Source organism: Musa acuminata, chromosome BXJ1-5 (assembly GCF_036884655.1).
Source record: "Musa acuminata AAA Group cultivar baxijiao chromosome BXJ1-5, Cavendish_Baxijiao_AAA, whole genome shotgun sequence".
NCBI lineage: Eukaryota > Viridiplantae > Streptophyta > Magnoliopsida > Zingiberales > Musaceae > Musa > Musa acuminata.
This window is the reverse complement of record NC_088331.1, coordinates 22,637,069-22,709,157: the sequence shown is the minus strand read 5'-3', so window position 1 is coordinate 22,709,157 and position 72,089 is coordinate 22,637,069. Positions and strand designations below refer to the sequence as shown.

The 72,089-nt window shown below is 38.7% G+C and overlaps 1 protein-coding gene across 1 annotated transcript; it reads right to left on the bottom strand.

Moving 5' to 3' along the window:
* Positions 1-48,742: 48,742 nt before the first annotated feature.
* LOC135674066 (copper-transporting ATPase PAA1, chloroplastic-like) lies at positions 48,743-52,254 on the bottom strand. Its single transcript, XM_065183511.1, has 4 exons — positions 51,780-52,254; positions 51,643-51,696; positions 51,215-51,368; positions 48,743-48,963 (listed from the first exon to the last, which is right to left on the bottom strand). Exons 1-4 carry the CDS (start codon positions 52,191-52,193, stop codon positions 48,935-48,937), a joined length of 651 nt encoding a protein of 216 aa, XP_065039583.1. The 5' UTR covers positions 52,194-52,254; the 3' UTR covers positions 48,743-48,934.
* Between the last annotated feature and the right edge of the window lie 19,835 nt (positions 52,255-72,089).

Below are 72,089 nucleotides of genomic sequence, written 5' to 3'. Positions count from 1 at the left end.
AAAAACATAAAGCAAGGATACTAGAGTCAAGTTCGATGGACGTTTGAGAGTCTGAAGATTCGTCGGAACCAACCAAGAAAGATCGGAGACTTGTCGAAACTTTCAGAAGTCTAACAAAGAGATCGTCAGAGGTTCGCAGAGATCACCGAGAAGGCTCGGCTACTCGTTGAATTCGTCACAAGATAGGGAGCCTGTTGGGAGTCCGCTGGAAGAAATCCGAGGGTGTATCGGAAGTCCACCGGAAGATCGTAGGAAAGATCGCCGAAACAAAACTCAATGTTGGCCGGTTTGTATTTTTTTAGCAATTTGTATTTTCTACTAATTGTCTTACATTCATCAAATAACTCATGGAAGGCATTTAATAATTCATGATAAGGTAAATCTGCATCAATTAAATATGTTACCTCTTCTCCGATGGCTATTAGGGCGTAATAAGCAACTTGCTCGGTGTTGGACTCCTCTTCTTCGAATGCGCTTGAATCATCCCACGTTGCCTTGAGCGCCTTCTTCTTGGATGTTCTCTTTTTGGCTTGGGGACAAATGTTCTTGTAGTGTCCCGATTTTTTGCACTCATAGCAAATCACATGGTCCTTCTTGTGTTCGAATTTATTTTTTGTATTATTTTTAAATTTGTTCTTTCTTAAATATTTTTAAAATTTTTGAGTCAAAAGTGCAATGTCATTGTCACTGTTGTTAGGATCGAGAGCACTAAGAGGGGGGGGGTGAATTAGTGTAGCGGAAATCTTACAGCGATTAAAAACCAAAAGCTACGTTCGTTCAAAAACTATTATGATGCAAAAGCTAATTCTCAGTTTGTATCTAAGTGTAGTTTGCGTCTAAGCGCAGATTGCGTCTAAACTCAGATTTACGTCTAAACGCAGTTTTACGTCTAAACGCAGATTTACGTCTAAACGCAAATTTACGTCTAAACGCAGTTTTACGTCTAAACGCAGTTTTACGTCTAAACGCAGATTTACGTCTAAACTCAGATTTACGTCTAAACGCAGATTTACGTCTAAACGCAGTTTTACGTCTAGACGCAGATTTACGTCTAAACGCAGATTTATGTCTGAATGCAGTTTTACGTCTAAATGTTGAAACTCGTTAGTAAAATCGTAGAGGACAGTTTGCAGTTATCAATAGGATCAAAATGTAAGTGTAAACTGCAAAGAAGATCGTTCGTAAAAGCACGGAAGACAGTTCTGCAGAATCAAACGTAAACGTAAACTGTAATGTATGAAAATACGAATTTACGTCTGAATGCAGATTCGGAAGAACAGCACTTAGAACTTGTTCGTGAAAGCGCAGAGAGCAGTAGTAATGAAGGAGGTTTGCAGTAATGATAAAGTGCTCGAGAATAAACGCAAACCAGAGATTTAGAGTGGTTCGGTCAGCCTTGACCTACTCCACTTTTGGCTTCCTCCACCGACGAGGTTGCCGACGTCAACTAGGGGCCTTCCTTCAATAGGCGAAGGCCAAACTGCCCTTTTACAATTTCTCTCCTTTTGACAGGCTCAGGAGACAACCTTTACAGACCTTTCTCTCCTCACTTTACAACTGAAAACTTGAAGAACAAAAGGAGGAGACTTAAAGGCTTTACAACACTTTTGAGCTCTTAGAATCACAGAAAAGATCAAGATTTCGGTGTAGGTCTGTATCTTTTCAGTGCTGAATGGGTGGGGTATTTATAGGCCCCAACCCAATTCAAAATTCGAGCTCAAAACCATCAAATCCCGGAATTCCGGGATCAGGCGGTTGCACCTCTTGACTGGAGAGGTTGCACCGCCTGGCAGAGCTCGAAGACTGAGCTCAGGCGGATGCACCTCTCTGTCAGGGGTGGTTGCACCTTTCTGCCAGAGCTCGAAGACCGAGCTCAGGCGATGCATCACCTGTCCAAAGAGGTTGCACCTCTCTGCTAGAGCTCGAAGACCGAGCTCGGTGGTTGCACCTCTTGGCAGAGCTCGGAACTTGAGCTTTGGCGGTGCTACCTCTTGACAGAGGAGGTTGCACCGCCCAGTCTCGCTTGGAGACTGAGCCCTGGGCGGTTGCACCGCCTGGCTGGAGCGGTTGCACCGCCCAGTCTCGCTGGGAGACTTAGCCTGGGCGGTTGCACCGCCTGGCTGGAGCGGTTGCACCGCTCAGTCTCGCTGGGAGACTTAGCCTGGGCGGTGCTACCTCCCTGCCTGGGCGGTTGCACCTCCCACAGCTACTTGGGTTCGAATGGGTTGAACCATTCGACCCAACTTGAGTTCTTCAGGGGCCCAATTGCCCCAGGATTAAGCTAATGGGATCACCTCCCATTTCTAACTTAATCACCGTGCTAACTACGATTAAATCTAAGACAATTTCTGCAGCTTTGCTTCGGTACGTCAATCGCTTCTTCCGGCGAGTTTCCGGCGAACTTCCGTCGATCATCCGATGAACTCTCGGTGATGCTCCTGCGGACTTCCGGCAAACTCCTGGACTTTGCGAAGATCCACTTGGCAAGTTCCGACGAGCTTCGCTTGGCAAGTTTCTGGACTTCTCGGATATGTTCTCGCAGAACCTCCGACGACCGTCCGAACTTCCGTCGAACTCTCGAACTCCCAACGTGATCATGAACTTGACTCCGGCGCAACTCCTGCTGCTTGTCTAACTTTCATCGTAGTTAATCCTGCACACTTATCTCAACACATAGATTAGACAACAAATGACAATTGACTTCATCATCAAAATCCGAGATTCAACAATCTCCCCCTTTTTGATGATGACAATCAATTGATAATGGAGTTATCCTTAACTCCCCCTATCTATATGCCATAGTTGAGATAAGTCAACCTTGAATTCAAACTGAATTCAAGTCATTGCAATATTCATCATGAATACTTGCAACACGTCAACATGAACTTATGCATAAACTTATGCATCACATGTCATGTCATCAACATACTTCTCCCCCTTTGTCATCAACAAAAAGGAGAAGTACTACAATCAAGTGTGTGTGATATTGGTTCAACTCATTGCATGAAAATCATAATATCAAGTTTTATCATCATGCAAGTTTGCTAATATCAAATACCAACATGAAAAATTGCGATGTAAGCTTTTGATATCATAATGCAAACATTTCAAGTGTTTATCAATTATAGCATTTCATCACATGGTATAATACAAGTTTGGCAATCATAGCATCAATTCATATATCTCTTAATGATGCAAGCATTGCAAATATGGTAATCATATCAATTCATATATCTCTTGATGATGCAAGCATAGCATCAGTGTTCATAGCATCAATTCATATATTTCTCATCATGGCAGTGTTTATCAATTCATATATATATCTCCCCCTTTGTCATCAACAAAAAGCATAGTAACTATGATACCAGAAAATAATAATAGCAAGCTTATAGAGGAATTTTACATAGATTGCTTTAAATACTTCTTCCCTTTTGTGTTATAATCCATTGTAAAGATTTTGCAAGATGGAATACATACACATGAATCACTTCATCAAATCTATTTCAAAAACTCAATTTTCATGAAGGTGTACGAGAAAATCTGTTTCATAAATAAGATGCATTCGGACAAGATTTTGCAGATTTTCACATATAATCATGGAAATCAAGTGATTTGATCATACAATATAGTCCGAAAATTTTTTTTTAACAAATTTATCTGTTCGGACACATCAACATTCCTAGTTTTCTTCGAATGAAATTAAAACACAAGATTTTCAGAACTTTTAGTTTCAAAGCACAACATTCTTAATTTGGACACATTACAAACAGTAATGATAAGAAGTGAGTATCACAAACAGTAACTTTTACCACAATAGATGTTTACAGCCAGTTCATCAGAAGTGAGTATCATAAGAAGTTTACAACAACAACAGGTGTTCAATAAGTTCATTGATGCGGTGGAAAATTAAAGTGCCTAAACAAGGAGTCAAATTGACTATGAATTTGCTGCAGCTCAGATAGGATTTGATCTTATCTTTGTTCAATCCGTTCTTGTCTCTGTTCGAATCGATCCATACGAATCCCAATTTCTTCGATGGATGTATGAGTTTGCTCAGCTGGATGTGTTTCCTCAAGGGGAAGGATCGGAGGAGATTGAGTACCCCTAAATACTGGTGTTTCCGGTTCTGGTTCAGATTGAGGGTGATCTGTCCTTCTAGGGAGTCTAACCCAATTACCGTTTCTATAGTAGCATCTTAGTCGGTGAAGTAGATTTTTGTTTATTATGCTGTATCGATCTACTTTCATTACTTCTTCTTCTGGTGATATTAGAATGTCGTAAGCTTTTATTATTCTAGTGATTATACCACCATATGGAAGCATCATATCTTTCTTAGATAATTCTAACATATTTTGTTGAATAAGATAGCCAAGACAGATGTCATGTCCCTTCAAGATAGAGTACATAGTTCCTAATTCTAGTTGACTTATTTCATCATGATGGTATTGTTTAGGAAGAATTATACTAGTCATGATATAATGAAGTATCTTAGTGTTCAAAGGCAATAGATGTTCACAACTTTTAGGAACGAATGCTATGTTAGGATTAGCAAAGATTGTTCCTAAGGCTTCAACATAGGATGTTCCAATACTTTCATCATCCCATGATCCTCTAAAGTAGAGTCCTATGCTTTTTATGGGAATGCCTATCATATCACAAATGAATTTATCAGTGATTGAGATGTGTTGTCCCAAAAGATAGGTGGACATTCTTCCTTCATCATCTATTTGTATGTTATTGTAAAATAATCTAACAAGCCTAGGATAGATGGGTTCATTAATCTGCAAGATTGGAAGTAGATCTAGGTTCGCAAACCATTGGATGGTCTCTAAGTCTCTTAGTTCATTTAGATCTACGTATTTTCCCTTAGCAATACATCTAAGTTGGAAAGAGGGAAATTTTTCAGCATGGTATTTTGAATCGAAAAGAGTGAAATCAAACTCTTCTACTAATCTCCTCTTTCCCTTGTCCCTTGAGGATCTTCTAGATCCCATAACTACTGCTGTTTAGAGGGATGATGATGAGCTAAAGTAAAAGAAGAACAAAACAGAATTTAAGAGCTTCTTAGAGAGTACCTTTGTGAAATCTTCAAGAGAAGGAAGGATTCTTGATGTTTTGCTCCGAAATGGGAAGTATTTGGAAGGCTTAGAGGAGTGAAATGGGAATGGAGGAGACTTGGAAGAGTAGAGGAGAAAATGGGGGTGAGTTGGGGTCGGTTCCATAGCCGGCCCTAGTGTGGGTTTAAAGGGCAGAGCTGCTGGCGGTTGCACCTCTGGCTGGAGCGGTGCAACCTCTGGCAACCCGTGATAGCTGGAGGTGCCACCGCCAGCTGGAGAGGTGCCACCGCCTGCAGCCAGTGAGCACCTAATATGATTTGATTAGGGAGCCTTTGCCTTGAGGAGAGTTTCAGAGCAATTAATGTTTGTTACATGATTTCGTATGAGTTTTTATTTAAGGAAGAAGCTCTTGTACGATCAAGATAGATCTTTTAACGTGCATACGTATGTTGTTTGGTATCCCTTTTAAGATCATAACATATTTATGTGAATTTGGATATCATACGTTTCTAATAAGGTTGTATCATATTTGTGATTTCACAACTTCCACTTGTTACTTAAGCGTTGCGAGTTCCTTTTTGATTCTTGGTTTATGACCATTGAGAGTCAAGGAGCAGAATATTATTTCTTGCTCCGGCCTAGACTTTTAATGTTTTTATAGGAAGGGATGATCTTTAGGAACCCATTTGCTTTTGGGTGCCTCATAAATAGATCTACATTTTCTATCATGTTGCATAGAGTTTATCATGGTTCCTTTAGGAACCCAAATTAATTTGTTTGGACTCAATTTCCTGAATGGACAATAATGTGTCTTGTGACCAAACTTGCAACAAAAGTTGCATTTGCTTCTAGCATGTAAGATGGGGCCTTTTACAAAGGTAGTTGGATTTCGGTGAGGACTCCTCACAAATCCAATCCCACTTCTTTTGGGAGCATGACCCTTGTTTGTAAGGATCATGTTTAATGACTTGCTACCAACCTCGAATTTCTTCAAGGTGTCCTTAAGTAGCAAGTTTTCTTTTTGCATAGATTCTAAATCATGACATTTGATACATGAATTTAAACTATCATGATGTTCGACTTTTAACTTATCAAACTCATAAGTAAGACTATCATGCATCTTTTTCAGCAATTTGTATTTTCTATTTATAACTTTGCATTCATCAAATAAATCATGGAAGGCATTTAATAATTCATCGAAAGATAAATCAGCATCTAATAAATCCGTTACCTCCTCTCCGATGGCCATTAAGGCGTAATGAGCAACTTGCTCGGTGTTGGACTCCTCTTCTTCAGATGCGCTCGAGTCATCCCATGTTGCTTGAAGAGCCTTCTTCTTTGATGTTCTTCTTTTGACTTGGGGACAATCATTCTTGTAGTGTCCCGGCTTTTTACATTCGTAGCAGATCACTTGGTCCTTCTTGGGTTCAAGTTTATTTTTCACATCGTTTTTAAACTTGTTTCTTTTGAAGAATTTCTTAAACTTTCTTGTCAAAAGTGCCAAGTCATCATCACAATCCTCATCACTTGAGTTTTCTCTCAAGTGGCATTCAGAAGTTTTAAGTGCCATATCCTTCCTGTTCTTTGGAAGGATGTCTTCTTGCTCTTCATGAGCTTTGCAAGTCATTTCGTAGGTCATTAATGACCCGATTAGTTCTTCAAGAGGGAAGTTGCGCAGATCTTTTGCCTCTTGAATGGCAGTGACTTTAGGATCCCAACTTTTAGGAAGGGATCTTAGTATTTTATTTACGAGTTCAAAATCCGAAAAACTTTTTCCGAGTCCTTTTAGACCGTTGACGACATCCGTGAAACGGGTAAACATGTCGCCAATGGTTTCACTCGGTTTCATTCGGAAAAGTTCAAAAGAATGCAGCAACAGATTGATTTTTGACTCTTTCACTCTACTTGTGCCCTCGTGGGTCACTTCAAGTGTGTGCCAAATATCAAATGCAGTTTCGCAAGTTGAAACACGATTAAACTCGTTTTTATCAAGTGCGCAAAATAAGGCATTCATAGCCTTTGCATTAAGAGCGAAAGCCTTCTTCTCCGAATCGTTCCAATCGATCATTGGAAGAGAAGATTTTGAAAATCCATTTTCAACAAGGTTCCATAGTTCAAAATCCATAGAAATAAGAAAGATCATCATTCGGGTCTTCCAGTAGGTGTAGTCCGTTCCACTGAACATGGGTGGACGTGTAATAGAATGCCCCTCTTGGTTTCCGGCGAATGCCATCTCTCTTGGGTTTTAATCCTTTAGAGAGTTAACCTTGCTCTGATACCAATTGTTAGGATCGAGAGCACTAAGAGGGGGGGGGGTGAATTAGTGCAGCGGAAATCTTACAGCGATTAAAAACCAAAAGCTGCGTTCGTTCAAAAACTATTATGATGCAAAAGCTAATTCTCAGTTTGTATCTAAGTGCAGTTTGCGTCTAAGCGCAGATTGCGTCTAAACTCAGATTTACGTCTAAACGCAGTTTTACGTCTAAACGCAGATTTGCGTCTAAACGCAGATTTACGTCTAAACGTAGTTTTACGTCTAAACGCAGTTTTACGTCTAAACGCAGATTTACGTCTAAACTCAGATTTACGTCTAAACTCAGATTTACGTCTAAACGCAGATTTACGTCTAAACGCAGTTTTACGTCTAGACGCAGATTTACGTCTAAACGCAGATTTACGTCTGAATGCAGTTTTACGTCTAAATGTTGAAACTCGTTAGTAAAATCGTAGAGGACAGTTTGCAGTTATCAATAGGATCAAAATGTAAGTGTAAACTGCAAAGAAGCTCGTTCGTAAAAGCACGGAAGACAGTTCTGCAGAATCAAACGTAAACGTAAACTGTAATGTATGAAAATACGAATTTACGTCTGAATGCAGATTCGGAAGAACAGCACTTAGAACTTGTTCGTGAAAGCGCAGAGAGCAGTAGTAATGAAGGAGGTTTGCAGTAATGATAAAGTGCTCGAGAATAAACGCAAACCAGAGATTTAGAGTGGTTCGGTCAGCCTTGACCTACTCCACTTTTGGCTTCCTCCACCGACGAGGTTGCTGACGTCAACTAGGGGCCTTCCTTCAATAGGCGAAGGCCAAACTGCCCTTTTACAATTTCTCTCCTTTTGACAGGCTCAGGAGACAACCTTTACAGACCTTTCTCTCCTCACTTTACAACTGAAAACTTGAAGAACAGAAGGAGGAGACTTAAAGGCTTTACAACACTTTTGAGCTCTTAGAATCACAGAAAAGATCAAGATTTCGGTGTAGGTCTGTATCTTTTCAGTGCTGAATGGGTGGGGTATTTATAGGCCCCAACCCAATTCAAAATTCGAGCTCAAAACCATCAAATCCCGGAATTCCGGGATCAGGCGGTTGCACCTCTTGACTGGAGAGGTTGCACCGCCTGGCAGAGCTCGAAGACTGAGCTCAGGCGGATGCACCTCTCTGTCAGGGGTGGTTGCACCTTTCTGCCAGAGCTCGAAGACCGAGCTCAAGCGATGCATCACCTGTCCAAAGAGGTTGCACCTCTCTGCTAGAGCTCGAAGACCGAGCTCGGTGGTTGCACCTCTTGGCAGAGCTCGGAACTTGAGCTCTGGCGGTGCTACCTCTTGACAGAGGTGGTTGCACCGCCCAGTCTCGCTTGGAGACTGAGCCCTGGGCGGTTGCACCGCCTGGCTGGAGCGATTGCACCGCCCAGTCTCGCTGGGAGACTTAGCCTGGGCGGTGCTACCTCCCTGCCTGGGCGGTTGCACCTCCCACAGCTACTTGGGTTCGAATGGGTTGAACCATTCGACCCAACTTGAGTTCTTCAGGGGCCCAATTGCCCCAGGATTAAGCTAATGGGATCACCTCCCATTTCTAACTTAATCACCGTGCTAACTATGATTAAATCTAAGACAATTTCTGCAGCTTTGCTTCGGTACGTCAATCGCTTCTTCCGGCGAGTTTCCGACGAACTTCCGTCGATCATCCGATGAACTCTCGGTGATGCTCCTGCGGACTTCCGGCAAACTCCTGGACTTTGCGAAGATCCACTTGGCAAGTTCCGACGAGCTTCGCTTGGCAAGTTTCTGGACTTCTCGGATCTGTTCTCGCAGAACCTCCGACGACCGTCCGAACTTCCGTCGAACTCTCGAACTCCCAACGTGATCATGAACTTGACTCCGGCGCAACTCCTGCTGCTTGTCTAACTTTCATCGTAGTTAATCCTGCACACTTATCTCAACACATAGATTAGACAACAAATGACAATTGACTTCATCATCAAAATCCGAGATTCAACAATCTCCCCTCATCACTTGATGTTCCTTTCAAGTGATCTTCTTGTGATGTGAGTGCCATATCCTTCCTGTTCTTTTGAAGGGGGTTCTCGAGCTCATTGTGAGCTTGACATATCATTTCGTAGGTCATTAGAGACCCAATGAGTTCTTCAAGAGGGAATGTTTTAAGGTCTTTGGCATCTTGAATGGCCATAACTTTTGGATTCCAACTTTTAGGGAGGGATCTTAAGATTTTAGTTACTAGTTCAAAGTTAGTAAAATCTTTACCAAGAGCTTTGAGTCCATTGATGACATCCGTGAACCAGGTGTACATGTCTCTGATGGACTCACTTGGTTTCATTCGGAAAAGTTCGTAAGAGTGCACAAGGATGTTGATTTTGGACTCTTTCACTCGGCTAGTGCCTTCATGAGTGACCTTAAGAGTTCTCCAAATATCAAAAGCCGAATCACAAATTGAAACACGATTAAATTCATTTTTGTCTAGTGCACAAAACAAGGCATTCGTAGCCTTTGCGCTTAAAGCAAAAATCTTTTTCTCCGATTCATTCCATTCGCTCATCGGAAGAGAAGATTTTTGAAATCCGTTTTCAACAATAGTCCAAAGCTCGAAATCCATGGAAATGAGGAAGATCCTCATATGAGTCTTCCAATAAGTGTAATCCGACCCATTAAACATGGGTGGACGTGTGATAGAATGACCCTCATGTATGCCGGAGTAAGCCATCTCTCTTGGGTATCAAACCAAATATGAGAGTGAACCTTGCTCTGATGCCAAATGTTAGGATCGGAGCGACACTAAGAGGGGGGGGGTGAATTAGTGCAGCGGATTAAAATAATAGTTTTGATAAATCTTTCATACGATAAAAATCGAACTCGGAAGTGCTTAACTTGAAAGCGTATTCGTAAAGTTGCACAACAAAGATAATGAGGAATTAAAGCACGTAAGAAGGTTTGCAGTAATGTAAATAGCAATAATGAAATGCAAACTAGAGATCACGCCGATTTTAAAGTGGTTCGGTCAAATGACCTACATCTACATGTGAGGCCCTCTTCGATGAGGCTCCCACCTTCCACTAGCAAATCTCTTGAAAGGGAAGGGCAAATACTCCTCTTACAACTTTTTACAAGCGGTTCACTCTTTTACAGATTTTCAGCAAGAAAGAAGGAGGTGAACACTAGCAAATTGAAAACAAGACTTGCTAAGACTTTTCTAAGACCTTTCTCTCAATCAATTACTTCTCAAAAAGTTGTTATCTCAACTGAGATTTGAGGGGTATTTATAGGCCTCAAGAGGATTCAAATTTGGGCTCTAAAATTTGAATTCTCTTTGGTTTCCGATGCTGGCGGTGCCACCGCCTGTTAGTGTCTGACACTGACAATGGACTGGCAGTGCCACCGCCCAGCCAAGCGGTGCCTATCATTCATTCCATACACAAAAGAAGAGATATGTTAAAACTCATGACTTGATTTTTCATTTTTTATGATTGAAATAATGATTGGAATATTGATGTAAATTTGTTATTTATCTTTTTCATGCTTTAAAAATTATTGTAAAGAGAAAAAAAAATTACAAAATTATATTTTTCCCTTCTTTTTGACAATGACAAAGGGGGAGATAAAATATGCTAGCTTGCATACTTCAAGAAGAAGCAAAATGTTGCTAGTTTGCACATCATAAAAAGAAGCAAAAAGCTTGCTCATCTCAAAAGATGCAAAAATTTTGCCAACTTTCAAATGTGTAAAATTTGCTAGCTTACATGTTCCAAAATTTATATATCTCTTACTAAATTTGCTAGCTTACAAATTGCAAGGAGAAAAACTTGCTAGGAAGCAAAATTGCTAGCTTATTCTAAAATGATGCATTGCTATCTTACTAGCTTGCTATCCTTCATTATTTTTCAAAAACTTGTTAGCCTTCATACTTAAAGAGAAGTATCACTTGCCAAATTGCTAGCTTGTATGTTGTAAAATGATATAAAATTTTGCTAGCTTGCACGATGCAAAGGAAGCAAAAATTACACTTCTTAAAAGAGAAAAAAAAGAACTTGCTATCTTGAACTTCACCAAAAATTGCTAGCTTGCCTATCTTAAGAATAAAAAATGCAAAGTTGCGAAAATTACAATCTTGTACATCTTAAAAATTTAAGATGATTTGGTGATTATGCATATTTTAAAGTGATGGGAAAGTTGCTAAATTGCTAAGCTTATATCTCTAGAACATTGATAGTTGCACTTTTCCATTTTGTTAATGATAAAGAGGGAGAAGTTATGATGACAATCATGCATGGGACGATATACTTGGATATTTTGATTATGCATGAGTTTATATTACATGCAATGATATGATAAATTGGTTATGTCAATATTCATGATGCATGCAATATTGAAGTACTTTTATATTTTGAAACATTACAAGATTTCTTGAATTCAAGAGTTCTATCAATATAACATATTGATAGGGGGAGTTAAGGTTAACTTCGTTATCAATTGGTTTTTATCATCAAAAAGTGGGAGATTATTGAATCTCAGATTTTGATGATAAAACCAATTGATAATATTTACTATTTGATCTGCATTTTGAGTGATGTAGGAAGCTTCAATTAGGGAGAGACAATTAAAGTAGGAAGAATCATGTTGGGCCGGAGAAGAACATGTCAGAAGATTGGACGTCGAGCCAGAGGATCGGTTGACGTATCAACATAAGGCCTCGGGCCATAGGATCAGGCATCAAGTCAAGAAGAGTGAAAATTGTGCCAAGGAAATCAGAGTTGCAGAGGTCAACTAGTCGATTGAGCAATAGGCCGCAAGAGAGGATGATGCATCGAAGAATCAGACGAGGCATTGATGAACCAATGATATGCCGGACAACATTTGATTAGCTTTATAATAATTATCTAGATCAAAGTAGGTTTTAGGCGTAATTGGATTATAATTATGGGCCAATTGGGCTCAAGTTTGGGTTGTGTTGGGCCAAGTGAAAGGCCCAAACAATGACCCAACAGATGAAACCATTATGGCACAATCTCCGAGACTGTGTCAAATGGTGGTACCACCCAAACACAGTCTCCAAGAGACTATAAGGTGGTAGTACTGTCCAGTGGTAGGGTGTCCGATGGTGGTACCATCAATTTGGGCAATGGTACTGCCAAGTGTTAGTGCTACAGACGATAGTACCGCCCAACATAGGCGGTGGTACCGTCAGTACCCTGAAAACCAGGGATAAGACACTTTTAAGCTCTAAGTTTGAATCCACTTGAGGCCTATAAATACCCTTCTCATCCTTGGTTAACATATACAATAATTAAAAGCAAAAAAGTAAAAAAATGTTATTGTAATCTTATGAGAACTTCGCTCAAGCTCTAAATGTTAGTGTGGTTTAAGAGAGGAGTAAGTGGGGTTGTAAAGGTTCTCTCCTAAACCTGTTAAAAGGAGAATCAAGTTGTAAGGGTAGTTGATCTCCTAAACCTGTTAAAAGCCAATGGCCTCAATAGAGGAGGAATTGAAAGTGGATGTAGGTCACAGCGATTAAACCACTATAAATTGGTTTGCATTTCTTTTTGAGTAATTTACCTTTATTGCAAACTGCTTTACCTTCTTATTGCTTTCACTATGCTCCCTTACGCTTTCAAGTTAATATATTTTCGAAATGGGTTTAATCGAAATGAAAATTTGAATCGACATGATTTTTATCTGCTGCACTAATTCACACCCCCCTTCTTTAGCTTTATGATCATTGTAAGAGAGGTGTGAGGCTTGTAAAAGATTATCCCCTAAACCTACAAAAATGAAAAACAGTTGTAAGAGGGTTGTTGGTCTTCGCCCATTGAAGAAAGACCATTAATGGATGTCGGTGGCCTTAACGGAGGAGAAATCGTTAGTGGATGTAGGTCACAATGACCGAACCACTATAAATTTGGTGTGCACTCTCCTTTTGATCTTTATTACTATTGTTCTCTATTTTAAATTGCTTATTACATTTACTTTAAGTAAACACACTTTCGATATCATTTCTGATATAGGTTTCATCGAATCAAGCTTTTCAAAATCATTGAAGTTTTTCGAATCAATAAAAATTTTATCGTAAGCACTAATTCACCTCCCCCCTCTTAGTGTTGACTTGATCCTAATGTTATTCTCCATTTGGTTTAAAACCCAAAAGAGATAGCTTTTCCCAGCAATCATGAGAGACTTTATATCACTCGTCCTCCTATGTTCAATGAGACGGACTACACATATTGAAAAACTAGAATAAGAATTTTCTTGCTTTCTATAGATTTTGAATTATAGAACATTATTGAAGGTGATTTTGAGAAGTCTTCCAAACCAATGAACAAATGGAATGATTTGGAAAAGAAGACTTTCTCCTTGAATGCCATAGCGATGAATGATTTGTTTTGTGCTCTTAATAATAACGAATTTAATCAGGTGTCTACATGCGAAACTACACATGACATTTGGCATACACTTTAAGTCACACACGAAGGCACAAGTAGGGTTAAAGAGTTAAAAATTAATCTTTTGATTCATAGCTATGAGTTGTTTTACATAAAACTAAGTGAGACCATTGGAGACATGTACACCTATTTTACAGATATCGTCAATGGTCTAAAAACACTTGGTAAAAGTTTTTTTGATTTGAACTTGTTAATAAGATATTAAGATCCATTCCAAAAAGTTGGGATCCTAAAGTAACGGCAATACAAGAAGCAAAAGACCTTAATAACTTTCTGCTTGATGAACTTATCGGGTCTTTGATGACTCATGAAATGACATGCATAACATATGATGAACTTGAGAACAACCTTTCGATGAACAGGAAGAACATGTCACTTAGAACCAAAGAAGGCCACTTGGGTTAAAACTCAAGTGATGATGATGATGATGATGATGATGATGATGATGATGATGGCTTGGCACTTCTCACAAGGTTTAAAAAATTCTTTAAAATAAATAAAACAAAATAAGACACTAAGAAAAAAAGTGAACTAAAAAATGACTAAATAATATACTATGAATGCAAGAAGCTGAGACACTTTAAAAATGAATGTCCCCAAGTGAAGAAGAAGCTACCAAAGAAAAAGAAAGCGTTCTAAGCAACTTGGGACGATTTGAGTGCATCTAAAGATGAGAAGCCAATCAACAAAGACAAAGTTGTTAACTATGCTCTAATGGCACTCAATGATGAGGTAAGTGACTCAATCAAGCTCATTTATCTTTTAATGAATTAGTAAGTCTAATCAAGCTCATTTATCTTTTAATGAATTAGTAAGTGTTTTTCATGATTTTTATGATGAATGTAAGCTAATTGGTAAAAAATATAAGTTGTTAAAAAAGAATCATGTTAGTAAATTTGATAAATTAAAAAATAAGCATAATGATAGTATGTTAGCTTCTTGTACTAGGTGTGATGAGATAGATTCACTTAAGAAATATTATGTCTTACTATAAGAAATATTAGAAAATTTTAAAATAGATAATAAATCTCTAAATATGATCCTTGCTAATAAGGGTCATGTTCAAAGAAAGGAAGGAATTGGCTTTGTGAGTAACACTCAACAAAGGCCAATATCTTTGTTAAAGGATAAGGATCTACATTGCATGTCTCAACAATGTAATTTTTATGGAAAATATAGATATTATGCCCATAGATGTTCTTTTAAAAGGTATAGTCCACACTGTTAAATCTCAGATTTTGATGATAAAATTAATTGTAAATTATTTGATCTAATCTATATGTTGAGAAAAGTGTGCGGGATTAACTATGATAGTAGTAAGACATAAAGCAGGTGTTATGCTAGAGTCATGTTCGAGATCTCATTGGAAGTTCAAAAGTTCATCAGAAGTCCGGACATTCGTCGGAAGTTCTGTTGGAACCAACCGAGAAGTCTAGGAGCTTGCCAAAGAAGCTAGTCGGAACTCACCAAGAAGATCATCATAAAGTCTGGGAGCTTGCCGAGAGTCCACCAGAACATTGTCGAGAGTTCGTCGGAATATCACCAGAAGCTCGCCAGAAGAGCAATTGACGTACCGGAATAAGAGTGCTTTGTTTATGTCTTAGTTATTATTGTTAGATAGTAGATTGAGTTAGAATTAGGAGGTAATACCACTAACTTAATTAGGGGCTAACTTAGCCCTTAATAGGACTGAATTGGGCCGGATTGAACAGCCCATTCAACCCTTGAAAAAATGGCCGACGGTGGCATCGCCTGGTGACCCAGTCCCCCAGGTGGTCTGGGTGGTGGTACCACCTAGACTAGGCAATGGTACCACCGGCAATTAATGCTATCAACGGTGGTACTACCCTTGTTAGGCAGTGGTACCGCTAGAGCTCGGTCTCCAAGCTTTGTCAAGTAGTGGTATCGCCTAGTGTCAGACTACAAGCAGTAGTACCGCTTTGTAATGGCGATGGTACTGTTAGAACCCTAAAAATCTAGGATAAGACACTTTTTGGCTCTATTTTTGAAGCCATTGGGGCCTATAAATACCTCACCATTTTTTGCATGAAAGGGTAACAAAGTGCTGTTAGATGTGTGAAAAATTCTAAGTGTTTAGGGTGTAAAAAGTGTTGCAAAAGTGAGAAGAGTTCTCCTCCTCCATCTCTTAGCCTTGTAACAATCCAAGAAAGAGGAGTGAGACTTGTAAGGGTTGTCTCCTAAACCCAACAAAAGGAGAAAGAGCTGTAAAAGGTTATTGGACTTCACCTATTGAAGAAAGACCTTTAGTGGACGTCAGTGACCTCAATAGATAAGGAATCTGAAGTGGATGTAAGACTCATTGATCGAACCACCCTAAATTCTAGTTTGCTTTTCTTTTTATGCAATTTATTTTACTACAAACCTCCTTGAGCTTCTCCTTACATTCTTATGAAAGTTTTAAGTTTAATATCTTTCCGAAACGATTTGAATCAAGACAAACTTTATACGAAATCAAAGAATTTTTCACTACACTAATTCACCCCTCCCCCTAGTGCCGCTCTTGATCCTAACATACACAAATTAGTTTGGGTTAATAAAATAACCCTAAATAACTCAATGACATTAGTCAAAATAGATAGACCTTTTTATGAGGGACCCAAAGCTAAATAGGTACCTAAAGTAAACCTCCCCCCCCCCCCTTTCTTGTAGATATGTATATAATCGAAAGCTAGGAGTAAAAATAAAATTTTGATAGTGGATGCTTAGGGATTATGACCGCATATCCAACATACTTCACAAAGCTCACTAGCCAAAACAAAATGATTTTAATTGAGAATGCTTTATGAAATCATGCTTGATGATTTTATATTATACATGAGGATTTGAAGTAATGATGATTTTTGTGATAAATATTATCTTTAGGTTTTAAATCATGATACATGGTTTGTGTATGGAATGCTAGAGCATACTAAGTATAAAAATGAATTAAGTAAAAGAACATTAGCTATTTTTAATCTTATAGGAAACTATCTACATTGCTTTCATTGGATTTCTCGAAAAGTCATTTTGATGATGACTTTGGATTTATCTTCATATGAGATGATATGTCAATGTTTACCACTTGAGATGTATTCTATACATGAAACAATTTTTTTTATTCTCAAGAATATTTATCCAAACAAATCTTGATTCTTTCACCTGATATTATTTGAATTTATTTCTAAGTTTTCATAGATTATTTTCCCTACGATTCTGCCTCTTATTAACTAAGGAAATGATTTATCCAAATAAACCATGATATATCACTAGACTTCTTGATGTCTATGACTTGAATTATATTATAAACTTTTTTATATTTATGATTTGTATGTCTCATGATATGATTGAATCATTGATGTACAAGGACAGAAAATTGTTGGCCTACACATCTCAAAAGAGTTGTGAAGCTTGTACCTTCAATAAGCAAAAAGTGATGACTTGAATGCTAAATATAGGATTGGTATTATCCACTTAAACATTAGCTTGAACATTATTGCATATTGACTTGAATATGTTGAATCTCAGATTTTGATGATGAAACCAATTGATAGTGTTTATGATTTGATTTGTGTTTTGAGTAACGCATGATACTTCGATCAGGGAGAGATATTTAAAGTAGAAAGAATCATGTTGGGCTAGAGAAAAACATGTTAGAAGATTGGACGTTGACCCAAAGGATCAGTCGATATATCGAAAGAAGGCTTCGGGCCATGAGTTCGAGCATCTGGCCAAAAAGAGCGGATATTACGCCAAAGAAATCGGAGTTGCAAAGGTCAATTAGCCGATTGGGTAATAGGCCGCAAGAGAGTGTTAGGATCAAGAGCGACACTTAGAGAGGGGGTGAATTAATGCAGCGGAAATTTTTTTGATTTCGTATAAAGTTTGTCTCGATTCAAATCGTTTTGGAAAGATATTGAACTTAAAACTTTCGTAAGAATGTAAGGAGAAGCTCAAGGAGGTTTGCAGTAAAGTAAATTACGTAAAAAGAAAAGGAAACCAGAATTTAGAATGGTTCGGTCAATGAGACCTACATTTACTTCGGATTCCTCCTCCATCAAGTTCATCGGTATCCATTAAAGGCCTTCCTTCAATAGACAAAGACCAACTACCTTTTACAACTCTTTCTCTTTTTGCCGGGTTTAGGAGAAAACCCTTACAAGTCTCACTCCTCTTTCTTGGATGGTTACAAAGCTAAGAGAGGGAGGAGGAGAACTTTTCTCCCTTTTACAATACTTTTCACACTCCAAACACTTAGAATTTTTCACACATATAATAGCACTTTGTTACCCTTTCATGTAGAAAAGGATGGGGTATTTATAGGCCCTAATGACTTTAAAAAATAGAACCAAAAAGTGTCTCATCTCATATTTTCGGGGTATTGGCGGTACCACCGAAATTACTGGGTGGTACTACCACCTACAGTTTAACAATAGGCGGTACCACCACCCAATCTGGGCGGTACCATTGCTTGATAGAGCTCAGAGACCGAGCTCTAGCGGTACCACCGCTTAATAGGGTGGTACCTGTTAGGATCGGAGCGGCACTAAGAGGGGGGGGTGAATTAGTGCAGCGGTAAAGTGCGATAAACTTTTAACGATTTAAACACTTTTCGAAAACTTCGTACGATAAAAGCAACGTTTTTGTTTAAAATTGTTTCGATTGCGTTTTAACTTGAAGGGATAAGTAAGACGGAGACAAAGTAGTATAGCATTAAAGTGCAAATGGTTTGTAGTAATGTAAATGACACTAAGTAAATGCAAACCAGAGATCACGCCGATTTTACAATGGTTCGGTCAAATGACCTACATCCACTTGCAAGGCCCCTCTTCGATGAGGCTCCCACCTTCCACTAGCAAATCTCTTGAAAGGGAAGGGTGAATACCCCTCTTACAACTTTTTACAAGTGGTTCACTCTCTTACAGATTTTCAGCATGAAAGAAGAAGGTGAATACTAGCAAATTGAAAACAAGACTAGCTAAGACTTTTCTAAGGCCTTTCTCTCAAACACTTACTGCTAAAAAAGTTGTAATCTCAACTGAGATTTGAGGGGTATTTATAGGCCTCAAGAGGATTCAAATTTGGGCTCCAAAATTTGAATTCTCTTTGAGTTCCCAATGCTGGCGGTGCCACCGCCTGTCAGTGGCGGTCCCACCGCCTGTCAGTGTCAGACACTGACAGTGCTGGGCGGTGCCACCACCCAGCTCTCGGGTGCTGGGTGGTGCAACCGCCCAGTCTGGCGGTGCCACCGCCAGACCCTTCGGTTCACTTGTTAGGCTTCAAATTTAGCCCAAACCAAGTCTAATTTTGGACCCAGTTGGCCCCTAACTAGGATATAGGATTATCTCTTAATCCTAATCCTAATTACAAGTGAACTACATAACAAAACACATCCTAAGCAAGTTTTCAACCGCGAACGTCGAGTCTTGTTCCGGCGAGCTTTCCGACAAACTTCTTTCGACGGGCTCCTAGAAAGCTCTCGAACTTGTGATGACTTTAATGAGTTGCCGAGCCTTCTCGGTGATCTCCGTGAACCTCCGACGATCTCTTCGGCGAACTTCCGAAAATTCCGACAGGTTCCCGATTTCTTCTTGGTTGGTTCCGGCAGCATCTCTGACGATTCTTTGGACTCTTAAACGTCCATCGAACTTGACTCCGGTATCCTTGCTTTGTGTTTTCTGGTTATCGTAGTTAATCCTGCACACTTAACTCAATAATATGGATTAGATCAATTAACCCATCAATTGATTTTATCATCAAAATCCAAGATTCAACAATCTGTTAGGACTCTAGCTTAGAGAGTCCTAATTGAGAGGGACATTCATGTAAAACTGTTAGGACTCTAGCTAGGAGAGTCCTAATTGAGAGGGGCATTCATGTAGGAGGTGTTTTCTTATAGAAGAATTAAGAGTTGTAAGGGAATAGGAGTCTTGACTATGAGTCATACTAGGAGTTGGTTAGAAGTAAGAGTCTTAAGTAGGAGTCCTATTAGGAGTTAGGGTTTAGAAGCCCTATAAATAGCCATGTATTCCTTCTCTTTTCATAGGCAATAGATGAATCTTTTCTGCAGCCTTTGAGCAGCAACTTGGAGGGAGGAACCCCTATAGAGTTCCAAGAAGGCCGATCCCCTAAAGAGATCAACCCCAAGTTTAGAATCTGTAAGGGTTCTAACACAATCTTCCCCTTTTTGATGATGACAATCAATTGATGACAGAGTTAAATATAACTCCCCCTATCTATATGTCATATTATGAGAAGATAAAAACACTTGAATTCCATCCCATTGAATTCAAGCATAAACCGATAAGTTCTAACCGTAGAACTTATCGTTATTCTCATTAAGCATAATGTAAATGCGAAACTTCGATGAAAATCCTTTTCAAGTCGAATGATAAGAGACAATTTTTACTACGACATGAGATAAAGATTTTCAATATGAATTTCATGATATACATATTAGACATGCTTTCAATATGATCAATCGATCTTGCGATATTCTTAAAGATTTTGTAAGGCATATAAGACATTCATCGATCGATCACTTTTCTTAATGATTTTGCAAGGCATATTGTCAAAGATTTTGAAAAGCTTTTGCAATTCATATAAGTCATGCTATTAAAATGAGACAAGTCATCACTTTTCTCCCCCTTTGTCATCAACAAAAAGGGAATGAGACTTGAAGCACATAGTTTGTCATACAAAGATTTTATCATTCAAAATTAAGTATGCTAAAATATTTACGCAGAGTTCATCTTAAAGGAAAATTCAGCATTTATCCATATTATTGAATCTCTTCGTTCTATAAATAACAGAAATTGTAGATGTACAAGGAAGAGATTGGGATAAAAAAAAAATTTCAAGTAGTAACTTCAATAAGTCAAGATTATAATTCAAATACAAACTCATTCAAATTCAAATTGTCAACTTGAAACTCATAATAAAAAAAAAAATCAATTTCGAGATTCACAAAATGTTATAGAATCATTAATCTTGAGCAGATTGGAGCAGTGTTTGACTCAAGGTAGGATAAGATAATTTAACATGTCATTTAGAATTGAAGGAGAAGGATTAGATTCACCGAGGAATGAAGAGAAGATGAAAAACTTTACGGAAAATCCATTCAAACAAGTTTATTGTTTAGGGACAATTTAACATACCTAATTCCCTTCTAATGAATTCAAATTGGTCTTCATTCAAGGCTTTTGTAAATATATCTGCCAATTGATGCTTTGTGTCAATGAATTGTAGAACAACATCATTGTTAAGGACATGATCGCATATGAAGTGATGCCTAGCGTCGATGTGCTTAGTTCTAGAGTGTTGAATTGGATTTTTAGTCAGACATATGACACTAGTATTATCACATTTTATGAGAATGTTTTTAAAGTGAATTCCATAGTCTTCTAATGTATTTTTCATCCAAACAACTTATGCACAGAATGCACTTGCAGCAATGTATTCGGCTTCCGCCATAGATAGTGCAACTGAATTTTGTTTCTTGGAAGTACAAGAAACAAGTGCATATCCTAAAAATTGGCATGTTCCGGATGTACTTTTTCTATCTATCATGCATCCGCCAAAATCGACATCTGCATAGGCTAATAAATCGAATTTTTCAGATTTTGGATACCACAATCCTAAATTTGGAGTTCCTTTAAGATACCTAAATATTCTTTTAACACTTTTAAGATGAGATAATTTAGGATTTGATTGAAACCTAGCGCAAAGTACTACACTAAACATAATATCTGGTCTAGTCGTGGTGAGGTAGAGTAGACTACCTATCATTCCCCTATATGTATTTTGATCGAAATGTTTACTATTTTCATCCATATCTAGCTTAGTCGCAGTACTCATAGGGGTGTTTATTGCTTTTGAATTATCCATGTTAAATCGTTTTAACAGTTCTCATGTATATTTAGATTGGTTAAGAAATATACCATCACTAAGTTGTTTGATTTGTAATCCTAAAAAGAAAGTTAATTCACCCATTAACCTCATTTCAAATTCATGACTCATACATTTGGCAAATGATTCACATAGTGATTCATCCGAAGAGCCAAAAATAATATCGTCAACATAAATTTGCACAATAAGAAAATTATTTTCAAAATGTTTAATAAACAATGTAGTATCAACCTTGCCTTTGGTAAAATTATTTAAAATAAGAAAGGAACTAAACCTTTCATACCAAGCTCTAGGAGCTTGTTTCAAGCCAAAGAGTGCCTTAGTCAATTTGAATACATTATTAGGAAGAAGAGAATTTTTAAATCCGGGAGGTTATTCGACATATACTTCTTCGGAAATAAAACGTCACTTTTGACATCCATTTGAAATAGTTTAAAATTATTACTACTAGCATAGGCAAGGAGCATCTTTATGGCTTCTAATCGAGCCACGGGAGTGAAGGTTTCTTCGTAATCGATACCTTCTTCTTGGTTGAAACCTTTGGCCACTAATCTAGCCTTGTTTCTAACAACGATACCATTTTCGTCTTGCTTATTTCTAAAGACCCATTTAGTACCAATGACTAAATGGTCACTAGGTCTAGGAACAAGCTTCCATACCTTATTCCTCTCAAATTGATTCAATTCCTCTTGCATTGCAATAACCCAAAAATCATCTTTTATGGCCTCGTCAATGCATTTAGGTTCGATTTGAGAAAGGAAGGCGGCGTTAGCACAAAAATTCTTGAAAGAGGAACGAGTTTGAACCCCTTTTGATGTATCCCCTATAATTAGCTCCTTTGGATGAGCATCTATATACTTCCATTCCTTAGGTAAGGAGTTTTCGGAAGAAGGTGCATCCAAGTTGCTATTTTGAGGAGGGGGTTCATTTAAATTCAAATTATCAAAACGAAGATCATCATCAAAATCATTTTTCTTTAAATTAGAAATTTCATTAAAAACTACATGAATAGACTCTTCTATTACTAAGGTTCTTTTGTTAAAAACCCAAAAAGCCTTAGAAACGGAAGAGTAACCAAGAAAGATGCCTTCATTGGATTTAGCATCAAGTTTTCCTAAGGCATCCTTTTCATTCAAAATGAAGCATTTACAACCGAAAACTTTAAAATAGGAAATATTTAGTTTTTTGTTATTCCATAATTCATAGGGAGTTTTTGATAAGGATGGTCTTATTATGACTCTATTCATGATGTAGCAAGCCGTATTTACGGCTTCGGCCCAAAAATACTTAGGTAAACTATGTTCATTTAACATAGTTCTTGTCATTTCTTGTAGGTTTCTATTTTTTCTTTCAACTACTCCATTTTGTTAGGGATTCCTCGGAGTGGAGAAGTTGTGATTGTATCCATTAACTTCATAAAGATTTTGAAAATCACAGTTTTGAAATTCGCCACCGTGATCACTCCGAATTGATGAAATCATGAAGCCCTTTTCGTTTTGAGTGAGTTTACAAAATTTTAAGAAGCACTTGAAGCAATCACTTTTGTGGACTAAGAAATAGGTCCAAGTGTACCTAGTATAGTCATCCACAATTACAAATGCATATTTGCTTCCTCCTAGACTTGTTGTGTCAATTGGTCCGAATAAGTCCAAATGGATCAATTGTAATGGTCTAGTGGTGCTAATTTGATTTTTTGGTTTGAAACTAGTTTTTATTTGTTTACCTAGTTGACATGCATCACATACTTTATCCTTAGTAAACTTTATATTTGGAATCCCTCATACTAATTCTCTAGATGAGATCTTAGATATTAGTTTCATGCTTGCATGGCCTAATCTCCTATGCCAAAGCCAAGCATCATCATTTAGAGCGGAGAAGCACATTTCATTACTTAGTTCATCAAGGTTGATGGTGTAGACATTATTTTGTTTTAATGCAATCATAGTCAAGTTATTGTTTGGTTTTTCGATAATACACATATTTGATTCGAATCTAACGATATAACCTTTATCGCATAGTTGACTAATACTCAAGAGATTATGTTTCAATCCATCAACTAGTAAAACATCATCAATGGTAAAACTAAATTTGTTACCAATAGTTCCCTTACCAATGATTTTGCCTTTGTTGTTGTTTCCGAAGGTGACGTACCCTTCTTCTTTGCTAGTGAGCATAGAGAATTGAGATGGATCTCCAGTCATATGTCTTGAGCATCCACTATCGAGATACCATCTCTTGCTCTTAGCTTGTGGGTTTGTCTACAAAAGAGGATGACTTTTAGGTACCCATTTGATTTTGGGTGCCTCAAAAATTGATCCACTAACTTTATTATTTATTATTGAATCCTTTATAGTTCCTTTAGGAACCCATATTAATTTTTATAAACTAATTTTCCTAAATGGGCATTTGTAGGCAATATGTCCAGATTTGCAACAGAAGTTGCATTTCATATAAGAGGAAACATGTAATGTAGGCCCTTTTATGAAAGTGGTAGGATTTTGATGTAATCCTTTTACAAATTCAATTCTATTTCTATTTGCGATGTGACCCTTGTGTGCAAGGATCATATCTAATCCTTTGCTACCAACCTTAAACTTGTTTAAGGTTTCTTTAAGAAGCAAATTTTCATTTTTTATTGCTTCTAAATGCTCACACTTAGAGCATGGAGGAGTTTGAAGACTATCAAACTTATCTTGTAGCAAAGTATGCTCTTTCTTTAAGATACTTAACTTCTTGCTAATAGTTCTACATTCATCAAATAATTCAAGAAAAGCGATAGAGAGTTCTTTAAAAGATAAATCTTCATTAAATAAATCACATACCTCTTCTCCTAAAGCCATTAGCGCGTAATGAGCAACTTGCTCGGTGTTGGACTCCTCTTCTTCGGACGCGCTTGAATCATCCTTCTTCTTTGATGTTCTCTTTTTGGCTTGAGGATAATCGTTCTTGTAGTATCCCGGTTTTTTACACTCATAGCAAATCACTTGGTCCTTCTTTTGTTTAACTTTATTTTTTGTATTATTTTTAAATTTGTTCTTTCTTAAATATTTTTTAAATTTTTGAGTCAAAAGTGCAATGTCATTGTCACTGTCCTCATCACTTGATGTTCCTTTCAAGTGGTCTTCTTGTGATGTAAGTGTCATATCCTTCCTGTTCTTTGGAAGGGGGTTCTCGAGCTCGTCATGAGCTTGACATGTCATTTCGTAGGTCATTAGAGACCCAATAAGTTCTTCAAGAGGGAATGTTTTGAGGTCCTTGGCCTCTTGAATGGCCGTAACTTTTGGATCCCAACTTTTAGGAAGAGATCTTAAGATTTTGTTTACTAGTTCAAAGTTAGAAAAATCTTTACCAAGAGCTTTGATTCCATTGATGACATCTGTGAAACGGGTGTACATGTCTCCGATGGACTCACTTGGTTTCATTCGGAAAAGTTCATAAGAGTGCACAAGGATGTTGATTTTGGATTCTTTCACTCGGCTAGTGCCTTCATGAGTGACCTCAAGAGTTCTCCAAATATCAAAAGCCAAATCACAAATTGAAACACGATTAAACTCATTTTTATCTAGTGCACAAAACAAGGCATTCATAGCCTTTGCGTTTAAGGCAAAAACCTTCTTCTCCGATTCATTCCATTCGCTCATCGGAAGAGAAGATTTTTCAAATCCGTTTTCGACAATAGTCCAAAGCTCGAAATCCATGGAAATGAGGAAGATCCTTATATGGGTCTTCCAATACGTGTAATCCGACCCATTAAACATGGGTGGACGTTGTTGAATCTCGGATTTTGATGATGAAGTCAATTGTCATTTGTTATCTAATCTATGTGTTGAGATAAGTGTGCAGGATTAACTACGATGAGAGTAAGACAAGCAGCAGGTGTTGCGCCGGAGTCAAGATCATGATCACGTTGGGAGTTCGAGAGTTCGACGGAAGTTCGGACGGTCGTCGGAGGTTCAGCGAGAACAGATCCGAGAAGTCCAGAAGCTTGCCAAGCGAAGCTCGTCGGAACTCGCCAAGTGGATCGTTGCAAAGTCCAGGAGTATGCCGGATGTCCGCAGAAGGATCACCGAGGGTTTATCGGATGATCGACGGAAGTTCGCCGGAAACTCGCCGGAAGAAGCGATTGACGCATCGGAGCATAGCTGCAGAAGTTGTCTTAGAGTTAATCGTAGTTAGCACGATGATTAAGCTTGAAAATGGGAGGTGATCCCATTAGCTTAATCTTGGGGCAATTGGGCCCCTGAAAAGATTCAAATTGGGCCGAATGGAGCGAACCATTCGGACCCTGATTGCACCAGGCGGTGCAACCGCCTGGGCTGCGGGACTGGGAGGTGCAACCGCCCCAGCCAGGCGGTGCAACCGCCCAGGCCATGTCTTCCAGCAAGACTGGGCGGTGCAACCGCCCCAGCCAAGAGGTGCTACCGTCCAGGGCTCTGTCTCCAAGCGAGACTGGGCGGTGCAACCTCCTCTATCAAGAGGTAGCACCGCCAGAGCTCAAGTTTCGAGCTCTGCCAAGAGGTGCAACCACCGAGCTCGGTCTTCGAGCTCTGGCAGAGAGGTGCAACCACCTCTGGCAGAGAGGTGCAACCACCTCTGGCAGAGAGGTGCATCAGCCTGAGCTCAGTTTCGAGCTCTGCCAGGTGATGCAACCACCGAGCTTAGACTTCGAGCTCTGCCAAGCGATGCAACCACTAAGCTCAGTCTTCGAGCTCTGGCAGAGAGGTGCAATCGCCTGAGCTCAGTCTTCGAGCTCTGCCAGGCGGTGCCACCTCTCCAATCAAGAGGTGCAACCGCCTGATCCCGGAATTCCGGGATTTGATCGTTTTGAGCTCCAAATTTGAATTGGGTTGGGGCCTATAAATACCCCACCCATTCAACACTGAATTGACAACAGATCCACACCGAATTCTTGATCTTTTCAGTGATTCTAAGAGCTCAAATTTGTGTAAAGTCCTAAAGTTCTCCTCCTTCTGTTCTTTAAGTCTTGAGTTGTAAAGAGAGGAGAGAAAGGATCTGTAAAGGTTGTCTCCTAAGCCTGTCAAAAGGAGAGAAACTGTAAAAGGGCAGTTAGCCTTCGCCCATTGAAGGAAGGCAGCTAGTTGACGTCGGTGACCTCGTCGAAGGAGGAAGCCAAAAGTGGAGTAGGTCAAGACTGACCGAACCACTCTAAATCTCTGGTTTGCTTTTACCTTGAGCACTTTATCATTACTGCAAACCTCCTACATTGCTACTGCCCTCTGCGCCTTTACGAACGAGTTTCTAAGCTCTGATCTTTCAGAATCTGCATTCAAACGTAAATCGTGTTTTCGTACGATCTTCACACTGCAGTTTACGCTTACATTCGGATTCCATTTATAACTGCAAACTGCTTTCTACGTAAAACGCTTTTCAAGGTTCAAAACTGCTTTTAGACGCAAAACTACATTTAGACGTAAAGTTACGTTTAGACGTAAAACTGCGTTTAGACGCAAAACTGCGTTTAGACGTAAAACTGCGTTTAGACGTAAAACTGCGTTTAGACGTAAAACTGCGTTTAGACGTAAAATTGCGTTTAGACGTAAAACTGCGTTTAGACGCAAAACTGCGTTTAGACGTAAAACTGCGTTTAGACGTAAAACTGCGTTTAGACGTAAAACTGCGTTTAGACGTAAAACTGCGTTTGGACGTAAAACTGAGTTTAGACGCAAACTGCGCTTAGACGCAAACTGCGCTTAGACGCAAACTGTGCTTAGCCGCAAACTGCGCTTAGACCTAAAACTGCGCTTAGACGCAAACTGCACTGTGATTCTGCTTGTATATCGAAATCGTTTTTTATCGGACGAACGCAGCTTTCGTTTTTAAATTACTGTAAGATTTCCGCTGCACTAATTCACCCCCCCCCCCCCTCTTAGTGCTCTCGATCCTAACAATTGGTATCAGAGCAAGGTTAACTCTCTAAAGGATTAAAACCCAAGAGAGATGGCTTACGCCGGAAACCAAGAGGGGCATTCTATTACACGTCCACCCATGTTCAGTGGAACGGACTACACCTACTGGAAGACCCGAATGAGGATCTTTCTTATTTCTATGGATTTTGAACTGTGGAACCTTGTTGAAAATGGATTTTCAAAGTCTTCTCTTCCAATGATCGATTGGAACGATTTGGAGAAGAAGGCTTTCGCTCTTAATGCAAAGGCTATGAATGCCTTATTTTGCGCACTTGATAAAAACGAGTTTAATCGTGTTTCAACTTGCGAAACTGCATTTGATATTTGGCACACACTTGAAGTGACCCACGAGGGCACAAGTAGAGTAAAAGAGTCAAAAATCAATCTGTTGCTGCATTCTTTTGAACTTTTCCGAATGAAACCGAGTGAAACCATTGGCGACATGTTTACCCGTTTCACGGATGTCGTCAACGGTCTAAAAGGACTCGGAAAAAGTTTTTCAGATTTCGAACTCGTAAATAAAGTACTAAGATCCCTTCCTAAAAGTTGGGATCCTAAAGTCACTGCCATTCAAGAGGCAAAAGATCTGCGCAACTTCCCTCTTGAAGAACTAATCGGGTCATTAATGACCTACGAAATGACTTGCAAAGCTCATGAAGAGCAAGAAGACATCCTTCCAAAGAACAGGAAGGATATGGCACTTAAAACTTCTGAATGCCACTTGAGAGAAAACTCAAGTGATGAGGACTGTGATGATGACTTAGCACTTTTGACAAAAAAGTTTAAGAAATTCTTCAAAAGAAACAAGTTTAAAAACGATGTGAAAAACAAACTTGAATCCAAGAAGGACCAAGTGATCTGCTACGAATGTAAAAAGCCGGGACACTACAAGAATGATTGTCCCCAAGTCAAAAGAAGAACATCAAAGAAGAAGGCTCTTCAAGCAACATGGGATGACTCGAGCGCATCTGAAGAAGAGGAGTCCAACACCGAGCAAGTTGCTCATTACGCCTTAATGGCTATCGGAGAGGAGGTAACGGATTTATTAGATGCTAATTTATCTTTCGATGAATTATCAAATGCCTTCCATGATTTATTTGATGAATGCAAAGTTATAAATAGAAAATACAAATTGCTAAAAAAGGTACATGATAGTCTTACTTGTGATTTTAATAAGTTAAAAATCGAATATCATGATAGTTTAAATTCATGTATAAAATGTCATGATCTAGAAATCTGTCAAAAAGAAAACTTGCTACTTAAGGACACCTTGAAGAAATTCGAGGTTGGTAGCAAGTCATTAAACATGATCCTTACAAACAAGGGTCATGCTCCCAAAAGAAGTGGGATTGGATTTGTGAGGAGTCCTCACCGAAATCCAACTACCTTTGTAAAAGGCCCCATCTTACATGTTAGAAGCAAATGCAACTTTTGTTGCAAGTTTGGTCACAAGACACATTATTGTCCATTCAGGAAATTGAGTCCAAACAAATTGATATGGGTTCCTAAAGGAACCATGACAAATTCTATGCAACATGATAAAAAATGTAGATCTATTTGTGAGGAACCCAAAAGCAAATGGGTACCTAAACATCATCCTTTCTTGTAGAAAACTAAACCATCGCAAGCTAGGAGCAAGAGATGGTACATTGACAGTGGATGCTCAAGGCATATGACCGGAGATTCATCCCAATTCTCTAAGCTCTCAAGCATAAACGAAGGATATGTCACCTTCGGAGACAACAACAAGGGTAAAATCATTGGCAAAGGAACCATAGGTAACAAATCCAACTTTTCTATTGAAGATGTTTTGCTAGTTGATGGTCTAAAACATAACCTCCTAAGCATTAGTCAATTATGTGATAAAGGATATATCATCAAATTTGAATCTAATGCTTGCGTCATTGAAAAACCTCACAAAAACATATCTATGATTGCTTTAAAACAAAATAACGTATACACTATTGACATCGATGATTTATGTAATGAAACATGTTTTTCTGCTTTAAATGAGAATGCTTGGATATGGCACAGAAGATTAGGTCATGCTAGCATGAAGCTAATCACTCAAATATCATCCAAAGAACTTGTAAGAGGAATTCCTCATATCAAGTTCATCAAAGATAATGTATGTGATGCCTGCCAATTAGGTAAACAAATTAAGAGTAGCTTCAAATCTAAAAATCAAGTAAGCACCTCTAGGCCCTTACAATTGATCCATATGGACTTGTTCGGACCCATCTCCACATCAAGCCTAGGAGGTAGCAAATACGCTTTCGTCATCATAGATGACTATAGCAGATACACATGGACTTACTTTTTAAAACAGAAAAGTGAATGCCTTAGATCTTTTACCAAGTTTTGCAAACTCATTCAGAATGAGAAAGGTTCTATGATTTCGTCAATTAGAAGTGATCATGGTGGTGAATTTCAAAACCATGATTTCCAAGAATTTTGTGAACTCAATGGATACAACCATAATTTCTCTACTCCTAGAAACCCTCAACAAAATGGAGTTGTAGAAAGAAAAAATCGAAATTTACAAGAAATGGCAAGAACCATGTTAAATGAACATAACCTACCCAAATATTTTTGGGCCAAAGCCGTAAATACTGCATGCTATATCTTAAATAGAGTTCTAGTGAGACCTCTACTAACCAAAACTCCCTATGAGTTATGGAACAATAAAAAACCCAACGTTTCATATTTCAAAGTCATTGGGTGTAAGTGTTTTATCTTGAATGAAAAAGACAACTTAGGAAAATTTGATGCTAAATCCGATGAAGGAATCTTTCTTGGTTATTCTACAGCTTCTAAAGCCTTTCGTATCTTTAATAAAAGAACTCTAATTATTGAAGAATCCATTCATGTTGTTTTCAATGAGACTTCTGAAATCACGAAAAATGATCTTGACGATGATGTTAATTTTGATTCTTTAAATTTAAACGAGACCCCGTCTCCAACTAGCAACTTGGATGCATCCACTTCTCAGATTTCCTTACCCAAGGATTGGAAGTATATAGATGCTCATCCTAAGGAGCTAATCTTAGGAGACACATCAAAGGGAGTTCAAACACGATCTTCTCTTAAAACCTTTTGTGCAAATACCGCCTTTCTCTCCCAAATTGAACCCAAATGCGTTGATGAAGCCATGAAAGATGATTCATGGATTATCGCAATGCAAGATGAATTAAATCAATTTGAAAGAAATGGAGTGTGGAAGCTTGTTCCTAGGCCAAATGACCATCTAGTTATTGGTACTAAATGGGTCTTCAGAAACAAGCAAAATGAAAATGGTATCGTGGTTAGAAACAAGGCTAGATTAGTGGCCAAAGGTTTCAACCAAGAAGAAGGTATCGATTACGAAGAAACCTTCGCTCCTGTGGCACGATTGGAAGCCATAAGGATGCTCCTTGCCTACGCTAGCAGTAATAATTTTAAGTTGTTTCAAATGGATGTTAAAAGCGCCTTTCTTAATGGCTTTATTTCCGAAGAAGTCTATGTTGAACAACCTCCTGGATTTGAAAATAATAGTCTCCCTAATCATGTGTTTAGATTAACTAAAGCTCTCTATGGTTTAAAACAAGCTCCTAGGGCTTGGTATGAGAGACTTAGTTCTTTTCTTATTGAAAATAATTTCATAAAAGGCAAGGTTGATACTACATTATTCATCAAGAACTTTGAAAACAATTTTCTCATTGTTCAAATTTATGTTGATGATATTATCTTTGGTTCTACAAATGAATCTCTTTGTGAATCCTTTGCGAAAACTATGAGTCATGAATTCGAAATGAGTCTAATGGGAGAGTTAACATTCTTCTTAGGCCTACAAATCAAACAACTAAGCAATGGCATCTTTATTAGTCAAACCAAATATGCTGTGAGTTTGCTAAAGAAGTTCAAAATGAATAATTCAAAAGCCATTGACACTCCTATGAGCACCTCCACTAAGTTAGAAATTGATGAGAATGGAGAAAGCTTCGATCAAAAAACCTATAGGGGTATGATAGGAAGTTTACTTTACCTCACTGCCACCAGACCAGACATCATGTTCAGTGTAGGACTTTGTGCTAGATTTCAATCAGACCCTAAGATATCTCATCTCAAAGCAGTCAAAAGAATACTCAGATATCTTAATGGAACTACCAATCTAGGATTATGGTACCCAAAATCAGAAAATTTTGAATTAACAGCTTATGCTGATGCGGACTTCGTTGGCTGTAGACTAGACAGAAAAAGCACATCAGGATCATGTCAATTTTTAGGACATGCCCTTGTATCCTGGTCATCTAAGAAACAAAACTCGGTTGCCCTATCAACAACCGAAGCTGAATACATTGCAGCAAGTGCATGCTGTGCACAAGTTGTATGGATGAAAAACACTTTAGAAGATTACAAAGTGAATCTTAAAGATATTCCCATTAAATGTGATAACACGAGTGCAATATGCTTAACTAAAAATCCTATACAACACTCAAGAACAAAACACATTGATATTAGACATCACTTTATACGAGATCATGTCACTAATCATGATGTAACCATAGAGTTTATTGATACCAAACATCAACTAGCTGATATCTTTACAAAACCCCTATGTGAAGAACAATTTGATTACATAAGAAGAGAATTAGGAATGTTGATTTGTCCGAATACTTAAACTAGTTAAAATTATTTTTCGGATGTTATTACTATTACATGCCTTGACAACGCTTGATCAAATAACATGTTGCAAATTATGTGACAAATATTTTTAACCAAATGCATGTAAGAAGTTCATTTTTCGGTTTGTATGCTAAAAATGGGATGTTCCTGTACACTCTTATGAAAACTTTTTGAAAAATGACTTTTCTCCTTCAAGCAACAAACAATAAAGAGATATTCAAAGAATTATATGTGTCATGACTTCCTTTATGTGCTTGATAATGCTATCATGCTTTTTGTTGATGACAAAGGGGGAGAAACATATGAATTGATAAACACTATGTCATAGCTGAACTGCCATAATCATGTCTATGTCATAGTTGCAAATACTTGAGTGATGCTATAAACAATGTTATAGTTATGCCATCCTTGCATCACCAAGAGATATGTGAACATGCGCTATAGTTTGCATCATGTCTTGATTTGATATTCTATATTGTGAAGAAAATGCAAACTTGCTAGAAAATCTCAAATGTGTGCATCATGTAAAAAGTCCTTCGTAGCTTTATATGATTACATGATGAATAGTTACAAACACTATCATACAAACTTGATGATGTATGTCATGCCTTGACATCATTCTTGAAGAGATACATCGTGATGGGCATCATGATGGGAGCATTGATAAGTTTAACTGATCTAACTTATCAATACGTCACTTGAATTCTTAGGTCTTGAATTCAAGGTTGACTTATCTCAACTATGGCATATAGATAGGGGGAGTTAAGGACAACTCCTTTATCAATTGATTGTCATCATCAAAAAGGGGGAGATTGTTGAATCTCGGATTTTGATGATGAAGTCAATTGTCATTTGTTATCTAATCTATATGTTGAGATAAGTGTGCAGGATTAACTACGATGAGAGTAAGACAAGCAGCAGGTGTTGCGCCGGAGTCAAGATCATGATCACGTTGGGAGTTCGAGAGTTCGACGGAAGTTCGGACGGTCGTCGGAGGTTCAGCGAGAACAGATCCGAGAAGTCCAGAAGCTTGCCAAGCGAAGCTCGTCGGAACTCGCCAAGTGGATCGTCACAAAGTCCAGGAGTATGCCGGATGTCCGCAGAAGGATCACCGAGGGTTTATCGGATGATCGACGGAAGTTCGCCGGAAACTCGCCGGAAGAAGCGATTGACGCATCGGAGCATAGCTGCAGAAGTTGTCTTAGAGTTAATCGTAGTTAGCACGATGATTAAGCTTGAAAATGGGAGGTGATCCCATTAGCTTAATCTTGGGGCAATTGGGCCCCTGAAAAGATTCAAATTGGGCCGAATGGAGCGAACCATTCGGACCCTGATTGCACCAGGCGGTGCAACCGCCTAGGACAGGCGGTGCAACCGCCTGGGCTGCGGGACTGGGAGGTGCAACCGCCCCAGCCAGGCGGTGCAACCGCCCAGGCCATGTCTTCCAGCAAGACTGGGCGGTGCAACCGCCCCAGCCAAGAGGTGCTACCGCCCAAGGCTCTGTCTCCAAGCGAGACTGGGCGGTGCAACCTCCTCTGTCAAGAGGTAGCACCGCCAGAGCTCAAGTTTCGAGCTCTACCAAGAGGTGCAACCACCGAGCTCGGTCTTCGAGCTCTGGTAGAGAGGTGCAACCTCTTTGGACAGGTGATGCATCGCCTGAGCTCGGTCTTCGAGCTCTGGCAGAGAGGTGCAACCACCTCTGGCAGAGAGGTGCATCAGCCTGAGCTCAGTTTCGAGCTCTGCCAGGTGATGCAACCACCGAGCTCAGACTTCGAGCTCTGCCAGGCGATGCAACCACTGAGCTCAGTCTTCGAGCTCTGGCAGAGAGGTGCAATCGCCTGAGCTCAGTCTTCGAGCTCTGCCAGGCGGTGCCACCTCTCCAGTCAAGAGGTGCAACCGCCTGATCCCAGAATTCCGGGATTTGATCGTTTTGAGCTCCAAATTTGAATTGGGTTGGGGCCTATAAATACCCCACCCATTCAACACTGAATTGATAACAGATCCACACCGAATTCTTGATCTTTTCAGTGATTCTAAGAGCTCAAATTTGTGTAAAGTCCTAAAGTTCTCCTCCTTCTGTTCTTTAAGTCTTGAGTTGTAAAGAGAGGAGAGAAAGGATCTGTAAAGGTTGTCTCCTAAGCCTGTCAAAAGGAGAGAAACTGTAAAAGGGCAGTTAGCCTTCGCCCATTGAAGGAAGGCAGCTAGTTGACGTCGGTGACCTCGTCGAAGGAGGAAGCCAAAAGTGGAGTAGGTCAAGACTGACCGAACCACTCTAAATCTCTGGTTTGCTTTTACCTTGAGCACTTTATCATTACTGCAAACCTCCTACATTGCTACTGCCCTCTGCGCCTTTACGAACGAGTTTCTAAGCTCTGATCTTTCAGAATCTGCATTCAAACGTAAATCGTGTTTTCGTACGATCTTCACACTGCAGTTTACGCTTACATTCGGATTCCATTTATAACTGCAAACTGCTTTCTACGTAAAACGCTTTTCAAGGTTCAAAACTGCTTTTAGACGCAAAACTACATTTAGACGTAAAGTTACGTTTAGACGTAAAACTGCGTTTAGACGCAAAACTGCGTTTAGACGTAAAACTGCGTTTAGACGTAAAACTGCGTTTAGACGTAAAACTGCGTTTAGACGTAAAATTGCGTTTAGACGTAAAACTGCGTTTAGACGTAAAACTGCATTTAGACGCAAAACTGCGTTTAGACGTAAAACTGCGTTTAGACGTAAAACTGCGTTTAGACGTAAAACTGCGTTTGGACGTAAAACTGAGTTTAGACGCAAACTACGCTTAGACGCAAACTGCGCTTAGACGCAAACTGTGCTTAGATGCAAACTGCGCTTAGACGCAAAACTGCGCTTAGACACAAACTGCACTGTGATTCTGCTTTTATATCGAAATCGTTTTTTATCGGACGAACGCAGCTTTCGTTTTTAAATTACTGTAAGATTTCCGCTGCACTAATTCACCCCCCCCCCCTCTTAGTGCTCTCGATCCTAACAGACATGTGATAGAGTGTCCCTCATGCATGCCGGAGTAAGCCATCTCATTGGGTATTAAACCAAATATGAGAGTGAGCCTTGCTCTGATACCAATTGTTAGGATCGGAGCAGCACTAAGAGGGGGGGGTGAATTAGTGCAGCGGTAAAGTGTGATAAACTTTTCATGATTTAAACACTTTTCGGAAACTTCGTACGATAAAAGCAACGTTTTTGTTTAAAATCGTTTCGATTGCGTTTTAACTTGAAAGGATAAGTAAGACAGAGACAAAGCAGTATAGCATTAAAGTGCAAATGGTTTGCAGTAATGTAAATGACACTAAGTAAATGCAAACCAGAGATCACGCTGATTTTAAAGTGGTTCGGTCAAATGACCTACATCCACTTGCGAGGCCTCTCTTCGATGAGGCTCCCACCTTCCACTAGCAAATCTCTTGAAAGGGAAGGGTGAATACCCCTCTTACAACTTTTTACAAGCGGTTCACTCTCTTACAGATTTTCAGCAAGAAAGATGGAGGTGAACACTAGCAAATTGAAAACAAGACTAGCTAAGACTTTTCTAAGGCCTTTCTCTCAAACACTTGCTGCTCAAAAAGTTGTAATCTCAGCTAAGATTTGAGGGGTATTTATAGGCCTCAAGAGGATTCAAATTTGGGCTCCAAAATTTGAATTCTCTTTGAGTTCCCGATGCTGGCGGTGCCAACGCCTGTCAGTGTCAGACACTGACAATGCTGGGCGGTGCCACCGCCCAGCTCTCGGGCGCTGGGCGGTGCCACCGCCAGACCCTTCGGTTCACTTGTTGGGCTTCAAATTTAGCCCAAACCAAGTCTAATTTTGGACCTAGTTGGCCCCTAACTAGGATATAGGATTATCTCTTAATCCTAATCCTAATTACAAGTGAACTACATAACAAAACACATCCTAAGCAAGTTTTCAATCGCGAACGTCGAGTCTTGTTCCGGCGAGCTTTCCGACAAACTTCTTCTGACGGGCTCCCAGCAAGCTCCCGAACTTGTGATGACTTTAATGAGTAGCCGAGCCTTCTCGATGATCTCCGTGAACCTCCGACGATCTCTTCGGCGAACTTCCGAAAATTTCGACAGGTTCCCGATTTCATCTTGGTTGGTTCCGGCAGCATCTCCGACGATTCTTCGGACTCTTAAACGTCCATCGAACTTGACTCCGGTATCCTTGCTTTGTGTTTTCTGGTTATCGTAGTTAATCCTGCACACTTAACTCAATAATATGGATTAGATCAATTAACACATCAATTGATTTTATCATCAAAATCTGAGATTCAACAGTACCACCATTGGTAACATTAATTACCGGTGGTACTACCGCCCAAACCACTTGGGAAATTGGGTCACCAGGTGGTGCCACCGCCGACCATGTTTTTAGTGGCTGGATGGGTTATTCAATTTGGCCCAATTTAGCCTTGTGAAGGGCCCAATTGGCCCCTAATTAAGTTAGTGAAATTATCTCCTAATTCTAACTCAATCTACTATCTAACTACAATAACTAAGATATAATCAAAGTACTCTTGTTCCGGTACGTCAATTGCTCTTCCGACGAGCTTCCGACGATCTTCCGACGAGCTTCTGGCGATCTTCCGACGAACTCTCGGTAATATTCCGGCGGACTCCTGGTAAGCTCCTAGACTTTACAATGAACTTCTTAGCGAGTTCCGACGAGCTTCTTTAGTAAGCTCTGGGACTTCTCGGTTGGTTCTAGTAGAACTTTCGACGAACGTTCGGACTTCCGACGAACTCTTGAACTCCCAACGAAGTTTCAATCTTGACTCTAGCACAACACATACTTTATATCTTATAGCTGTCATAGTTAATCTTGTATACTTTTCTCAATATGTAGATTAGATCAAACAATTTATAATTGATTTCTTTATCAAAATTCGAGATTCAATAATCTCCCCCTTTTTTATGATGACAATCAATTGATGATGGAGTTAACCTTAACTCTCCCTATCTATATGCCATACTTGAGAAAATACATTCTTGAATTCAATGCCTTTGACTTCAAGCATCAAACCGATAAGTTAAGTTCATTTAAACTTATCAACATGCATATCATGATTTACCAATTCAAAATACAATGCTATGTATTTATGAAAATGATGTCAAGGCATGACATCCATTTTCAAGTCCAATGATAATTAATCATTATTTACGAATTTTGAATTTGAATTTAAATTTTAACAAGATGATAATTCTTGATAAAATATAACAATTCATCGATCCATGGTAAGATATCAATTGTAAATAGCAAGTTGAGCTTATGATATCTTAACATAATGAAAGACATTTATCAAGTATCTATTTACACATTGTTTAATATGTCAAGTTGTCATCAATTCATCATATTTCTCTCCTTTTGTCATAATGCAAGTGTGGTAAAAATTCAAGCAAGTTTCATAATGAATGTATGCAAGCAATAAATGAAGGCAAGCAAAACTTTGCATGATAATTTTTCTTTGAATAAGCTAACATTTTTACTCAAGGGCTTTTTGGTTCTTCTTTAGTTATGCAAGTCTCTTTCTTCCCTTGTCATAAGAACAAGAAAAGGAAGAAGGTAAGGAAGGAATCCATGAAGACCTAAATTCATGAAAGGATTTTAACTATGTCAAATTCAAAACAATAAATGAGTTTCATTAACTCATGCATCAATTTTTACAAAAAGAAAGATTAAGTGTATCAAACATAAAGCAAGTCCATTACACACTCAATCAAATCCATTAGATACTAAATTAAATCATCATTCTTGCAAGTAATCATTACACACTAAAAATTCATAAAACCTCTTCTTTCACGAGAGAAGGTAGAGTTCATGAGAAAGGATAAAAAAGAGGTCCGTGAATATAATTTGTTTCTCAATAAGAATTCATAATAGTGAAATCCATGAAAGATGCACTTATCAATAAGTTCAATGGGTGAAGGGACTAAGCGTATCAAACATCATTACATGATGGAGCAAGGGTATGGAATAAACTTGATACGGCATAAATTCATGAAAGCTCTATTCATGAAATACATAAAGATAGTCCGAAATAAAATATAACAACTCATGCATTCAGACATTTTAACATGCCTATTTCTCTTCTAATAAAATTAAATTATTATTCATTTAAGGGTTTTGTAAATATATCAGCCAATTGATGCTTTGTATCAATGAATTTTAATTTTACATCATAATTATTAACATGATCTCTTATGAAATAATACCTAATGTCAATATGTTTAGTTCTAGAGTGTTGAATAAATTTTTTTGTTAAACATATTACACTTGTGTTATCACATTTATGGGAATATTCTTAAGATAAATTCTATAATCTTCTAATTTATTTTTTATCCATACAACTTGTGCATAACATACCTAATTCGCTTTCTACGAGTATGTCCCCAAAGACTCCAGAAGAAAATGCGAACATGGATATGACACCTTATGCCTCAGTAATAGGGTCTATCATGTATGTCATGATATATACTATGCCTGATATAGCACATGCTTTGAGTGTCATGAGCAGGTATCAAGCGGATCCATGCTTGGAGCCTTGGAAAGCAGTAAAGTGTATCCTTAAGTACTTGAGAATGACTAAGGATCTTTTACTAGTATATAGAGGTAATAGCCTTAAGGTTGAAGGCTACACGGACTCAAGTTTTCAGTCTGATGTCGATGATAGCAAGTCGAATTCAAGGTATGTGTACACCTTGAATGGAGAAGCAGTGTGCTGGAAGAGGTCCAAGCAAGATACTATTACTGACTCGATAACAGAGGCAGAGTACATTGCTGCATCAAATGCAGCAAAGGAGGGAGTTTGGGTGAAGAAGTTCATCAAAGATTTGGGAGTTGTGCCGAATAGCGAGGAGTTGATTTCCTTATATTGCGACAACTATGGGGTCATTACTCAAATAAGGGAACTTGGGTCTCATCAGAAGTGTTCTGAGGAGGTTCTAGCTTATCAAAGAGATCGTAACCCGAGGAGATGTAGTAGTGGAAAGAGTTCCATCCGAAGATAACATTGCAGATCCACTGACAAAGTCGTTGTCTTAAATTGTCTTTGAGCGTCACAGGGGTCTGATGGAGATCAGACACATAGGTGATTGGCTTTAGGTCAAGTGGGAGATTGCTAGTCATAGGTGCCTAGCAAGCCAATCACGTGAGTGATGGCGCATGTGACTTGATACAGAATCTTTTTGCTTATTATATTTTGGCGTATATCACTTTATAACTATTGCATATATGCATATATATATATTGTGATGCCCTTGGATTTGTGCAATGGGAATTAGATCGTGATGAGATCACAATAATGAGATTGATTCACATTAAACACATATCCTAAATAATCTCGGTCATAGGTTACTCGAGAGGGACATCATGATAACCGGACAGACTGGTGTGCTGTATACCCGTCCAAATGATGGATGTAGATGGTCTTATAGCTGCTCATGTAGGGACACTAGGGATGCAGTACAGGTGCTTATTGGAGAATGAGTTCACTGATTGATCCGCTTACGGAATGTTGGATGGTTGATGATGCCTTATTGTCAGACAACGATTCCATAGTCCTAGTAGTGTATCCGGTCCTTAGACTTGAGACACCAAGGATGTCCTGTATGAGTGCTCCACTCTTTGATACTAGACTTATAGGTTTGGTTGTCCCAAATCTAGTATAACTGGTCATTGGGAGTGGTAGTCGACCTTACGAGGGCTATTGAGTGTCAATAGAAGATCACCCACTCTCGGCATTATGAGAGGAATATCCCATGTGTTCTTGCTCAGACAAATCCTTGGCCAAGGTCATTCGGGTTGAGAGAAAAAGAGTTCTCCGGGAGAATCCGATTAGAGCGAGACTCGAGTAGAAACCATATGGGTCTGACAGCACCATGGTCGATATACGGTCTCTGGGATATTAGATGGATGAGGGACTATAGGTACATGGTAACTGAGGACAGACATGTCCAATGGATTGGATTCCCCTGTATCGTCTGGGGACTACGGCGTAGTGGCCTAGTACGTCCGTAGTCGATGAGTCGAGTGAATTATTACAGAGATAATAATTCAATGAGTTAGAAGGAGTTCTGATAGGTATGACTCACGGCCAGCTCGATATTGGGCCTAGAGGGTCACACACATATGGTAGGCATTACGATGAGTAGAGGTTCAGATATGAGATATCCGACGGAGCCATTGTCTTATTGGATGCAGATCCAATACCTACTAGGGGAGGACCCATTAGGGTTTAACAGGAGACCTCTATAAATAGGAGGGATTCAGAGCCTCATAGGCTAGAGCCTTTGATTGCCTCTCCTATTCTCCTCTCCCTCTTCACCTTAGAGCATGCTTGGAGTTTTGAGGAGCGTCGTCGCAGCCCTACTGTGTAGATCACCACTAAAGAGGAGGACGCTTGACCTCCTTCACCCTCTCCTAAAGATCTGCAAGGAAATAGGGATATACGATCTCCCTAGGTAACACAATCTACTCTATACGCAGTTTTAAGTTTCGCGGATTTTGCGCACCAATCTTAGCACAACGATGAACATCTCTTCGGGAATCGGGGATTTTGTTTTCTTGTTCTTCCGTTGCTCATGTGATGTCGCCCCCAAGATTTCCCAACAATGGCATCGCCAGTACACTGTCAATGTCAGAAACTAACAAGTGGTGGCACCGCCACTGATAAGCGGTGGCACCGCTAGCACTGGGAAACCCAAAAGCAATTCAAATTTGGAGCCCAAATTTGAATCCTCTTGGGGCCTATAAATGCCCCTCAATTCTCAACAGAGTATACAACCTTTGAGAAGTTAGAGATTGAGAAAAAGCCTTAGCAAAGTTTTTAGCAAGCCTTGTTTTCAATAGCTTAAGTGTTCACCTCCCTCTTTCTCTTTAAAAAATCTATAAGAGTGTGAACCACTTGTAAAAGGTTGTAAGAGGGGTATTTGTCCTTTCCCTTCAAAATGATTTGCTAGTGAAAGTTGCGAGCCTCATCGTAGCAGCAAGATTAAACAAACTATGCTATATGGCTGAAATTTTACAGTGTAAATTTTCAAGTAAAGTAGATTAGACGTAAAATATCAATGGTTTATATTAAGAATTTTTTGACAAAACTAAAGAGAAATCTACTGTTAGGAAGTGTCAAAGATATTATAAAAATTTTATCAAGATTTGGATAGAAAAAATATAGTAGCAAGATCAAACAAACTGTGCTATGCAGTTGGAATTCTGTAATGTATCTTTCGTCGTAGAGATAAAAACTTTACGATGAAAAGTTTATGCAGCAATATAGGAATATTTTTTTTTTTTTTTCGAATAAGATAACTAAATTGCAGCAATAGTAAGGTAGGAAATCAGAACCTGTTGCAATTCATGGGGAGATCAAAGGATGATCCATGGTGGTGGAGATGATAGCAAAATTTAGCGACAATCTTTTAAGCAATTGTGAGAATTACTTTGGGTGGCTATAGAGGGCTGATGGATGGCTATGGAAGGGTAGTGAGATGCTAAGAACACTGCTCTGATACCTAGGTGGTAGAACCCTTACAGATTCTAAACTTGGGGTTGATCTCTTTGGGAGATTGGCCTCCTTGGAACTCTATAGGAGTTCCTCCCTCCAAGTTGCTGCTCAAAAGCTGCAGAAAAGATTCATCTATTGCTTATAAAAAGAGGAGGAATACATGGCTATTTATAGGGCTTCTAAATTCTAACTCCTAATAGGACTCCTACTCAAGATTCCTAGTTATAACCAATTCATAATATGACTCCTACTCAAGACTCCTATTCATTTATAACTCATAATTCTTCTCTAAAAAATAACCTCCTAACCCTAGCCAGCCTCTTCACCTCATTAATAGGGGTCAGGTTAGGTAGGTTTTACATGAATGTCTCACTCAATTAGGACTCTCCTAGCTAGAGTCCTAACACTTGATTACTAAACTAATATATGCACATGACATAGTCATTCCACTAGATAAAGAAACTATGAAACTAGATAGATTTAATGTCATTAATAGAAACCTATTAAGAAGATTAAGATATATAATAAGAAATGATATTTAGACTTGATTACCTAGGAGAATTGATCCTCCCCCACTAGAACTAGAACTAGAAACACATATATATAAGGGAAGTCAATCTCCTCCTACTAGTCTCTTTGAGGCGGTGCCTCTAACGGAGCCAACACCCTCCTCATCTGTCAATTCGATAGTGACTCAATTGGATCGAATTGAACTATGACAAGATCAAATCTTAACTGAGATGTAGCAAATTCAACGATAACTTGACACTTTGTTTAAGCATTTAGTTTACCACCACCTGAATAGCTTGTATATTTCTCCTTTTTTTTGTTAGTGAATGAGAAAATTCAATAGTAACTCCTTATTCTTACCCTCTATGATGTACTTTTTGACGTTATGTGCTTTTCAATATTATGATATACTTCTTGATAATATTATAATACATGCAATACTCTAAGAATTAGGTACGTTAAATCTTCCGAATGTATGAATTCCTCTATATATTTTTCAGATTTCTTAATTTTTCGTAACTTGAGTTTTCTTTTTAAATCGAGATCATTTCCTTCATTCCTTCTTCTTGCAATTCACTAAAGAAGTGATTTTATTCATGGATTTTTTATCCTTCATGAAAGAAGAGTTTTTATTCATAGACTTTTGGTATACTTGATATTTTATATGATGATCATTTCCTATGAATCCTTCTTCCTTCTATTTACAAGAATAGGGATTTAATTCATGAATTTTTAGTATACACATTTTGATCTTTTATCAATAATCCTTTTTGTTTACCAAAGTAGAATCTTTTAATGAAACTTATTTTTTCATGGATTTGGTTCTTATAACTTGATTTTCTTGTGATGAATGAATTCCTTCCTTCTTCTTCTTCCTTTTTTTTTTATTTTTATAACAAAAGGAAGAAAGAAACTTGCACATCTCAAGAAGAACCAAAAAGTGCTTTCATATCTAAAGTAAAAATGCTAGCTTGCCCATTTCAAAAAGCAAAAGTAGTTGTCACTCAAAGTTTTTGCTTAACTTCTCATTCCACATATTTGCTAACTTGCATAAATTAGTGTAAAACTTACATAAATTGTTGCATAAATACATACATAAATTGTTGAATGATTCTTCTTTTTGTTGACGATAAAGGGGGAGAAACGATGAATGTTTGGAATCATGCCAAAATGATGTTGAATGTGGTATCATGAAGTGACAAATGGTTAATGTTTGGAATCATGCCAAAATGATGTTGAAGGTGGTATCATGCATAAAGTGATAAATGGTTAAACATGCTTTAGTATCATGTATGTTATGTTAAATTTGGTATCATGTATGAAGTGATAAATGATACTTTAGTATCATATATATTATGCCCAAAATGATTGAAAATTTGAATGATTTAGTATCATGAATGTTATACCCAAAATGATGTTAATTTTGGTATCACGTAGGTTATGCACAAAGTGATTTATTATGCATGAAGTGATGAAATTGTGCATGTTATACTTTGATGGCTTGAAACTATGATGATGCATAATGATATGATGATATATTACATTTGATCGAAATTATTTCACTTGAATTCGAAGGTTATGATTCCTTTTGAATTCAAGTTTGACTTCTCTCGATATTTCATATAGATATAAGGAGTTAAGGTTAACTCTGTCAACAATTAGTTATCATCATCAAAAAGGTAGAGATTGTTGAATCTAGGATTTTGATGATAAAATCAATTGGTGAATTAATGATCTAATCTATGTCGTGAGATAAATGATGCAGGACTAACTACAATTGTGAGAAAGGCAAAATGATTAAAGAATAATTGAAGTTGGGCTAGAGTCAATGATCGGGCATCGGGCCAGGTGAATCGAGGGATAGATTGAAGGATCGGACAATACAGTGAAAGCCTATTGGAAGTTCGCTGAAAGCTTACCGGGAGTTTGTCGAAGCTTGTCGGAAGATCACAAGGAGTCCGCCAGAAGTTTATCGAGAGTTTGGTTGAACAATTGATGTGTCGGACAATGTAGATTACTTATATCGTAATTTTTTTAGCCTTAACTATCATAGTTAGCACTTTAATTTGAGTTAGTTTTGGGAAAAATCCTACTAACTCAATTAACGGTCAACTGGGCCCTTAACAGGGCTAAATTAGGCCAGTTGGATGGCACATTCAGTCACTTTGAGCTATGTTAGGCGGTGGCACCGCCTAGACTTGGCGATGGTATCGCCTAAATTGGGTGGTGGTACCACCGATAGTTAATGTTGCCAAGCGGTGATACCACCATAACTCGATCTCCAAGACTTTATTAGGTGATCGTACTACCTAGACTAGGCGGTGGTACCACCTAGTATCAGTCTGTAGGTGGTGGTACCATCCAATAATGACGATGGTATCGCTAGTACCCCAGAAACCCAAGATGAGACACTTTTTTACTTCATTTTTAAAGCCACTGAGACTTATAAATATCTCACTCTTTTCTGCATAAAATAGCATGAAACTACGAGCAAAAGTCATAAGATTTTGGGGTGATAAAGTATTGAAAAAGTGTTAAGTATCCTCCTCTTCTTTAGCTTTGCGATCATTGTAAGAGAGGTGTGAGACCTGTAAAAGGTTATCTCCTAAATCTGTAAAAAGAAGAAAGAGTTGTAAGAGGGTAGTCGGTCTTCGCCCATTAAAGGAAGACTATTAGTAGATATCGGTGCCTCAACGGAGAAGGAATCGAGAGTGGATGTAGGTCACGACGATCGAACCACTATAAATTTGGTATGGACTCTCCTTTTGCTATTTATTACTGTTGTTTTCTGTTTTAAATTGCTTACTAAATTGACGAACTTTTTATCATAAGTACTAATTCACCCCATCTCTCTTAGTGTCGACTTGATCCTAACATTCATAACTATATTTATGTCAAATGACCATTCACAACTAAAGTAAAGGTTCACTAGATTAAGATAAGTGATAGAATATAAAATATTTCTACAACATGTTCAACCTTAGGGAAAAGTAGAATACCTTTAAGATCCTGCAATTAGATAAGAATATTCTTATCCAACTCATTCTATGACCATTTCGCAAATTTGTATGCTAATCTTTGGATGTATAATACAACTCTTTTGCTACCTATTGGCCTCTTTGCCCTCCCCTTCCACATATTAACAATGCCTATTGGACTTCTTTGACTAGTAACTTTTCAACCATCGAGATTTACAATGCTCTTAAATCTATAGGCCTAGGGAAATATTCTAAATCTAGTGGTTTTATCATGAAATTTTACATGCATTTTTGGGGGATCTTAAAGACCTCTATCTCAAATGTCTTTAACACCTTTCACTGAACCTATAACCTTTCTGAATCTTGGAGCAAAACCTATTTGGTCTTTATTCCTAAAAAGAATAACCCAACAAGGATATTTGATTATGCCCAATCGCTTTATGCAACATCACTAAAGTCTCTTTAAATCAACTAAAGAGTGTCCTCAGCTCCTTAACTAACCAAGAGCAATCAACTTTCACTCCAAGCAGATGTATTCATGATAATATTACTATTGATCAGGAGCTCACCCACATTATGTTTAACTTTAAAGGAAAAATCCTTTTATTCTAATGAAGATTGATCTTCAAAAAGCTTTTAACTATCTCCTAATCTACCCATCATAATGTTCTTATTAGATTGAACTTTCTAAAACACTATATCAAGTGGATTATGACATGTGTCTCCTCCCTTTTATTCTTGCTCTATTAACAATATACATTCTAATTGTTTTAGAAGTCGTCATGCTATTCAATAGATTGACCGTATATCTCTTTACCTTTTTGTCCTTGTCCAACAATTCTCTTTTTTTATTTTGGATGACTTTATTTTAAATAAAAAGATAAATATTCGAGTGCTCCAACTTTCTTATTTTATCTTCGAGGATGATTTTCTTATAGCCATGACCATTAGAGCTATCCAAAATCCTATACTAATTTGTATAAGGACTTTAATTTGTATTTTCTTTTGGTTTATCTTCATATAAACAAGGATAAGTCTGTAAACTAACCATCGTGTTTCCTATATTAAGTATAAAATATATGATTGTTGATCCGAAAGTTCACATATATATTCAATATATAATGATGCATTAAAATTTAATATTAAGGCTCATTTAGCTCAATTGATAGAGCATAAGGATGGTTCAAAAGTCTCGCATGGATGACTTTTTTTTTTTTAGGTCCGATTTTACCTTTTAAGCTTGCTTCCCTTGGTTAGGGTTTTCTTCGTAGCCTCAATCTCTTTCTCTTTATTCAAAATCTTGACAAGTAAAAATTTCTAGCTAGGTTTTTTCTCACTTGAGTATTTGAGAATAATGTATAAATTATTTTCTTATATGATTTAGATGATTCGTTATCTTATTTGTTTCGTTCATAATCGGTACTATTAGATTCGTTAAATTTTGTTGGGTAGTATTGTTTTTGATGAGATGCAAGTGTTTTCTTCATACTTTGCAATTATTGCTGCTATTTCAAAGTGGAGATTGACTTATGTCCTGATTCAATTCAGGGAATCCAGCTATGAGAACTGCATCTTCTTGCATGATAATATTATCAACTACTCCACTCTCAATTTTACTAGTGCATCGTTATTATTTATTTTGCCCTTTTTATTTTCTGTCTTGGATTAAATTAAAATTTCTTATCATAATTCTATAATTGTCACTAAAATCATCGATGATGAATCTCCTTCTCTTGCATGTAATTCATGTTGTAAGCCATTCTTTTGCTTGCATGTCATATAGACCTATTTGGAAATCTAGGTCACCTTTTGAGTAGAAATATGAGGTTTACCTTCACCTATCATAGTAATCAAAGATTAAAGCCTTAGGTGTTAGTGTTATTCCTAGTCCTAGTCTTGGATCCTAAATCTATTAATTATTTGGATCCTAAAATGAAGTAAAGTTCTAATCTTAGGATTAAGATATTGGAAAATTAAATTTACAGTGATCATACACTGTGATGGTATACCCAAACGAGACCATCAATCTGATCATGAAAATGAAACTTAATTCTTTGTTTCTTAGCTGGTTAGGCCTATTGTGATTAGAAACTTATTGAGTGATATAGAAATAAATACATGGTTGTTGGGAATGTCATGCAATGCTTAAAATCCTTTTCTATCTTGATTTGGCTTACCTTAGCAACAATCATCCAAGTGATGATCTCTAATGTGGATGATGATTCCTCTAGCATATGTCATCTTCGTTCTAGTTTGTATTGTGGATGTGGATGAAAAAGAATGAAAATGGTGGGAATCGTCTAACATGGTATGGACCTAAGAAAAGGAAATCTATAAATGCTATCGTTGGATGAGGTGAGTTAGTAAAGACAGAAAAAATAGAGGGCTTAAAAGCACTTTAATAAAAACTTTCGTATAAATGATATGTTCATTGCACTTTCATGTTTTTAAATGTCTCTGAATTCTTTGCATTCATCAGAAACTTCTATGAAAATTGTCCATGAAACTTTCTTCTGCCATTGAATCATTAGGCACGGATGTCTCAACTGGCAGCTAGATATTGAGTGGGCCATACGAACATTGCCTGAGATCCTAAGTTTGAAGGTTCAATTTTAGTTTCAGACAATGATCATCATCGCCTATTATAATCCAATCATACAGCTACATCCTTCTCTGTTGGATCTTTAGATTCAGATCTTCCCATCGTCCAGAAGCATTCACTCGTTATGGGAACTTGTTGGAATAATGTAAATATGATGTTATTCAAGAACCATCCGTTAACACATATTCATAAGTTGTCTCGCTGTTTAGTTGACGATATCGATAGTTACAACTGCAGTCTGATATGTTGCTGTGACTACGGCTATTTGTGCTGATAACAATGTCCCAAACGTGCGCAAAAGTAAATACTCTCAACTTCTCTCTAATGATATTAGTTACTTTGTCAATGAACATAACAATGCATTTAGCTCGGTTCGGTTCAATTTTCTTGAGATAGAATTTGACTCTTTCTACATAATAAAATACATCTGAAAGTTGTGTACGGTTGAGGCACTGAGAGAGAGAAGTTTACAGGTGATGTAATAGTATCTTAGAGAGCATAGCAATAACCATAAGAATTCCCCCTTTAACATGTGATCTTTTTATGGTCTGTCATTTTTTGCTTTTAATCAGATCTATAGCAAACTCATATTTGCATTATAGTTAAATTGTTGTGGAAAGTTTAAATCTCAAAAGATCAGGATCATTTCTAAATGAGTTGAATATGATGATTCGCAAAACCAAGTAAAGATAAATTTGGGAAAAATAGATGTTATATTTGGTGTCAAAATAATATAAAAATACAATATAAGTACTTAAATATTTAAAAATACTCAGTGTAATGTGCTCTGGTTTAGAAAGAGAACATTCAGATGTGAACAATAAACAGTCCGGCAGCAAGATGTCAAGAAGTATTTGATGGCATCCAAACAGAAGTTTATAATGGAATAATTCTTCTACTCTCAAGGTGTGTAGAGTAAACAGCTAAATATGTAGTTATTATTGTGGAACTCAATTTAACTGCCAATGCCTGGTTATTTCCTGATGGACTGGACTGCTGGTAAATCTCAAGTCTGCAATGACCTTCAAGCTGGACTACTGCCGCTGCCACCATCTACACATGAAAAAGTAGCGGTCATCAGTATCTTGTCAGGTAAAAACCTTTGATGTTTTTGCTACTCTCAGAAAATAAAAAATTGTATAACTGCATACGAAGTGAAACAAAGGAAAACAAAATTCTCTATTAGAACACATTGCTAGTTTCTTCTGTAGCATGGAGTATACAATTAGCACCATGCTTAATGGTAAAAAAGATACTGACTCAAATGGTGTATATAGCAAGTATAATAATATTAATCGACAGGCAAAAGTTAGTGGAAGTACAAACCCACGAGCAGTAGCCATGACAAGACCTACCTGAAAAAGCCAAGGCAGATGCTATATGCATTTGCACCTTAAATGAATTGCTCATGAAGATTCTTTTAGGCATAAATTTTAAGAACCATTGATGCTATAATCCTAGGACTAAACTAAAGAGTCAAAAAAAAAAAAAAAAGTTCAGATATCCCAGTAATACAAAACCATCTGAAAAAAGTTTTGCTATGTGAAAAACAACTTACAAGATATCCCAATAATCCATTATTCAAGGGTTAAAATCCATTTTAAATCTTGTGATTTTGATCATGGACATTTTAAGCTCTTATAATTTATTCGTGTCTAAAATAATTCATACATTTTAAAAAATATAGTATATAAGCCCCTCCTATCAAGTCTGAGTTAATAGACATTAAAGTCTGCTTACATGACATACTGACTCACAATAAATCATTAATATAATGATACGTATAATTTAAGTTAAAAAAAAAACTAAGACCTCCATTAATGACGGGAGGAGGTGTTGTCGTAAAAGCGACTACCAACAACTGTATCGAGTCGCTGCTGCTAAGCAAGGCATCGTACGCATGAAGCCTCTCCCGCATTGATAACGAGCTCAGGAGCTTTGGTCCTGTCTCTGGTGAATGTGCGTTAATCAGTCCGACGGTAGGTATATAGTAGTCTCTTGGTCCCTCATTATATTAGTGGTTTATTGTGAGTCAGCATGCCACGTAAGCAGACTTTAATGTCTATTAACTTAAACTTGACAGAAGGAGCTTATATGTTATGTTTTTGAAAATGCAAGGGTTATTTTAGGCACGAGTGAACTATACAGGCTTAAGAGGTCCATGGCCAAAACCACGTGTCATTATATTAATAGTTTATTTGTGAGTCAACATACCACGTAAGCAGATTATAACGTCTTGTAACTCGGACTTGACAGAAGGGGCTTATATGCAACATTTCTGAAAATGTATGAATTATTTGAGACAAAATAAACCATATGGAATTAAGATGTCTATAGTCAAAACTACATAGACCAAAATGGACGTTAACCCATTATGCAAGGAAGTGCATGCATTATCTCCATGTTGAGCTAACATGGGGGGCAGAAAGTTCCACTCATTTATCCTTAGAATGCTGAACTAGAAACTTGGAAGCGAATAATCATACATCCATGTCAGGAGATCAATTTGGAATAAAGTTTTATCTCACAAATTTGGTGGATATTTGAAGATTATTATTTCACAACACTTGAGTGAAAAAGACTGAGTCTGAAAAATAAAATCCTTTTTGAAGGAAATGTCGGAGAATCCTTGACTCATACTTGGATTAGGAAAAGCTAAATCAGAATGCAATGATCCACTTTTGCTACATTTTAAGTCTTCAATACTAACCTAGCATCTTGATAGATGGTGACAGCTGTGTGGTCCTAGTTCTATCAAATACAAGGAAACGGTACTAAAGAACCTTAAGGAAGCACAAAAATCTTCTAAATCGACTGCCAATAAAGAGACTAGGGAGTTGTTGTGGCGCTTATATACTGATTCCTAACAGGATGATACTAGATTTGGTATATTGACCCCTATTAGTGTACTGTTCTCCCATAACGAAAAGGAAAATAAAGCTACTATATCTGAGCTTAAATTTTTGAAACATGTATGATGTTGAAATCAATACACATCAAGAACATTTTATCCACTAAAGCAAGCTTGATAATTCCATAAATCGCCATTCTAACTGCACCTTTTAATGTTCCATATAAGAAATGCTTAGGTTCACTTCAACTACTTTCTTTGCTTTACCTAAATTACTGGTATGGGCACTACAACAAGCTAGACAAGCGATTCATGAAATTATCATGTCCCACAATGGCGCACATTGTTTGCACCTACTTTGAAATCAAAACTAAAAAATCACAGGAATCTCTTGTCCATCCCACAAGGCCATATATTATACATAAGGTGTTAAATCATTTGACTAGAAGTTACCTTGAAGATTGGACTTAAATCCACAGGTTGTCAAGTGTTTTGCAAGCTTCTCTCCAAGTTCTTGCTGCCAATCCTGCACAACCTTGGCTTCTGGTACAGTCCAAATGAATGCCATCTCTTTCTCAAGGTTAACTATGGCAGATGATACCTGAGGCTGCATCAACATCCATTTGTGTGAACAATATATCTCTTAACTCAAGTTGGGAATAGGATCGCAGAGATTTTGTATGAGTTTCTGCAATATAGTCACTAGAATAATGGTAACCTACAGACTCATTGATTGGTAGTCTATCACTCATAACAGTTTATATCCAAAACGAAGCTGAAAGTTACTAAATTCATCGTCTCGGAGTAAAAAGATCAAATCAATCTCTCAATAGTGAAAGAGTCGTCTATCAGATCTTTCTCATGCTAAGAGTTATACGTACTTGACTTTCCAAGATACGTTTCACGCTTGCAGCGCATCCACCGCAGGACATTCCCTGCAAGAAATCATCAAAGCAAAACTCTAAAAATCCCCCTCTTTTTCACAACGAAAAGAGGCAAAGCGGATGAGACGAATTACCCCGACATGGAGGACAATCACGTCGGCACCCAACGCAGGGACGTCCTCCAGATCACCGGCGACGGGTTTGGCCACGGTCTCCCCGCCGCTGGACCCGCCATCTCCGCCGCCGCCCCCACTGCCTCCGTCGACGCCATCGCCGCCGCCGCCGGAGCCGGAGACCGCGTGGGAGCTCGACACCGACGTGAACCTGCTCAGGGTGGGAGCAAAGGGTGAGCTGCAGAGGTTAGCTCCGGCGAGGGGCCTCGGGGGGACGCCGCGACCGCTCTCAAAAGTTAGGAAGCAACGGGCTTTGTGGGAAGCGGGGCGTTTGGGAAAGGGAAGGAGCGGGTGGAGGTTTCGTGAATAGTCGGTGGTCCTCGAGGGAGGCAGGAGGGCGATTCTGCGAATAGGAGACCATACCGCGCTCTCCATCGCCGTTGGAGAGCGAGCTTTGGGAGTCAGAGGTTGGTGGATGGGAGGAGGTAGTCGTAGATGAGGGTCAAAGCTCCGTTATCATGAGAATTCGTGATGATGCTGCTAACGTACCGTTATGTATTTCACTACCACAATGAACCGTTATGAAAAGACGATGAAATAGAACAAGTTTCGAAGTATTCAAATGATGCAGCTCCCGTTACAATGGAATACTTCGTACCAATTGAGTTATAAGGATTGTAACACTACGTTCTTTCCCCGTGCAGTCATTCAAAAACGTGGGACGGTGGAAGGTCAGTAGGCTTCTGGGATCTTGCAACGTGTTTCACGTGACCCCAAATAAAAAAAACACAAAGTAATTTGCGTCATCAGGGAAGCGAAACAAAATTTTCTGCGCCGTCGGAGCTCTTTTGTCACCTACTTGCGTCGGCATCGCAGATAAAAGGTGAAGTTTGTGTTTCATATATAATCTGACATGCAGAAAATTTGAGGTGAATTCTCTATGAATTAATGGAAGTTTATATCATCCAACTTAACATAATAAATCAGAATTATTGCAACGGTAGGAGCCCAAATCCAAATCTATTCAGTTCGCCTCTCATTCCTTATTCCGGCATTGTTCCTTTCTGACCGGAATGCTTCAGAAACCAAATATTTTCTGACCGGAATCCTTTCATAACTCTAGCTTCTCATTAGCTAGAGTTATTAAAGGTTTATGTAGGCAACTTGAATAATTAGAGCATTATGACCTGGTACATGATGTTTTTATTAGTAGCTTTTTGTTTGATGTGCATTTATCTTTTATATGTCATGACTTCAAATATTTGATGCAAATGAGTATGATTTTTCTCTTTTATTCAAGGATCTTGTATGATATATTCAGGTTTAATTTGATTCAGAGATACACATCTTCCTGAAAGAGATGTGCTAATTAATGCAATAAAATTGATCAAATGGCTAAATCAAATCTAGTAATGCAAAATTAACAAAAATTATTATTCTACTTTGTGAAGGATTTAGGCTTTGGCATTATGAGTCTTTAGCCAAGTAGATCGTTCATGGATTATTTAGAAGTAATATCCACTATGTTGTTGGACGAAAAATATAGCATTTCTGTCCATAAAATATGGCACATTTGATAGCTCTCAAATTTAAATTCATGATTTAAATGTAATGTAATGATAGGAATAAATACCATAGCTGTTAATATAAGCAAGTTCCTTTGTTGTCTTTTAACTCATTGAGTTTGGACCCAACAGATTGTTAGGATCGAGAGCACTAAGAGGGGGGGGGGTGAATTAGTGCAGCGGAAATCGTATAATAAATTTAAAACCAAAAGCTGCGTTTGTTCAAAAACTATTATGATGCAAAAGCAAATTCTCAGTTTGTATCTAAGTGCAGTTTGCGTCTAAGCGCAGATTGCGTCTAAGCGCAGTTTTGCGTCTAAGCGCAGATTGCGTCTAAGCGCAGTTTTGCGTCTAAATGCAGATTTACGTCTAAACGCAGATTTTACGTCTAAACGCAGTTTTACGTCTAAACGTAGTTTTACGTCTAAGCGCAGATTGCGTCTAAGCGCAGTTTTGCGTCTAAATGCAGATTTACGTCTAAACGCAGATTTTACGTCTAAACGCAGTTTTACGTCTAAACGTAGTTTTACGTCTAAACGCAGATTTACGTCTAAACGCAGTATTACGTCTAAACGCAGTTTTACGTCTAAACGCAGTTTTACGTCTAAACGCAGTTTTACGTCTAAACGTAGATTTACGTCTAAACGCAGTTAGACGCAGATTTACGTCTAAACTTTGAAACTTGTTTGTATACTCGCAGAAGGCAGTATGCAGATGAAACCAAGACGTAAACGTAAACTGAAATCTGATGATTGAGCGAAGAAAGCCGATTTACGTCCGAATGCAGTTTTACGTCTAAATGTTGAAACTCGTTCGTAAAATCGTAGAGGACAGATTGCAGTTATTAATAGGATTAAAATGTAAGCGTAAACTGCAAGGAAGCTCGTTCGTAAAAGCGCGGAAAACAGTTCTGCAGAATCAAACGTAAACGTAAACTGTAATGTATGAAAATACGAGTTTACGTCTGAATCCAGATTTGGAAGAACAGCACTTAGAACTTGTTCGTGAAAGCGCAGAGAGCAGTAGTGATGAGGGAGGTTTGCAGTAATGATAAAGTGCTCGAAATTAAACGCAAACCAGAGATTTAGAGTGGTTCGGTCAGCCTTGACCTACTCCACTTTTGGCTTCCTCCACCGATGAGGTTGCCGACGTCAACTAGCTGCCTTCCTTCAATGGGCGAAGGCCAAACTTCCCTCTTACAGTTTCTCTCCTTTTGACAGGCTTAGGAGACAACCTTTACAGACCTTTCTCTCCTCACTTTACAGTTGAAAACTTGAAGAACAGAAGGAGGAGACTCAAGGGCTTTACAACACTTTTGAGCTCTTTAGAATCACAGAAAAGATCACAATTTCGGTATAGGTCTGTTTCTTTTCAGTGCTGAATGGGTGGGGTATTTATAGGCCCCAACCCAATTCAAAATTCGAGCTCAAAACGATCAAATCGATCAAATCCCAGAATTCTGGGATCAGGCGGTTGCACCTCTCGACTGGAGAGGTGGCACCGCCTGGCAGAGCTCGAAGACTGAGCTCTGCCGATTGCTTCTTCTCTGCCAGAGCTCGAAGACTGAGCTCAATGGTTGCATCACCTGGCAGAGCTCGAAGACTGAGCTTGGTGGTTGCATCACCTGGCAGAGCTCGAAATCTGAGCTCGGTGGTTGCATCACTTGGCAGAGCTCCAAACTGAGCTCAAGCTGATGCACCATTCTGCCATAGCTCGAAGACTGAGCTTGGTGAATGCATCACCTGGCAAAGCTCGAGACTGAGCTCAGGCTGATGCACCACTCTGCCAAAGCTCGAAGACTGAGCTTGGTGGTTGCATCGCCTGGCAGAGCTCGGAACTTGAGCTCTGGCGGTGCAACCTCTTGGCTGGAGCGGTTGCACCTCCTGGCTGGGGCGGTTGCACCTCCCAGCCCCACAGCCCAGGCGGTTGCACCTCCTGGCTGGGGCGGTTGCACCTCTCAGCCCCACAGCCCAGGCGGTTGCACCTCCTGGCTGGGGCGGTTGCACCTCTCAACCCCACAGCCCAGGCGGTTGCACCTCCTGGCTGGGGCGGTTGCACCTCCTGGTGCAATCAGGGTCCGAATGGTTCACTCCATTCGACCCACTTTGAATCTTTTCAGGGGCCCAATTGCCCCAAGATTAAGCTAATGGGATCACCTCCCATTTTCATGCTTAATCATCGTGCTAACTACGATTATCTCTAAGACAACTTCTGCAGCTTGCTCCGATGCGTCAATCGCTTCTTCCGGCGAGTTTCCGGCCAACTTCCGTCGATCAACCGATAACCCTCGGTGATCCTTCTGCGGACATCCGGCATACTCCTGGACTTTGCGACGATCCACTTGGCGAGTTCCGACGAGCTTCGCTTGGCAAGCTTCTGGACTTCTCGGATCTGTTCTCTCTGAACCTCCGACGACCGTCCGAACTTCCGTCGAACTCTCGAACTCCCAACGTGATCATGATCTTGACTCCGGCGCAACTCCTGCTGCTTGTCTTAATCTCATCGTAGTTAATCCTGCACACTTATCTCAACACATAGATTAGATAACAAATGACAATTGACTTCATCATCAAAATCCGAGATTCAACAATCTCCCCCTTTTTGATGATGACAATCAATTGATAAAGGAGTTATCCTTAACTCCCCCTATCTATATGCCATAGTTGAGATAAGTCAACCTTGAATTCAAGACCTAAGAATTCAAGTGACGCATTGATAAGTTAGATCAGTTAAACTTATCAATGCTCCCATCATGATGCCTATCATGATGTATCTCTTCAAGAATTATGTCAAGGCATGACATACATCAACAAGTTTGTATGATAGTGTTTGTAACTAATCATCATGTAATCATATAAAGCTACGAAGGACTTTTTTACATGATGCTTACATTTGAGATTTTCTAGCAAGTTTGCATTTTCTATAGAATATCAAATCAAGATATGACATGACATACATCAACAAGTTTGTATGATAGTGTTTGTAACTAATCATCATGTAATCATATAAAGCTATGAAGGACTTTTTTACATGATGCTTACATTTGAGATTTTCTAGCAAGTTTGCATTTTCTATAGAATATCAAATCAAGATATGATGCAAACTATTGCACATGTTCACATATCTCTTGGTGATGCAAGGATGGCATAACATTGTTTATGGCATCACTCAAGTATTTGTAACTATGACATAGATATGATTATGGCAGTTCAGCTATGACATAGTGTTTATCAATTCATATTTTTCTCCCCCTTTGTCATCAACAAAAAGCATGATAGCATGATCAAGCATATAAAGGAAGTCATGACACATATATCTCTTTATTGTTTTTGCTTGACGGAGGAAAGTCATTTTCCAAGGAGTTTTCATAAGAGTGTACGGGAACAACCCATTTTTAGCATACAACCCGAAAAATGAACTTCTTACATGCATTTGGTTAAAAATATTTGTCACATAATTTGCAACATGTTATTTGATCAAGCGTTGTCAAGGCATGTAATAGTAATAACTCAAGTATTTGTCACATAATTTGCAACATGTTATTTGATCAAGCGTTGTCAAGGCATGTAATAGTAATAGCATTCGAATAATTTTGATGTAGTAACACAATTATTTCAAGTGCAGCATTATATCATATTGCATAGCAGGATTTTTATTTCAGCAAGTGTAGCATTGCATCACATGGTAAGATATCAGCTCGTATGATGCAAATTTTTGTTTGATACATGGCATGATAGCAATCATATTAGCAATAGCTACCATATCAATGTCATACTGCTGACTTATCAACTTACATTGGTATGTTGCTTCATATTTTCAAGGCATAGGCTTTTAAACCTTTTTAGTTTCAGTGCAAAAACCGAGATAAACAATAAGAGATGTTTGCAAATATGCTTACGCAGACAAAGATAACCATATCAGGGTAACATATGTACAGTATATCAGATAACCATAAAGACAAAGTCCTTCATGAATAACATAAGGAGTTTACAACATGTCATATCAAAAACATCAGATGTTTATACAAGCTTATTCATGAGGTGGAAGATTAAAGTGCCTAAATAAAGAGTCAAATTGTCGATGGATTTGTTGTAGCTCGGTTAGGATTTGATCTTGTCGAAGTTCAAGCCGTTCTTGTCGTTGCTCAAATCGGTCCATCCGAATCCCGATATCTTCGATGGATGATGTGTGAGTTTGCTCAACCGGATGTGTTTCCTCAAAGGGACAGATTGGAGGAGAGTGGGTACTCCTAAAGACTGGGGTTTCCGGCTCTGGTTCAGGTTCAGGTTCAGGGGGATTAGTTCTTCTAGGCATTCTAACCCAGTTGCCGTTTCTATAGTGACATCTTAGTCGGTGAAGTAGATTTTTGTTTATTATGCTGTATCTATCTGATTTCATTACTTCTTCTTCTAGTGGTATTTGAATGTCGTAAGCTTTCATTATTCTAGTAATAATTCCACCATATGGGAGCATCATATCTTTTGTAGATAATTCCAACATGTTTTGTTGGATCAGATAGCCAAGACAAATGTCACGTTCTTTCATAATTAGGTACATAATTCCTAATTCCAATTGACTCACTTCATCATGATGGTATTGCTTAGGAAGAATTATACTAGTCATGATATGATGAAGTATCTTAGTGTTAAAGGGCATTAGATGTTCACAACTTTTAGAAATAGATTCTATGTTAGGATTGGCAAGGATTGTTCCTAAGGCGTTAACGTAAGATGTTCCAATAGTATTTTCATCCCATGATCCTTTAAAGTAAAGTCCTATGCTTTTCATGGGAATACCTATTATATCACAAATGAATCTATCAATGATTGAAATGTGTTGTCCTAATAGATAGGTTGATATCCTTTCTTCATCATCTTTTTGCATATTGTTATAAAACAATCTAACTAGTCTAGGATAAATGGGTTCGTTGATCTGCAAAATGGGAAGTAGATTTAGGTTTGCAAACCAATGGATAGTCTCTACATCTCTTAGTTCATTCAGATCTACATATTTTCCCTTATTAATGCTTCTTAGTTCGAAGGAGAGAAATTTTTCAGCATGGTTTTTGGAATCAAAAAGAGTGAGATCAAACTCTTCTACTACTCTCCTCTTTCCCTTGTCCCTTGAGGATCTTCTAGATCCCATTACTACTGCTTTGTGAAATCTTCAAGAGAAGGAAGGATTCTTGATGTTTTGCTCCGAAATGGGAGGTATTTGGAAGGTTTAGAGGAGTGAAGTGGGAATGGAGGAGTCTTGGAAGAGTAGAGGAGGAAATGGGGGTGAGTTGGGGTCGGTTCCTTAGCCGGCCCTAGCGTGATTTTAGAGGGCAGAGCTGCTGGCGGTTGCACCTCTGGCTGGAGCGGTGCAACCTCTGGCAACCCGTGATGGCTGGAGGTGCAACCGCCAGCTGGAGAGGTGCCACCGCCTGCAGCAGGTGAGTACTTAGGATGATTTGATTTGGGAGAGTTTGCCTTGAGGAGAGTTTCAGAGCAATTGATGTTTGTTATATGATTTCGTATAAGTTTTTATTTAAGGAAGAAGCTCTTTGTAAGATAGATCTTTTAACGTGCATACGAATGTTTGTTTGGTGTCCCTTTTAAGATCATGACATGTTTAGTTTCTACAAGAATTAATTCGTAGATGAACAGGTTTTGAAGATCAGGGGGGTATGTGAATTTGGATATCATAAGTTTCTAATTGTATCGTATTTGTGATTTCATAGCTTCCACTTGTTACTTAAGCGTTGCGAGTTCCTTTTTGATTCTTGGTTTATGATCATTGAGAGTTAAGGAGCAGAACATTATTTCTTGCTCCGGCCTAGACTTTTAATGTTTTTATAGGAACGGATGATTTTTAGGAACCCATTTGCTTTTGGGTGCCTCATAAACAGATCTATATTTTCTATCATGTTGCATAGAGTTTATCATGGTTCCTTTAGGAACCCAAATTAATTTGTTTGGACTTATTTTCTTGAATGGACAACAATGTGTCTTGTGTCCAGATTTGCAACAAAAGTTGCACTTGGTTTGGTGTTGAACGTGTAAGATGGGGCCTTTTACAAAGGTAGTTGGATTTCGGTGAGGACTCCTCACAAATCCAATCCCACTTCTTTTGGGAGCATGACCCTTGTTTGTAAGGATCATGTTTAATGACTTGCTACCAACCTCGAATTTCTTCAAGGTGTCCTTAAGCAGCAAGTTTTCTTTTTGTATAGTTTCTAAATCATGACATTTGATACATGAGTTTAAACTATCATGATGTTCGACTTTTAACTTATCAAACTCACAAGTAAGATTATCATGTACCCTTTTTAGCAACTTGTATTTTCTATTTATAACTTTGCATTCATCAAATAAATCATGGAAGGCATTTAATAATTCATCGAAAGATAAATCAGCATCTAATAAATCTGTTACCTCCCCTTCGATGGCCATAAAGGAGTAATGAGCAACTTGCTCGGTGTTGGATTCTTCTTCCTCGGATGCGCTCGAATCATCCCATGTTGCTTGGAGCGCCTTCTTCTTTGTTGTTCTTTTCTTGACTTGGGGACAATCACTTTTGTAATTTCCCGGCTTTTTACATTCATAGCAGATCACTTGGTCCTTCTTAGGTTCAAGTTTATTTTTCATATCGTTTTTAAACTTGTTTCTTTTGAAGAATTTTTTAAACTTTCTTGTCAACAGTGCCAAGTCATCGTCACAATCCTCATCACTTGAGTTTTCTCTCAAGTGGCATTCAGAAGTTTTAAGTGCCATATCCTTCCTGTTCTTTGGAAGGATGTCTTCTTGCTCTTCATGAGCTTTGCAGGTCATTTCGTAGGTCATTAATGACCCGATTAGTTCTTCAAGAGGGAAATTTTGCAGATCTTTTGCCTCTTGAATGGCGGTGACTTTAGGATCCCAACTCTTAGGAAGGGATCTTAGTATCTTATTAACAAGCTCAAAATCCGAAAAGCTCTTTCCGAGACCTTTTAAACCGTTGACGACATCCGTGAAACGGGTAAACATGTCGCCAATGGTTTCACTCGGTTTCATTCGAAAAAGTTCAAAAGAATGCAGCAACAGATTGATTTTTGACTCTTTCACTCTACTTGTGCCCTCGTGGGTCACTTCAAGTGTGTGCCAAATATCAAAAGCAGTTTCGCAAGTTGAAACACGATTAAACTCGTTTTTATCAAGAGCGCAAAATAAGGCATTCATAGCCTTTGCATTAAGAGCGAAAGCCTTCTTTTCCAAATCGTTCCAATCGATCATTGGAAGAGAAGATTTTGAAAATCCATTTTCAACAAGATTCCATAGTTCAAAATCCATAGAAATAAGAAAGATCCTCATTCGGGTCTTCCAGTAAGTGTAGTCCGTTCCATTGAACATGGGTGGACGTGTAATTGAATGCCCCTCTTGGTTTCCGGCGTATGCCATCTCTCTTGGATTTTAATCCTTTAGAGAGTTAACCTTGCTCTGATACCAATTGTTAGGATCGAGAGCACTAAGAGGGGGGGGTGAATTAGTGCAGCGGAAATCATATAATAAATTTAAAACCAAAAGCTGCGTTTGTTCAAAAACTATTATGATGCAAAAGCAAATTCTCAGTTTGTATCTAAGTGCAGTTTGCGTCTAAGCGCAGATTGCGTCTAAGCGCAGTTTTGCGTCTAAGCGCAGATTGCGTCTAAGCGCAGTTTTGCGTCTAAATGCAGATTTACGTCTAAACGCAGATTTTACGTCTAAACGCAGTTTTACGTCTAAACGTAGTTTTACGTCTAAGCGCAGATTGCGTCTAAGCGCAGTTTTGCGTCTAAATGCAGATTTACGTCTAAACGCAGATTTTACGTCTAAACGCAGTTTTACGTCTAAACGTAGTTTTACGTCTAAACGCAGATTTACGTCTAAACGCAGTATTACGTCTAAACGCAGTTTTACGTCTAAACGCAGTTTTACGTCTAAACGCAGTTTTACGTCTAAACGTAGATTTACGTCTAAACGCAGTTAGACGCAGATTTACGTCTAAACTTTGAAACTTGTTTGTATACTCGCAGAAGGCAGTATGCAGATGAAACCAAGACGTAAACGTAAACTGAAATCTGATGATTGAGCGAAGAAAGCCGATTTACGTCCGAATGCAGTTTTACGTCTAAATGTTGAAACTCGTTCGTAAAATCGTAGAGGACAGATTGCAGTTATTAATAGGATTAAAATGTAAGCGTAAACTGCAAGGAAGCTCGTTCGTAAAAGCGCGGAAAACAGTTCTGCAGAATCAAACGTAAACGTAAACTGTAATGTATGAAAATACGAGTTTACATCTGAATCCAGATTTGGAAGAACAGCACTTAGAACTTGTTCGTGAAAGCGCAGAGAGCAGTAGTGATGAGGGAGGTTTGCAGTAATGATAAAGTGCTCGAAATTAAACGCAAACCAGAGATTTAGAGTGGTTCGGTCAGCCTTGACCTACTCCACTTTTGGCTTCCTCCACCGATGAGGTTGCCGACGTCAACTAGCTGCCTTCCTTCAATGGGCGAAGGCCAAACTTCCCTCTTACAGTTTCTCTCCTTTTGACAGGCTTAGGAGACAACCTTTACAGACCTTTCTCTCCTCACTTTACAGTTGAAAACTTGAAGAACAGAAGGAGACTCAAGGGCTTTACAACACTTTTGAGCTCTTTAGAATCACAGAAAAGATCACAATTTCGGTATAGGTCTGTTTCTTTTCAGTGCTGAATGGGTGGGGTATTTATAGGCCCCAACCCAATTCAAAATTCGAGCTCAAAACGATCAAATCGATCAAATCCCAGAATTCTGGGATCAGGCGGTTGCACCTCTCGACTGGAGAGGTGGCACCGCCTGGCAGAGCTCGAAGACTGAGCTCTGCCGATTGCTTCTTCTCTGCCAGAGCTCGAAGACTGAGCTCAATGGTTGCATCACCTGGCAGAGCTCGAAGACTGAGCTTGGTGGTTGCATCACCTGGCAGAGCTCGAAATCTGAGCTCGGTGGTTGCATCACTTGGCAGAGCTCCAAACTGAGCTCAAGCTGATGCACCATTCTGCCATAGCTCGAAGACTGAGCTTGGTGAATGCATCACCTGGCAAAGCTCGAGACTGAGCTCAGGCTGATGCACCACTCTGCCAAAGCTCGAAGACTGAGCTTGGTGGTTGCATCGCCTGGCAGAGCTCGGAACTTGAGCTCTGGCGGTGCAACCTCTTGGCTGGAGCGGTTGCACCTCCCAGCCTTGCAACCCTGGCGGTTGCACCTCCTGGCTGGGGCGGTTGCACCTCCCAGCCCCACAGCCCAGGCGGTTGCACCTCCTGGCTGGGGCGGTTGCACCTCTCAGCCCCACAGCCCAGGCGGTTGCACCTCCTGGCTGGGGCGGTTGCACCTCTCAACCCCACAGCCCAGGCGGTTGCACCTCCTGGCTGGGGCGGTTGCACCTCTCAACCCCACAGCCCAGGCGGTTGCACCTCCTGGCTGGGGCGGTTGCACCTCCTGGTGCAATCAGGGTCCGAATGGTTCACTCCATTCGACCCACTTTGAATCTTTTCAGGGGCCCAATTGCCCCAAGATTAAGCTAATAGGATCACCTCCCATTTTCATGCTTAATCATCGTGCTAACTACGATTATCTCTAAGACAACTTCTGCAGCTTGCTCCGATGCGTCAATCGCTTCTTCCGGCGAGTTTCCGGCCAACTTCCGTCGATCAACCGATAACCCTCGGTGATCCTTCTGCGGACATCCGGCATACTCCTGGACTTTGCGACGATCCACTTGGCGAGTTCCGACGAGCTTCGCTTGGCAAGCTTCTGGACTTCTCGGATATGTTCTCTCTGAACCTCCGACGACCGTCCGAACTTCCGTCGAACTCTCGAACTCCCAACGTGATCATGATCTTGACTCCGGCGCAACTCCTGCTGCTTGTCTTAATCTCATCGTAGTTAATCCTGCACACTTATCTCAACACATAGATTAGATAACAAATGACAATTGACTTCATCATCAAAATCCGAGATTCAACACAGATACCATATTTAAGAAAAGAAAAAGACATACTTACTCTCTTTTATTGTAATATCGTTTCGACAGATACATGACGTTCGGTAAGTGAAAAAACAGAATCAAACAACATTTTAAGGTGGATTTTATTCTTTATCCTTGTGTGGGGGTATTTTGCCCTCTGATGATGCGATCCACAACATCAACTTCACTTGACTCGACAGAATCATATCTTTCTTGGATTACATGGATTATTTATTCCTTCATCAACCGCTGCGTGTTGGTATACCATTTGGCTAATGTACAGAGAGATTTGATGATTCTCTTGGATTGAACAAGGCCCTCTTTCTTAAAAAGCCTGCATTAAGGGGCAGTTATGTTGGGATCAAAAGCATCAAGAGGAGGGGGTGAATTAGTGTAGCGAAAAACTTTCGTCGATTAAAATGACGTTCGTTCAATGAAATCGTTTTCGATGAAAATCATTTTGAAAAGTTCTTCAACTTAAGAGTAAACGGAAGTATAGTTGACGTAAAACAACGGAGGCAGTTTGCAGTTAAGATAAGGAGCAAAATGTAAATGCAAACTGAGATTTAGAGTGGTTCGGTCAATCTTGACCTACATCCACTTTTAGCTCCCTCCTCCGATGAGGTTACCGACATCCAATAGAGGCCTTCCTCAATAGGCAAAGGCCAACTACCCTTTTATAGCTTTACTCCTTTTGACGGGCTTAGAAGACAACCCTTACATATTTCCACTCCTCTCTTGAATGATCAAAACTAAGAAGAAAAGAGGGAGAAGAACTTCTAGCCTTTTACAACACTTTTAAGCTCTCAAATTCTTAGAATAAATGTAAGTTTTCAGTGTCTTTTCATGCAGGAAAGGGTGGGATTTATATAGGCCCCAACTGGTTTGAATTTGAAGCTCAAAAGTATCATCTCCTGGATTTTCGGGGTCCTGGCGGTACCACTGCCAGAACTGGGTGGTACTACCGCTTGACGCTGCTCGAAGACCGAGCTCCGGTGGTACCATCGCTTGACAGGGGTGGTACCACCGCTTGACTTCGCTTGAAGACCGAGCTCAAGCGGTACCATCGCCTGATAGGGGCGGTACCACTACTTGACTTTGCTCAGAGATTGAGCTTCTGGGCGGTGCCACCGCCGTCCAAGAAATCTGGGTCTGAATGGGCTGATCCATTTGGCCCAATTTGGATCTATCAAGGGCCCAATTGGTTCCAGATTAAGTTAATAAGATCATATCCTATTCCTAACTTAATCTTCATGCTAACTATGATATTTAAGACATTAATACTACAACTCGTGTTCCGGTGCATCAATCATTTCTTCTGGCGAGCTTTCGGCGAACTTCCGGCGAACATCCGACGAACCCTCGCGTGATGCTCCGGCAAACTCCTGGACTTGCGACGATCCTCTTGGCGAGTTGTGACGAGCTTCTTTGGCAAGCTCTTGAACTTCTCGGATTTGTTCCAACAGAACCTCCGATGACCGTCCGGACTTCTGTCGAACTCTCGAACTCCCAACGTGATCTTGGTCTTGACTCTAGCGTAACACCTGCTGCATGTCTTACTGCCATCGTAGTTAATCCTACACACTTATCTCAACATATGGATTAGATAACCAAATGATAATTAACTTCATCATCAAAATCTGAGATTCAACAATCTCCCCTTTTTTTATGATGACAATTAATTGATGATAGAGTTAATATTAACTCCCCCTATCTATATACCATGCTTGAGATAAGTCATTCTTGAATTCAAAGCCTTTGAATTCAAGAGACATATTGATAAGTTAAGTTCATTTAACCTTATCTATACTCTTGATTCCTATCATAATGTATTTCTCTGAAATTGATATCAAGACTTGACATCCATTTTCATGTTTTACATTTCAAATATGAAAGATAACAATCGTAGCAATTCATCATATGGTAAGATATCAACATGTAAAATTACCATGTAAGGTCTTGATATCTTAACATAATGCAAACATTTTAAGTGTATAGCAATCATAGCATGGCAAGATATCAACATTATAAAACTACGATGTAAGCTCTTGATATCTTAACATAATGCAAACATTTGAAGTGTATAGCAAACATAGCATTTCATCACATGGTAAGATATCAACATTGTAAAATTGTAATGTAAGCTCTAGATATCTTTACATTAATGCAAACATTTCACGTGTATAGCAATTCTATCATTAATTGACCACATATTTTAAGATACCAATATTGTAAAATTACGATGCAAGCTTTTGATATCTTAACATAATGTAAATATGGCAATTATAGCAATTCTATCATCAATTTACCACATATTTCTCCCCCTTTATCATCAGCAAAAAGGAGAACGATTTAAGTAAATTTTAAGCATAAGTGTGGTAACAATTCATATCATAAAAAGGTTCATGTCATTTTTTAACAATAAGTGATAGGATACAAATTTTTCAAGCAAACATGATATAAAAATAGCTTTCATTGCTTCTTCCCTTTTACTTGTCATTAACGTTTTGTACAAAGGAGGAAAGCCATTGTGAACTTATTTGAATGAAGTTAAAATGATAAGAGATTAAATCATACTTTATTTTAAAAATCTTTCTTCATCGAGAAGGAAGTCATAAAAAGGAATCATTTCATTAAATCCATTTCTCGAAAAAATATTTTTCACAAGGTAAATCTATGAGAGATGCATTTGTTAATTGATTCTATATGTCAAAAATCAATGATATGAAACAAACTTGATATGACATAGGCTTATGAAAGCTATATTAAGTCCGGAAGAGAAATACTAAATCATGTATTGTTAGGATCAAGAAAGTCCGAAAGTGAAATTTAACACATTCATTCATTCAGACAAGGTTTTGCTATGGATTTTCAAACACAATCATGAAGGTAAAACATGCTCATAATCTTGGAAGTTTTGTATCCAAAACACATAATTTTCAACATGTTATTAAGGCATGTAATCGTGTAAAATTCTCATCATAGTAATTAAGTGATTGATCATTGAATTAAGAAAGTCTGAAAAATAAATTTAATAAGTTCATGCATTCGGACACATCAACATTCCTAATTCTCTTCTAATGAAATCAAATTGTTCTTCACTTAAAGGCTTTGTAAAAATATCAGCTAGTTGATGTTTAGTATCAATAAACTCTATAATTACATCATGATTAGTGACATGATCTCGTATAAAGTGATGTCTAATATCAATATGTTTTATTCTTGAGTGTTGAATGAGATTCTTTGTTAAACATATTGCACTTGTGTTATCACATTTAATGGGAATATTTTTAAGATGAACTTTATAATCTTCTAAGATGTTTTTCATCTGCACAACTTGTGCACAGCATGTACTAGCAGCAATATACTAAGCTTTGGTTGTTGATAGTGCAACCAAGTTTTGTTTCTTAGATGACCAGGAAACAAGAGCGTGTCCCAAGAATTGACATATTCTTGATGTGCTTTTTCTATCTAGTCTACACCCAGCAAAATCCACATCAACATAAGCAATTAACTCAAAATTCTCAATTTTTGGATATCATAATCCTAGATTTGTAGTGCCTTTAAGATATCTAAGTATTCTTTTAACTGCTTTGAGATGAGATATCTTGTTGAATCTCGGATTTTGATGATGAAACTAATTGATTGTGTTTAGATGTTTAATTGCATTTTGAGTGATGTAGGTCTTCTCGAATAGGATTAGACAGTTAACGCAGGAGGAATTGACGTTACGCCAGAGGAGATCACGTTAGGATATTGGATGGCAGAAGGCTTCGGACGTCGGGCATCGGGCCAAGAGCGGAATTGCGCCAAGGATATCGGGGTTGCGGAGGTCAACCGCCGATTGAGCAACAAGCCACAAGAGAGGACGATGCGTTGAAGAATCGGACGAAGCGCCAACCAATGATGTGCCAGGCAACAGAATGTCAATTCGCGTTGTAATAATTGTCTTGATCGGAGTAGAGTTTTGACTTGTGTGTGCAGGATTAACTACGATAACGATGAAGACATAAAGCGAAACAAAGTGTCGGAGTCAAGTACGAAGGATTTGTTACGAGTTCGAGAGTTCGACGGAAGTCCGAAGGTTCGTCGGGAATGCTGCCGGAACTAGCCGAGAATGAGTAGGGAGCTTGCCGAAGGGTTTTTCGGAAGCTCGCCGGAAGGTTCGTTGGAAGTTCGCGAAGCTCACCGAGAAAGATCGGAGCTTGCCGAAGAAGCTCATTGGAACTCGCCAAGATCAAATCGTGAAGTCTAGGAGCTTGCCGGGAGTCCGCAGATTGGTTTTCGAGAGTTTATCGGAAGACCGCCGGAAGTTCGCTAGAAGCTCGCTGGAAGAAGTCTTGACTTGTGGACTTTGTAATAGCTTAGGAAATGTCTTTAAATTTATATTTAGCATATTAATTAGGATTAGGATTAGGTGTTAATCCTATATCCCAAGTAGGAGCCAATTGGGCCTGAATTCAGACTGGTTTGGGCCAAGTTTGGAGCCCAACTAGTGAGCTGAAATAGTGCAGGTGGTGGCACCACCAGATTAGGAGGTGGCACCGCCAGATTAGGCGGTGGCACCACCTAGAACCCGAGAACCAAGCAGTGGCACCATTGGACTGAGCGGTGGCACCGCCCAGCACCCGAGAGGTTCGGCGGTGGCACCGCCAGCCTCGGGAACCCAAGAGAATTCAAAATTTGGAGCCCAAATTTGAATCCTCTTAGGGCCTATAAATACCCCTCAATTCTCAATAGAGAACACAACCTTTGAGAAGCAAGAGATTGAGATAAAAGTCTTAGCAAAGTCTTTAGCAAGTTTTTGTTTTCAATTGCTTTAGTGTTCACCTCCTTCTTTCTCTTTAAAAATTTGTAAGAGAGTGAACCACTTGTAAAAGGTTGTAAGAGGGGTATTTGTCCTTCCCCTTCAATGTGATTTGCTAGTGGAAGTTGGGAGCCTTATCGAAGAAGGCTTCGCATGTGGATGTAGGTCGCATGACCGAACCATTATAAATCGGTTTGCGTTTATCTTATTGTCATTTATATTACTGCAAACTATCTTCACTTTGATGCTCTACTTCTTTGTCTCCTTCTTACGTATCCCTTCAAGTTAAAACGCAATCGAAACGGTTTCAAACGAAATGTTGCTTTTATCGTACGAAGTTTCCAAAAGTGTTTAAATCGTCAAAAGTTTATCGTACATTACTGCTGCACTAATTCACCCCCCCCCCCTCTTAGTGCCGCTCCGATCCTAACAAATCTTAGGGTTCGATTGAAACCTAACATAAAGTCCTACACTGAACATGATATCTGGTCTAGTTGTAGTGAGGTATAGTAAACTTCCTATCATACCCTTATAAGTTTTTTGATCGAAGCTTTCTCCACTTTCGTCAATTTCTAACTTAGTGGAGGTACTCATAGGAGTGTTGATAGCTTTTAGTTATCCATATTAAATCTTTTTAGCAAATCTAAAGCATATTTAGTTTGACTAATAAAGATGTCATTACTTAGTTGTTTAATTTGTAAGCCTAAGAAGAAGGTTAATTCTCTCATCAAACTCGTTTCAAATTCAAGGCTCATAGTTTTAGCAAAAGATTCACAAAGAGATTCGTTCGTAGTTCCGAAGATAATATCATCAACATAAATCTGAATAATAAGAAAATTATTTTTAAAATTTTTGATAAATAATATAGTATCGACCTTGCCTTTTGAGAAATTATTTTCAATAAAAAAAGAACTAAGTCTCCCATACCAAGCCTTTGGGGCTTGTTTTAAACCACAAAGAACTTTAGTTAATTTAAACACATGATTAGGGAGGCTATTATTTTCAAATCCGAGAGGTTGTTCAACATAAACTTCTTCTGAAATAAAGCCATTAAGAAAAGCCCTTTTAACATCCATTTAAAACAACTTAAAAATATTATTACTAGCATAGGTAAGGAGCATCCTTATGGCTTCTAATCGAGCCACAAGAGTGAAGGTTTCTTTGTAATTGATACCTTCTTCTTGGTTAAAACCTTTGGCCACTAATCTAGCCTTGTTTCTAACCACAATACCATATTCATCTTGCTTGTTTCTAAAGACCCATTTAGTACCAATAACTAAATAGTCATTTTGCTTAGGAACAAGCTTCCACACCTCATTTCTATTAAATTGATTTAACTCATCTTGCATTGTAATAATCCATGAATCATCTTTCATGGCTTCGTCAATACATTTAGGTTCAATTTGGGAGAGAAAAGTAGCGTTGGCATAAAAATTTTTAAGAGAAGAACATGTTTGAACCCCCTTAGATGTGTCTCCTAAGATTAGCTCCTTAGGATGAGCATCTACATACTTCCAATCCTTGGATAAGGATGTTTCAGAAGTGGATGCATCCAAGTTGCTAGTTCGAGAAGGGGTTTCATTTAAATTCAAAGAATCGAGATTAACATCATCATCAAAATCATTTTTCTTGATTTCAGAAATCTCATTGAAAACAACATGAATGGATTCTTCTCTAATTAAAATTTTTTTATTAAAGATACGAAAAGCTTTAGAAACCGAAGAATAACTATGAAAAATTCCTTCATAAGATTTAGCATCAAATTTTCCTAAGGCATCTTTTTCATTTAAGATAAAACACTTATACCCAAAAACTTTAAAATATGAAACATTAGGTTTTTTGTTGTTCCACAACTCATAAGGTTTTTTGGTGAGTAAGGGTCTTACTAGAACTCTATTCAAAGTATAGCATGCAGTGTTTACGGCTTTGGCCCAAAAATATTTAGGTAGGCTATGTTCATTCAACATGGTTCTTACCATTTCTTGTAAATTTTTATTTTTTCTTTCTACTACTCTATTTTGTTGAGGATTTCTTGGGGTAGAGAAGTTGTGATTGTATCCATTAAATTCACAAAATTCTTGGAAATCATGGTTTTGAAATTCACCACCATGATCACTTCTAATTGATAAAATCATAGAACCCTTTTCATTTTGAATGAGTTTACAAAACTTGGTGAAATATCTAAAGCATTCATTTTTGTGTTTCAAGAAATAAGTCCTTGTGTATCTACTATAATCATCTACAATAATAAAGGCGTATTTGCTACCTCCTAGACTTGATGTAGAGATTGGTCCGAATAAGTCCATATGGATCAATTGCAATGGTCTAGAGGTGCTTATTTGGTTCTTAGATTTGAAGCTACCCTTAATTTGTTTTCCTAATTGACAAGCATCACACACATTATCTTTGATGAACTTGATATTAGAAATTCCTCTTACAAGTTCTTTAGATGAAATTTGAGTGATTAGTTTCATGCTAGCATGACATAATTGTTAGGATCAGAGCGGCACTAAAAGATGAGGGTGAATTAGTGCAGCAGATTAAAACTCGTAACTTTGAAATCGATTTCGTAAATGTGTAGATATTTCGATTTGATGAAGGATGACTTAACTAAAATAGCTCGAGTAAAGGAAGTCAAGAGTAGGGAGAAGAAAACTGAATAGTTTACTGCTAAGAAGATAAGTGGTTCAAAAAATTAAACACTCATATATTCAAGGAACACCACAATGTAAAGTGGTTCGGTCAAATGACCTACATCCACTTGCGAAGCCTTCTTCGATGAGGCTCCTAACTTCCACTAGCAAATCACTTTGAAGAGAAAGGACCAAATACCCCTCTTACAACCTTTTTACAAGTGGTTCACACTCTTACAGATTTTTCAAAGAGAAAGAGGGAGGTGAACACTTAAGCTATTGAAAACAAGACTTTGCTAAAGCTTTTTTTCAATCTTTAACTTCTCAAAAAGGTGTATTCTCTATTGAGAATGGAGGGGTATTTATAGGCTCCAAGATTATTAAAATTTGGGCTCCAAATTTAAATTAATTTTGGGTTTCCCGGTGCTGGCGGTGCCACTGCATATCAGTGTCTGACACTGACAGTGTACTGGCGGTGCCATCGCCAGACCTCTCGGGTTCTGGGCGGTGCCACCACCTAGTCCAGTAGTGTACTGGTGGTGCCACCGCCCAGTCCAGCAGTGTACTAGCGGTGCCACCGCTGGACCTCTCGGGTTCTAGGCGGTGCCACCGCCTAGTTCGGTAGTGTACTTGTAGTGCCACCGCCGGAACTCTCGGGTTCTGGGCAGTGCCACTGCCCAGTCCGACGGTGCCACTGCCTGGACTGTTCCAGCTCACTAATTGGGCTCCAAACTTAGCCAAACCAATCTAAACTTGGGCCCAATTGGCCCTTAACCAGGTTATAGGATTAACCCTTAATCCTAACCCTAATTACATGCAAACTATGAAATTAAGACATAGTCCTAAGCAAATTTTTAAGCGGCAACGTCGAGTTTCCTTCCGGCGAGCTTTCCGACGAACTTCCGGTGGACTTCCGATACACCCTCGGATTTCTTCCGGTGGACACCCAGTAGGCTCCCGGTCTTGTGGCAAGTTCAACGAGTCTTTGGCAAGTATCTAAACCTTCTCAGTGATCTCTACGAACCTCCCATGATCTTTTCGGTGGACTTCTGAAAACTTCGGCAAGTCCTCGATTCTTTCTCGGTTGGTTCCAGTAGCACTTTCAACGATTCTTTGGACTTTCGACGGACTCTCGAACACCCAACGAACTTGACACTAGTAAACTTACTTTATGTCTTCAAGCTATTATAGTTAATCCTGCACATGTAAAACACACTTTAATCTAGACAATTAATCCTAAGCATCTAATCAAGTTGTCCGGCATGTCATTGGTCCCTTGACGCTTCATCCGATTCCTCGACGCTTCGTCCGATTCTTCGGCGCAT

Bases quoted from the DNA above. Each gene is read 5' to 3' on its own strand.
- LOC135674066 (XM_065183511.1), bottom strand. From the start codon at position 52,193: ATGGAGAGCGCGGTATGGTCTCCTATTCGCAGAATCGCCCTCCTGCCT. The intron at 51,697-51,779 runs GTAATTCGTCTC...GATTTCTTGCAG, and splicing joins TGATTGTCCTCCATGTCGGG to GGAATGTCCTGCGGTGGATG. The intron at 48,964-51,214 runs GTAACTTCTAGT...TTTCATGTGTAG, and splicing joins ATTTAAGTCCAATCTTCAAG to ATGGTGGCAGCGGCAGTAGT.